Source organism: Schistocerca cancellata, chromosome 1, assembly GCF_023864275.1.
Source record: "Schistocerca cancellata isolate TAMUIC-IGC-003103 chromosome 1, iqSchCanc2.1, whole genome shotgun sequence".
Taxonomy (NCBI): domain Eukaryota; kingdom Metazoa; phylum Arthropoda; class Insecta; order Orthoptera; family Acrididae; genus Schistocerca; species Schistocerca cancellata.
Window position 1 is genome coordinate 740,944,585 of NC_064626.1, and position 69,806 is coordinate 741,014,390.

Sequence of the window (69,806 nt, forward strand, 5' to 3'; positions counted from 1 at the left end):
ATTACAATAAAATTACCCTTACTTGCAATTCTCTCTGTGGAACATAGGTTTCGATAAATAATGAGTTTACTTTGTGGGTAAAACTGTACCATACAGAAAAACATTAATACCAAATCTGAAATCAGCATAAACATTATTCCAAGAAAAACAAAATTTATGCGAATGTCAAAAATCCTGATGCAGATTGTGATATAGCCCCCCCCCCCCCACTACATCTAATTTCTGTGCACTGTTTCCTATTCATAATGCATGATTAATTATGTCATTGTGTTTCCCACAAATCCCATACTGATACAGTTTCTCCATTACTTTGGAATGATTCAAACAGTCAAATGCTTTAGATAGGTCCATGAAAATCCTCTAAGTCTTCCTTTGGCTGTCACTGAACTCATAGAGTATATTCGACTAAAGAAATCTGTTGAAACCATTATTATTGACCTCCGTTCTCTGAAACCATGCTGGGACAGGTGTAGTATTTTAAATTTAGTTATAAAACTTGCAGTTCTACTTTTTGCCATCATTCACATACTTTTGCAAAAGCAGATCAATAACACTGCCTTGCAGTTTCCCAATTTACTTCTGTACTGTTTCTTAAATAGTGGATTTGCTTTATTCACTTCCACTTTATTCATTTATTAGGTGATACATAACACTGTCTATGGCAGATGAATGTTTGATTTTTAGTTGCCTTATTATTTTTGAAATTTTTGTATCAGAACTTGGTTGGATGCAGTAGCTGCTGGCCAAGTATATGTACACAGTATTTGTATCTGAGTGGTAATACTAAAGGTGGATATATTGTAGAAAGCAGATATCAATATTCTGCTCAGTTCACACCATTATATTATCATAACCGATTCAGTTTTTGTCAAAACAGCTCTTAACAACAAACCCCTTTATGCAAAACATATCTTGCTACACCCATGTAGTTTACCACATTTATTGCAATTGCTTGAGTGCAATTATACTAATTGTTCAGTGATTATCACAAACCATTGTATTATTTGATCTGAAAAATGACTTCAATATGACTTCCTTCCTCTGTTACAGCACTAGAATCTCAGAACATCACGGTTAAAATGCAAGTTATTGAACTTCTCTGTGCTGTGTGCGCATATTCTTCGAAAGGACATGAAATGGCTCTTCAGGCTCTACGGCACTTCAAGGTAAATATTTTTGTTCTTTCATTTAGACACTCAGTAACCATGAGGTTAGAAAGCAAACCTGCCTTAAGTCAGTCAGTTGGTCAACATGATGTCACTAAGAAGTACATAGGTTTAAACTAACTGCAATTCCATTATTTTATGAGTTCCCTGCTAAAAGAACAAATTATCAAGGCACGATATTTTCTAACTGCATATGACAAGTGATGATTCATGATCAATGCAAATATTTTCCTTCTGTGCACAGGTTACTTGTGATCAGAAGCATGGGTTTGACATAATAGTGAGTGAACTTCGTAACACAAAAAATGTTGAATATCAGACAAGGCTGCTTTCTTTCATCAACTGCCTAACACTGGGCTGCCACAATGTCCACAAGCGCGTGCAGATCAGGAATGAATTACTTGGTGAGTAATTATTTATTCGCATTTATAGCTGCCTTTCCTGTACAGTGAATGTGTGGCTTAAAAATCTGTAAAGAATTACCAATAAAAAATCATAGTATTATTACCCTGTTTGTTATCTCAAAACAGAAAAATGTTACATCTGAAACACATACAATATGTTGCGTATTCCTAGGTCGTGGGCTTGGACCAATCCTGAGTTCACTAAGTGCAACTGATGATAAGGAGCTACAGATGCAAGTTTCAGCATTCATTGATTACCAACACAGAGATGAGATGGAATTAGAATCAACAAAACAACTAACTCATCATCAGTTGTTTGAAACAATATTCAAAAAGGTACACATTATTGTCCTTATTGCTACTGATAAACAGAAATATTTGTGGTTAGTGTGTGTAACTTCCATTAGTAAAAGTACCCATGTGTATTGTGCCACAAAGAGAACAGTAATTAATTAATTTTTTTGTGTCTGTTAACAGATAGCAGATACACCACATGCTGTCAGGTTCCACTCCATGCTACAAAAGCTTGCACAGCTAGATCCAACAAATCCAAATGTGTAAGTTATCAGAGCTTAAATTACAACGGAAATACTTGGCATAATGTTTACCTTATGATAAGTATAACTATGCATGCAATGTCTGTAACCCTCTGATGTGTACATATATTATATAACTAGAACTTTCAAGTAAAATAAAGGCAAAATTTATATGATTTCAGGGACAGTGTGTGGGAAGCACTTGACTCACTTTCATCTGAAGCTATAAAACCTGGGTTTTCTATCCACAAAAAGCCAGCACAAACTCAAAAATATCATGAAAGAAGAGCTGACAGTATTAACAAAACACATTCTTTTGATATCCTTAATACAAGCACAGTGTCTACACAGACCGAGGTGGAATATACCAGAGAAGTAAAGCAACTTTGTGATAATGAGAAACAGCATCAGTTGTCACCATCAGAAGCAAAACTGTCATTCCCAGCACCACCTCCTCTTCCTCCTCCTCCACCTTGTCTGCCACTGCCACTTATTACAGTGGTGTCATCAGCTATTCCATCAGCTTCAGGGGTGCTATCACCTTCATCACTTGCAGGTTACAGTTCTCAAAAAAAAAATCATGTACCTTCACCTCCTCCAATTCCCAATAGTGACAGCTTTGAAACACTGATGTTACATAGGAGACATTCACTTCCAGCACATTTACCAGATTCTGCAAGTTTGTGGACACCAGTAAAAGACAAGTCTAACACACTACCACTGCCCAAGCGGAAGATGAAAACCCTAAGCTGGACAAAGATTCCAGTCTCTATGATAGGTAAGAAAAATGATGATTTACTCACTTCATGGTACTATTATGTTCATTATAGTTGTAATAAATACAGAAGATATAAACAAATTTTAGATTTGTTCAACAAAATGTGTAGTAATAACCACAATGACAGCAATATGTATAGTGATTTTATTCATCTTCTGTAGGTAAACACAGATTTTTGATTGTTTACTGCTGGAAAACAGCTCTAACAGAAGTCTTATTCTTTGCAGGTGAATCTGTATGGACTGAAATGCAGAGCGAAGCAAAGAGTCTTAGAGTGGATTTCAAGCAAATGGAAGAACTGTTCTGTCAGAAAACTGCTACTGTGAAACATCGAAAGTCTTCTCCAGTAACACTTCCATCACCAATAACTCCCAAGATCACTTTATTGGAAACCAAGAGAGATTTGGCAGTAAACATTTATCTAAAACAGTTCAAATTGGGAGGAAAAGCAGTCATAGAAGTTATAAAGAACCTTAAAGGAGGTGATATAGGTCCTGAGAAACTGAAAGCTCTCTTGCCACTACTTCCCACAGAAAAAGAGGTAGGCCTAATGTATGACAGTTTTAATTTTAGATCATAGTAATTAACACAATTAAAACACAATACATACTATTGCAGGGAGCTCAAAAATTATACATTAACTGAGAGGTTTGTCTTATCTGTTACAGCTGACTTCAGTCAGATCCTATTCTGGAGATCTGGATCGTTTAGGAGAGGCAGAGAAATTTTATCTTCAGTTATCAGAAGTACCTTCATTTGCCCTCAGGATTAGGGCAATGTTGCTTGTAAGTAGAAAGTCATGTCTCCATTATCAACACCATATTGCCAAAATAATAATAATAATAATAATAATAATAATAATAATAATATATCCTGACTCATTTCTGTGCATCAATTAATTTGCAGAAAGAAGAGTTTCCTTCAAGAACATCTGAACTGAAAGAACAACTAAATGCTGTTGCAGATGCATGCAATAAGCTGAAGGCTAATAAATGTTTGAAAGAATTTCTAGCACTAGTACTTCAACTTGGAAACTACATAAATGCTGTAAGTATTCCTAACATGAAGCTTTTGTGAGAAGTAAATTGATAAGTAAAAAAAGGAAAAAAAATGTAAGGTACTGTGTGTTTGTTCCAGGGAAGCTATGCGGGCAATGCAGCAGGCTTTACACTCAGTACACTACCAAAGCTCCTAGAAATAAAAGCAAACAAACCAAGGCTGACATTCTTGCACTATGTGGTAGAAGTTGCAGAAGCTAACAATAAGGAAATATTACAATTCACAGAAGATATGAGTAACATGAAAGAAATGGCAAGGTAAGAGTCCGTTACAGTCATAACGTTAAAATTGGCAATGCTTGGGGCTCTCTAATTATTACTAGAGAATCTACTTATAAAGATTTCATTCTTTTTGATTCTAGTACAAATAAGAGCATTAGTTATTTAAGTGTGCTTATGCCTTAATATCTGCTCTGTGTGTGTTTATTTTTTATCATATTGACACTAGAGTCTCGTAATATTCAATATACTTGAAACCTTGTTCATCTTCTCCATACCTTTACTACAATATCCATTGAATTTTTGACCTAAATAACACTAATTTTGACAGACAGAATTTTCAACCTTGCTCTTGCATTTTATCTGTTTGTTTCTCAAAGGTTACATATCTGCCACCTGTCATTTCCCCCTAACCACTCTTATATTTATAAATATTAGCAAAGAGTTGAAAAGGGCCCACTTTTATTGGTCCAATTTTTACATTTGTTTTCTGAATTGGAAATAAATTTGTAATTAAGTATCTCATTTGTACAACATTTCACTTTTTCAAAGGATATTGTTATAAACTAAAAAGTAAAGTAAAGGAATATGGTATAAATGGCTGGGAGACCCTGAAGGGCAGGTATCTTTCCTTCACAAAGTATGAGAGCCGTGTGCATAAGCCTGTTTGTTAAGTGTAGGTGGCTGTAGTATTTATCTGCTGACCCCGGGAAGTGAATCTCAAGTAAAATGTCTCCTGTGTACAGGAATATACAGGGTGATTACAATTAAAGTTAAACTTTCAAACCACTATAGAAAAAAACACCACTGGTTGGAATGACGTCGAATTTCAACATAATGTTATTGGAAAAGGGGGAAATGTAAGGCAGAAGAAAAATAAATAGTTGCAAAATGTAGCAATAGGTGGCGCTGTAAGCATCATAAATTTAATAGTGGTTGACTACAAATGACAAATTAATCATACAACAATGCCTAAGGTATATGTTTGTCACTAAACAAACTGTACTACTCAGTGTGTATGGGTGTACAGGTGTGATACTGATAGTTACATAAGCCCATCCACCACAGTAAGATCATATCACTTTGGACGGGACAAATCAGCATAAAAAGCACTTTTTTCTTCTGCCCTATGTTTTGCCCCTTCTCTGAAGCTATTCCGTTGCATTTTGATGTCATGCTGACAAGTGGTGTTATTTCTACAACACCCTGAAAGTCTAACTTTAATTATAATCACCCTGTACATATTGGGTGTACAAGAACACATTGTTGGATATAATAGAAGGAAACATTCCACGAGGGAAAAATATATCTAAAAACAAAGATGATGTGACTTACCAAACGAAAGCGCTGGCAGGTCGATAGACACACAAACAAACACAAACATACACACAAAATTCAAGCTTTCGCAACCAACGGCTGCTTCATCAGGAAAGAGGGAAGGAGAGGGAAAAATGAAAGGATGTGGGTTTTAAGGGAGAGGGTAAGGAGTCATTCCAACCCCGGGAGCGGAAATACTTACCTTAGGGGGAAATAAGGACAGTGTGTGAGTGTCTGTGTATGTGCGGTTGGATATGGGTGTGTGTTCGAGTGTATACCTGTCCTTTTTTCCCCCTAAGGTAAGTCTTTCCACTCCCGGGATTGGAATGACTCCTTACCCTCTCCCTTAAAACCCACATCCTTTCGTCTTTCCCTCTCCTTCCCTCTTTCCTGATGAAGGAGCCGTTGGTTGCGAAAGCTTGAATTTTGTGTGTATGTTTGTGTTTGTTTGTATGTCTATCGACCTGTCAGCGCTTTCGTTTGGTAAGTCACATCATCTTTGTGTTTAGATATATAGAACACATTGTTGACAACATATGGAAGTTTGGGTCAGATAGCCAAATAGCAAAGCAACCACTCACGATAAGCAGGAGAGCTGGATTCAAATTCATGTGCAGCACAAATTTTCACTGTTGTCATTCCACTACACAGCCGATAGTTTTCCATATTCAGAACTGCAAATACATTTATTGTATTTCATAATGGCTGTAGTTGCTGCTGTCTCAGTTCCTTCTGACATATACATGTGGCTGAAGGAATATAGCATCATAATTCGGAATAACACAGGCATTGCAATATCATATTTATCCCCTGACACTTTGCAAGAAACTTTCAAGTAAAATGTATCCCCTGTATGGGATACACATAGTGGATGTACAAGTACATGTTTAGTCAAATTGTTGATGAAAAATGCATGTTTGGGCCTGGGCATGTGCTATCAGTTTCCATTTGTTTCTACTTGAGAATAATGCACACCATTTGAAAACATTCTTTAGCATTCAAGAATATTTGTAGAAGCTCTAGAAAATCAAAGGACAATTTTCACGTTTTTTTATTTTTTTATTTTTAAAATTACATTGATATGAAATATCGAGATGTTCTAGTGACCCCCATAATGTGAAGATGACTACTTCAAACACTCTTATCTCCACGACAGCAACTGGTACCACTGCATACTGAATATATAATGACTGTAATGTGGAATAGGTGAACTTGCATCAAGAGTGCTCATTACTACATAATGATGTATTAACAAAAATGTTGTGTTTATAAAACAAATAACAAAATAATTACTTCCAAACAGAATGTCTGAATGAAAGATGGTTTACAATGTTTCAGGCTATCAGTGGAGCTGCTCCAGGAAGAAGTGATGAAACTTATTAGTGATGTCAAACATGTTGCATCACAGCTGAAGGAAGATACAAGTGGAATCAGGGTGCAGTTCAAAGGTAATGAACACAACTTCCAGCACTGTTAATTTAAATAACCTTGTTGCATAAATAAATACTTCTTCATCCCATAGTCTCCGATCATGATATAAAATAGATCTACAAATTATTCTCACTTTAGAATTTGTGCTTGCTATTGTTAAAATCTGTTTTGCTCTTCTTTCCACAGATTTCTTTAAGGCTGCTTTGAAATGCAGTAATGAACTTCAGCAGGCTATGAATAAGGTGAAGGCTTGTACTCATGCTTTAGCCAAACATTTCTGTGAAGATCCTAAGAAATTCAAGCCAGAAGAATGTTTCCATTTGTTTGCTGAGTTTTTTACCATAATTCAGAGAGTTCGACTGGTGAGTTTCTGAGATTAATTTTGAAACTTTCCTTTATATTATCATTTCCGTTACATTTTCAGTCTGTAAAATAGTGATATTTGTAGCCATCAGAAGCTGGAACAATGCTGGCAAGTAACAATAAACTTCAGCAGCCATGATGCAATTGTTGATCATTTAAGGTATTAGGAAGTAGACATGGAGTATTGAAAGTGCCATTCCAAAAGCCAACTGCATGATAATGTCTTTCTGCTCTGTTTTTTTCAGACATCAGTCAGTTTTACTGACACAGTTAATTTTGTTCAACAGATGCAATTTATTGTTTTAAGTAAGAAGTAAAACAATGCTTACTCATTTAAATTTGTATCTGACTAACGTTACTTTATACTGAAAACACAAATTTTGCAACAGGAAAATGAAGAGAAAAGGAAATCAGAACAACAGCAAATTCAAGAGCAGATGGAAACAAACAAACTAATTGCAAACGGAGGTAGAGGCAGAAAAAAGTTTTTACCACATCGACAATATACTGCAGCTAAACAGATTTTAAGGGATATTTGCAGTAAAAATTTCAAATTACGTCGAACTGAAGCTCAGTACTGAAAATTTAGTGCTATGAAGTGGAAATTTGTACTGAATCATTGTGAAATATGACGTGTGAATTAATCTCATAAGTATTTAACTGACTTGTTCCTTCATACCTAGGACAGGACACATTTAATGTCATGGCTCAGTAGCTCTTTATTGTCAGTCTACTGTCTACTATTTCAATGTGTTTTGCAAACATGACTTGTCCATATATGTAAATGATTTCATAAATAAATTTTTTATAATTAAATGATAGAATCAATGTTCATCTATTTCTTTTAGGGTAATTTTCAAAGAAATTCATCACATCCTTTCTTTCCCAGCATTGTACACAACTCTCATGCAAACCATTAATGCAAGCCAATCAAAAGTAGTGAACTATAAAGGATAGGTGAATACATCAGCTACTGAGTCACATTTAATTATTTGGAATTTACAGATGGGTGCATATAAAGCAACAGCTTCAACTTTAAACTATTAATGTCACTAACAATGCTGGAGTCCACACAATCAGAAAAATTTTGAGCACAAATAATTCAGGTTTAATGAATATGTCACTATCAAACAACTAATTGGCTTTCGTAGTCACTTTATAGAAACCCTCAGTAAAGAAGAAAAGATGTCAACAAAATGAAAAGAAAACCATTGTTATGCAATACTTATTCTATGACAAAAACATAGTGATAGTTTGTAATTCTCTTTTAGCTTTAACATTGGTAGTGTCATCAAAACTTAATATGTAATATGATATCCTTTTGGTTATATATGTTCCTCAAAATGTGATGCCAGTTGATTAGTTGTTAGGTACCACATTTTCTTAGAGGAAAGTGAAAAATCTTCAGGAATGCTATTAGGGACAACCTTAAAAACATTACAAATATCATTTGGCAAATCCATAGAGTAACTGGAAATTCATTGCCCAAATCTTTACAGCAGTGGTGGATCTATCCTTGGTTTTTAACAGCCATATTGTTGACACACATTCAGAACTTGTATGGTTGTGTCTGATCTGAAAGTTCTGTAATCCCTTCATCATAAGAATAAACCTGATGTGAAAAGAAACACAAACGCGATGATTGGTCATAAGCCGTAGCACACATACGCTGATGGTGTTACGCTCTTGGAAGTAGGTCCAACTTATGTATTAGATATCTTATTACTAAGTTATGTTCATTGAAACTTTAAGATATTCAAATGTATTAATAGCCATCAATGCTTTTGTCAATCACACTTTCGCTATGTAGTTTTTATTTCAAAAATCATGTACAGTCACAGCCTCTGCAGCCTTGTGCTCTGATTGTCACACTGTTAATGCACAGTATGAAAATGTTTGAGGCAGCTTTCTATTTCATAGTGAAACAGGCGGGTGGAACATAGTTAGAAAGTGCCGAGAAATAGGCTGTGCTTCATCTTTTTCATCAATTTACACAGATAATCAGCTTCAAAGTTTTGCCAGAATTGTAAACAATGCAGTTATTAACAAAACCCACATTGAACGTGTAGCGCAGTTGGTAACAAGAAAGGCGTTCTTTGTGCATCGGTCCAAATCTCCCTGGTATCAATTTTTTTTCTCTGTCAGATTGAGATACCTACGTCTCGTAATTACAGAACTCAATATTTTTACAAATTATGCACGTCTTCTGGTTTTTAATTACATACTGGGTGTGAAATTTCTGTTTCCATTTCAAATACAAATTCTTAATTATTGATGTTTTATGAAAGACTGTTAACAAAAAGTTGCTTAAATTAAGAAAACATAACAATTTAATTTTTAAGGCGAAACTGAAAGACCAAATCCTCTTTATTTGAACTATGTCCATTGTTTTATACCACAGAGGTAAATAAGTGTCATAGAAACATAAAAAACAATCATTTTCACAGCATCGAGCATGTTATAAAAATGCTGCATTTTTACATTTGCTACTGTACCAATACAATATGAACCCAACAGAACTGATCTGGAGCCAAGCTGTGGGATTTGGCCCAAGAAGTAAGAAAACTGTTAAGCTGCCAGCCGTACTGGAACTAACGCACACAGCTTTTTCACACTAACTGATGAGTGCTGGCAGGATGTAGAACAGCTCGTCATAAAAAAAGAGAAAATGCTGCACCTTATTGGCTTCGTGGATTATGTTGTTGATAGGCTCGTTATTAATGTAGCAGGTAATACTTCCAGAACAGAAATGTATTTCTCGGATTCGGAAAAGGAACGAGCTAACAAATTAGCAGACGACTGACTGTACATAATAACTTCAGTGGCTTTAATATTTAAATATAAGGTGAAATCCTTCAATACTCTCTTACGTTACGCAAGGCTTATGCAGGAAAATTACCCTGTGGTTATGTCAGGAATTTTCATCTTTCTTGTTTTTAATTACAATAGGAAGGTAAAGGCACCAGTAGTTGACAGAACACCAACAGCTGACATTTTCAAATACAAGTTCTTAAAATAAGAAAATCGCGTTATTCAGAGATGGAGTTTTGACTGTTGTTATATGGTTGTGCCATCTGCAGTGTAATTTGATAACTATCATATTTTTCTAGCAGCCATCTTGAAGTGGGTGCATCTGTTTGTAACAGTGCATTTGTGTTTCTCTGCTTTCATTGATTTTCTTCTCAAAATCGATAAGGAGGATAAGTTTTTTGATGTGGCAAAGCAAACATAAGATATTATTATTTTTTGTGTATAGTTTTTTAGATGGTTCCAGTATTAAACACAGTAAGCAAATTTGTGAAATATTTGTGAATTTAGGTTGTGGTATGGTCAGGGATCAGGTGTCAAGTACTGGTGCTAATATATTCCTTACTTTTTACTAGTTGACACATCTGGCAACTACTGAGTCCAACAACTTTTTTAATACCTTTTTCATTCCCTGTATCCTCATAAGCTTAGCTCTGTGGAGTTTGTGTTAAATTTATCGTTGCATGTATAGATCCAGTAGTTGACACCCTATGTCAACCACTAGCTCATACCATGTCAACTACTGGCATTCAAGTAATGTGAATTTCTGACATTATGTTTTATATTATTTAGGTCAATATATTGCCAGCAGTAAAAGGGAAGATTCTCAGTTATCCAGAGGAACAAATGCAGCTTGCCATCGATGCAATACTTAATGGAATGCCTGTTTCTACAGCAGCAAAAAGTTTCTCGGTTTCTCGAATTACTTTAATGTACAAAGCCAGAGGGAAGATGCCTAGAAATCGTTGCATAGGTCCTGATACAGTTCTGACCAAAGAAGAGGAGGATTTATTAGTACACTGGATTTGTACTATGACTAAGGCCAGACTCCCCATAACAAAACACGAACTTCTGGACAGTGTGCAGCACCTGACTGAATAACTGAAACGTAAAATTCCCTTTGTTTGTAACCGCCCAGGGACATCTTGGTACAATGCTTTTCTGAAGCGCCAACCCCATATATTGGGATTAGAATATCGCAAAATCTGACATCACGCAGGGCACGAGTACAGCTGGAAACTATAAGAAACTGGTTTGATGAGATAGATAAATATTTAACAGAAAACAATTTTAAGTCAATTCTTCAAAGTCCCGAAACAGTTTTTAATTTAGATGAAACTGCTTTCTTTCTGAACCCCAAAGGAAACAAAGTGTTGGCCCTGAAAGGAGAAAAAAATGTGTACCAGCATGTGAATAGTGACGAGAAAGAATGTCTAACGATTTTGTTGACTGGAAATGCAAATGGTGATTTAGCACCTCCATTGACAGTGTTTAAATACATTAGAATATGACAGGAACTAGCAGAGAGTGTACCAAAACATTGGGGAATAGGTAAATCTGAAACACGTTGGATGACAGGCCATTATTCTTTGAATTTATAACGAATGTTTTCCATCCTTACCTTCTAGGAAAGAAAATACCACTGCTAGTCATTATGTTTATTGATGGCCATGCGTCACATCTCACCTTACACACTAGTAAGTTTTGTGATGAGCATGGGCTAATACTCGTAGCTTTGCTTCCACATTCTACACATCTTCTTCAACCTATGGATATTGCTGTCTTTCATTTATTAAAGGAAAGTTGGAAAAACAAGGTACATCCGTGGAGATTGGAACATTTGGATCAACCAGTGCTGAAGAAGATCCATTTTGTACCCTTACTGGAACAAACTCTGGATGAGTTCATTAAACTGTCTGTCCTGCAGAATGGATTCAGGAGGACTGGACTTGTTCCATGGAATCCAGAGACTGTAGACTACTCAAAAATTCCATCAGTGAGTGATGATGTTATACTTACCACTCACAGAACTGCCACGTCTGAAAAATTAAACTTAAGAGTTGGATTAGAGGTTCTAGAAAAATACATTGGGAAAGATAAACTGTCGTGTTTCGAGTCTTCAAGTGATGTGTGGGAAGGAAATATAAATAACCAGTCTTTGTTTTTGCTTTGGAAGGAAATTAAAAATGATTGTCATAATTCTATCCTTTCCCAGTCTTTTGATGACACAAACAACTGTGTGGCAAATCAAACTGAAAAAGTGGAGGAAGGAAATGTCCATCCACATGAAAAACAAAATAATGAAGTAATCGAAAATAAAAAATAGGAAGACATGAAAAGCTTGGCAGGCAACAACCAAAATAAAGAAAGAGAGGAGACTAATGTAACAGACCAGTGTGTCACACTCAAGAATTCAATGAAAAAGTCTGATTTTCCTCAGTGTGCTCTTAGTGGAAATATTAATAGGAAATCAGGGGACCAACTAATCCCCTCGCCACTCAAACATGCATTATTTTGGCCACAGAATACAAGAAAACAAGGGAAAAGAAGATTAAGAGAAAAACTTCCACATGTTGTGACATCCAACCAGTGGCAGGAATACCATCATAAGAAGGAACAACTGAAGCTACAAAGAGAAAGACTAAAAGCTGAGAGAGCAGAAGCACGAAAACTGAAGAAAGAACAGTCTGAGATTGCTAAGAAACTCAAGAAGCAAACTAAAGCAGAGAATTGTAGAAAGCCAAAAGTACACAAGAAAAGAACAATTTCAGTATCCTCAGATTCTGAAGATGAAGAATGGAGTGAGTCAGGCAGCAGTATGGATGACATTAGATGCTCCCTGATAGTGATTCGCAGACATCTGATGGCAAGGAAGACAACAATTCTGATCAAATAATTATACCAGAAAAAGAAACAGCAAACAAAGAAGAAAATATGAATAAATTTTATAAAAATGGTGAATTTCTTCTTGTTTCTTTTCCTGAAAAGAAGATATATTTCAAATATGTTTTTATTGTTCAGTGTGTGTTTGAGGATAGTGAAATAGAAGTAATGGCTCAAAAATTGTGCAACTGTCAGAAAAAAGCTTTTTATGTTGATGAAAATGATGTTAGTGTTATTAGTCCATCACAGGTTATTGACAAGCTTCCTTTACTACTCTCAAATATCACTAATGAACAATTGAAATATGAATTCCAAAACAGTATTGACTGTGATGTGTAGACTAAATTTATTTATTTAGTGTCAACTACTGGATATTTTTCCTGTCAACTACTGAAACTTTCATGTCTCACTAGTGTCAACTACTGATGACTGCACTTATACTTTTGTTATAATTTTTATTTACCATTTAATGTACCTTCACTTAGTGAATTATAATAAATATCAAATCGCAAAAGATCAAAGAACCTAAAGGTTAATTGTGTTTGTGCCCAACATCCACTTGTATTCATAAATATCAAATTAAAGTAGTTTCATTTCTTAAGGTGTCAACTACTGGTGCCTTTAGCTTACGTTAGCTAAAAATGATAATGTGTTGCGGCTTTCCTCTAGTGGTATAAGGGGCATATTGTGGGAGATTTGCAGTGTATTATTTTATTCTGCAGATAAATTAAATGACATTCAAAGCTGTATCGCTCCTCTGCTCGTTTCTTTTTATGTGTGTACTGCAGCTCAGTCACTATATGCTAGCTGTACCAGCTGACCGGCCAGTGCAGAATACATAATGCAATGTTTATGTTAGGTTTATTCTTATGATGAACGGATTATAAATGTAACTGATGTTATACACGTTTAATTGTAGTTAAAACCACTGAAAACTTTTTGCTTCAAAATCAACACACAGCAAAATAGTTCACATTCACTAATTCTTTTCCCTCAAGGAGAGAATTTAGTTTCCAAACTGTTGTTTCAAGTCAGCCACCTCGATTTTTGCATTTTATCATCTTGAAAAGTTTATTTTCAAAATTCAACAGAATATCAGAGCAGTCTTGTTACTCCAACAACATTAGAATCTGGAGCTAAAACAGAAGCAGTTGTAATAGAGGAATATTTGTTGCTAATAGGCCAGCTGGAGTGGCCGAGCGGTTCTGAGTGCTTCTGTCTGGAACTGCGCGACTGCTACGGTCGCAGGTTCGAATCCTGCCTCGGGCATGGATGTGTGTGATGTCCTTAGGTTAGTTAGGTTTACATAGTTCTAAGTTCTAGGGGACTGATGACCTCAGCTGTTAAGCCCCATAGTGCTCAGAGTCATTTGAACCCTTTGTTGCTAATAACAGTTGTGCAAAATATTTTAAAAAACAAAACATTCAAAAACTCAAAAAGGAACAACCTATTTCAAATTCAAAAGTGTTTCAGGTAAGATTTTAACTACTTTCAGTGTGGGAGCATTCCAAAAGATAAATGAATGAAGTTAAATACAGAAACTTGGAAACAAAAATAAATAACTTTATTTTCTTCCTCATTAAAGAGCAAAAAAGGTGACAAAAATTTTAAAAAGATGATAACCTTAAAAGTGAGAAAGGTAACTGAGTACTCACACTGAATGAGTAGTCATAGTTTTAGCCATCTATATGACATATGCAGTGAACTATTCTGACAGCAGATTTATCTCCAATAATATAGCAATGTGTGATTATCTGGATTTTGGATCTACAATGTGGATTCATTTTTTAATGTGGGTTAGGAGTCTAGCAGTGAGATGCAAGGAGAAATTTTAAACATTGTGGGAAAAGGAGAAACAATTACATAAAACATCTTATAACGTGGAATGCTGAGTTCATCTGTGTACTAATTTTGAGTTCCATTAATGATATTTTGAAACACTGTGTAGAGTGAAACAAGTTGAAAACATATTCAGAAGTGGGAATGGTAGGCGAGAAAGAAAATGCAAATAATGCTCTAACCTTTGCACTCGTTAAGATCATTAAATCTTTAAGTAAGTAGATTTCAGAACAGTTTCAGATGAATGTATAAACTGCAAACACTTGAAAAAAATTGTCTGGCATTACTTTTAATCAAAATATGGCAAACTTGAAGCTAATGTTGTGGCATTAGCTTCAGGGAGAACCTCACAAGCAGCCAAGAGATATATGGGCCAGCCAGCGGGCACTGCAACAGTGCTGTCACTGCACCCTGTGTGACTGTCAGTGGTAGTGTTGAAAACATGGTGTTTCCACAATTGAATTTTTGATTGGAGCCTGTCTCTTGCCATAACACCAGCTAGAGAGAGACTATAAAAGCTTACAGCCCAGGCGTGAGCACCATTCCTTCAGCGTTATGAATTCGACCAGACAGTCTCCGCATGCGTCAAATGTAAAGCAAAGCTGTTCCGGACTCATTGAGCAGCATCAAGAAGCAACTGAAACTGCTTATCTCTCCCTGATGCATCAGTCTTGACGGTTCCAGGTACTGAACTGGGTCTACGGAGGCAAGGTTGCGCATTGGTTGCCGTTGCCAGTCTCGGGTTTGACTAGGTGCCTGCGTTCTTCCCACCAGTCTCACAGAGCTCCACCCCCTCACTTTCTTTTATGGCACAAAGCTGACAAAATGACTTGTCTCAGCAAGGTCACTGCCTGCCGCCAGCTGCTACCTACAAGTCACAACCAGTTCCTGGGCCACTGTAAGTATGGCACCAGGTGATAAGAATGTTTCTCTTGAATAAACATTTATGACTACATATTCACCATAATGCTAGACAACCCATATCAATGCTTCCCGCACAAGTATTGTATATCCCAATCCAGAAAAAAGTGGCTGCATTAATATACCAAAAAGCAATTTATTCAAGTGTAATTTTCAGATGCAGGGTAGAAAACTGTAAATTATGTATCAGTATATAGTGTGGGGCGAAAAAAGAAATAATTACTGGTATTGGTTACGATTTCTTTTTTTAACTCAGCATTGACAAACTCGCTTTGAAAATTGACAACATAGGATGTGAAGAGGATGATAATGAAGAAACCAATTCAATCCAAAGGGATATCACAGCGATAAATATCTTGGACTTCTAGAGAACACTGGTTTAAATGGGTTGGAACAAGCTGCAAGGCTTACTTATGCAAAAAAAAAAAAAAGAAAATTGGCTAAGCTTTTCATTAAGGGCAAGAAGGGTGTTACATTGTAAGCTTTGCAAACAGAACTTGACATAGAAACAAGAGCTGCAGAGATTGACTGACTTGGTAGAAGAAGAAATGGCAATAGTCTTTTCAATAATATTTTATCATAATGAAAGAGATATTAATGACGGTTAACTATTCTAGTGTGTAACAAACAGTACAAAGGATCACTCAGGCAAATCTTCTATTTTATGTGCAAACTGAAGGTGGAGAGGGGAAGAAACGAAATGGGAGGGATCACTGCTGTCAGCTGTGTTGGGACATTATGTGGAACCTGCAGGTGTGGTAACCACTGTGCCATCCAGGACACTGTGTTATCGCAACTGCACCGTCTATCTCAGCTCACATCATGGCTGATCCACACCCTCATCAAGTACCAATTATCCATAGCCCCTGTCCATTTCCTCCATATTCTCTCTTCCAAGATTCCTACAGGAGGTTGGATGTATCCGTGCATCCGCACTGAAGGAGGAGATTAATGTTTAATATCCCATCGACAACAAGGTCAGTAGAGATGGAGCACAAGCTCAAATTAGGGAAGGCTGGGGAAGGAAATCAGTCATGCCTTATCAAAGGAACCATCCTGGCATTTCCCTGAAGCAATTTACGGAAATAAAGGAAAACCTAAACCTGGATGGCTGGACGCGGGTTTGTACCGTTGTCCTCCCAAACGTGAGCCCACTATGCTGCACACCCACTGCGCCATCTCGCTCGGTCTCTGTACTGAGGAAGGTGAATTTATTGCCCAGCTAGGAATATCAAATTACATATATGAATGTGTCGGGTCTGTTCTTTTGGACATTCATATATTTCTATTTTATGGCACCACAAATATGAAAAATTTAAAGAAAAAATGAGGCATTACTAAACACTAAGAAGTCTTTGCCAATAAGAAATAACAGAAGTTTCAGCAATACACATTTTGGAATCTCCACCACCGAAGATGCTATAGACATAAATAATGGAATAACTAAAAGTACAAGTCGGATACAAATACGAAGAATTTCAACTACAGTGCCAGCAGCCACAGGTCAAAAGCAAGGGTAAGAGATGCTTAATTGCAAGAAGTTCACCCAAAACTTGTAAGAATGCACAAAAGAGAAGAATAATGAAAATGAATGCACACACCGTTAAGAAAAAGTACATGTAAAAATGTCAGAGTATGTAACTGAAAAGTGAAGGCCCTAATTGACAGAGACAGTCAATTTACAACAACATGTTGTTTATGAGGCAATGGATGCTCCAGCATTACTCAATACAAATACAGCTCCACATCATTTGGGATAAACTTTGTTTCTCCTCAAGGATACTTTACAGGTATGCCAACTGGTGAGGTTAACCATATGAAGGCTACAACAGATATTTATGTGGTTTATGAGGACACCATGGACTTTGTTGTGATAGTTGGGAACAATATTCTAGACAAAACTTAAATAAGCAAGTGTGGAGTTACTATTAGGATCCAAGAGGGAGTAATTCACCAGATGTATATCCGTGTAGCACACAAACAAGAATTACATATAGAAAGCCTTCTAGAGATGATACAAAGGAAAATGCTGGATATGTTGGTTGGGACTAATTACACACCAACAAAGAAAATAACGAGAATAAAGATCACACAGAGAGAAAAACTGACATAATGCAAATACAGGAGATTATCATCATAAGAGAAGGCATTGTTGACAACCAAATCTATGAGTGTATTGTTAATGGAACTATACAACCAAATTCATCCTGACGCACTAGCCAAATTACAGTTGTAAAACGGAAAATTAGAGACTAGAAAACATTAAATAAACTTAGTTCCTTTCGGATAATCAAATTCAGTGCTTTATAAACACTGTTATTTGGACAAGAGCTCAAGACAGATATTCAAAACATGCTCACAAAACAACCTTATGACGACTTCTTAATGAGAGATAACTTATTCTCAAGTTCAATGCTGAAAGATAGAACTTAGTGCTTCCACATACTATTATCCAATGTGAAACCATCACATTCATCTCGCAAAACTGTACTAAATGAATTCTCTGATAACTAGCTAGAACACATTATTCAAAATCCTACTCACGCTGTAAACATTTTGGATCTAACATCAAGAAATAAACCTGACTTGTTTGAGAATGTCCATGTAAAAACTTGTATAAGTGACATGTGGCATTTGTAGCAACAAAAAACAAGCAGAAGGATTTATATATTGAGCAAACTATAAATAGCAGTCAAATGAAAATACGGCATATGGGAAGAAAGTAAGTAACCTCTTTATTATTTCAAATGTAACAGCCCTAACTGTTAATGTGTTTATCCCACGGTAGACAAGATCAATGGTTTCATGGAAAAATGTGTCAGTGGAGTTGAGACATAACTGAAATCACTAATAGTGTACAGAGCTCCAGGGCCCAATGGAATCACTAACAGAATCTATAATGAATTTATGCCAGATTTAGCTCCTCTTTTAAGCATAATCTACTGTAGACCCATCAAACACAAAACTCTGACCAGCAGTCAGAAGCACAGGTCACTTCCATCCACAAGCAGGATAGCAGAAGTGAGCCACAAAACTGCAATCCAATACCCTTGATATCTATTTGATACAGAATCTGAGAACATATTCTGAGATCAAGTGTAATGAGGTATCCTGAACAGAACAAACTCTTTCATACCAACTGCCACGGTATCAGAAAACTTCAATACTGTGAAGTGTAGCTTTCACTTTTCTCATATGATGTCCTAAAAGCTATGGACCAAGTCAGTCAGGTAGATGCAGCATTTCTCGATTTCCAAAAAGTATTTCACTCAGTACCACACCAATGCTTATTATCTATGATCATATGGGGCATCAAATGAAATTTGTGAATGAGTTAACGATTTCGTAGTAGGGAGGACACAGCATTTTATCTTGGATGAAGAGTCATTGACAGAGTTAGAAGTAACTTCAGATATGCTCCATTGAAGTTTGTTGGGTTCCTTGCTGTTCATGTTGTACATTAATGACCTTGAGGGAATATAAATAATAATGCAGTTATCTACAATAATAAGTGTAACACAAATATTCAAAGTATTACCAAGACTGGTGATCTGTTTTAAAAAGTTCAAAAATTTAAAATTGTGCACTTCACAAAACAAAAAACATACAGTTTCCTATGACTGCAGTATCAATGAATCATAACTGGAGTTGGTCAGTTCACACAAATACCTATATGTAACTGTTTGTAGGGATATGAAATGGAATGGTCACATAGACTGAGTTGCAGGTAAAGCAGGTGGCAGACTTTAATTTATTGTGTAGAATACCATACTAAGGAAATATAGTCATTCTACAAAAAACATTGTTTACAAATTACTTATGCAAACCATCCTAGAATATTGCTCAAATGTGAGGAACACATACCAGATAGGAATAATGGGATATTGAACATATATAGAGAACTACAAATGGTAACAGGATTATCAGACCCACGGGAGTGTGTCACAGAAATGCTGAAGACTCTGAACTAGCAGACACTTGATACAGGCAAATTATACTGAGAAAACTACTTAGACAAGCTTTAAGGATCATCTTTAAATGATGAGTCTATGAACATACTACAACTCCCTGTTTCCTGCTGTAGGTATTAATGGGACAAGATTAGATTCAATGCAGCACACACATGGAATTTATGTAATCATTCTTCTCACACTCAATATGTGAATGGAACAGGAAGGAGCCTTAACAACTGGTACCTCTGCCATACAACTTCCAGTGATTTGCAGAATATGGATGTAGATGTAAAAAGGACGTTACACCTTTAAGCAAATTCAAAAGGAAGCAAAACAAGATTATAATATGCCAGGGGATATATATATTACAGGAAAAACATCAGAAGCTTTTTAAATAAAGAGTGGAGTGAGGCAAAGAGGTGGGCTCTCACCTGTGCTCTTGAACTGTGCCCTTGAGAAGGTTATTCATGAGTGGCGCAAATAACTGGAAAACCAAGAAATTAAATATGGTGTCAGGCTGGGTTACAAGAAACAAAATCTTGAAATCAATTGTCTCTATTTTGCAGATGATATTGCAATTTTTTCTGATTCCATGGAAACAGCTAAGAGACAGATTAATGAGCTTAATGTACAAGCACAGAAGATGGCCTCTAAATTTCATTTGAGAAAACATAGTTTATAATTGACATAAATTCACCACCAAGGGAACTTGTGGTGGGCCAAGGCAAAATTAAGAGAGTTGAAAAGTTTAAATACCTCGGAGAATAGATAGCACCCAACTTATCAGAGAAAGAAGTCTTCATACCGTGCATGAACAAAATGGAAATGGCATTCCATTTAACCAAAAACATCTACAACAAAAGATCGGTATCATTCAATGCAAAGTTAAAGCATTACTGCAGTGTTATCCGTCTGGAGGTATTGTACGCTTCTGAATGGCTAGTAATGAACAAAGGACTAATCGGACAACTGGAGGCTAAGGAAAGGAACATTTTGAGAAAGATCTTAGGTCCCTTCAAAGAGAATGGGGAATAAAGAAGATGTCATAATCATGAACTGTATTCCCACATAGAGAAGATAACCAATACCATCCGGAAAAGAAGGATATATGTTTTATGGGCATATGACCCGAATAAGCCCTCAAAGCCTCACCAATCGTATGATCACCTACTTTCATGAGAAGAAAACAAAATTTCCCTGGTTCACAGAGGTGGAGGAAGATCTTAAAGAAGTGGGGATCACCCATGATTTCATCTTGGAGCATGTCCCATTCAAGGAGAAACTTATGGCGTGGCATATAAACCTCATAGATTTAAACATGTGTTTGTCAAAGAAGCTAAATCCCCATATGTGTTTCCCTTGCACTTAACAAGTTTTCATTGTATAAGGGGCAGCCTGCTTCATTGAATGACTAACTGTAAAAGTGAGCTCTTACCTTGGTTTATCAATATCATCGAATTCAATAATTTTTTGCTATTAAATCTGCTATAACATGGATGATGGAGGCTAAAAATGTTGTTTCATTGTTAGACTGTTAGCAGCTCAGATATGTCTTTCCTGCAAATATCATATTATTTTAACTGGAAACTCAGAAGGTGCAAGTTACGATATAATGAAACCCATAGGAGTTAAGGGGAGGTTCTGCTCAAGACCGATAAAAACGTGGTTATCCCACCCCTCAAATAATTTGCGTTCTGAAGCATATAGATAATACCTACAACATAATTTTTTGATTGGGAAACCATTTTACAAGTTACAGGATGTTGAACAGAACCATGTCCCAGTCAAAATATAGGCACCTGTAGGCAATAAATGAATTAGTTTAAGAAAAGTTTCAATCAGTACATGGCTTTCTTTCCAATCATGATCAGATTATAGAATGGGAAATGGTAATCTCCAGTTATTATTATTAAACAAACTAAACAGTGTATTTACTTGCATTTCATATTTCACACATCTCTCAATAGAATGCTATCATTTCATTATTTCACAGCTACTAACAACTAGAAGAGTAATAAACAACTGCTAAATGAAAAGGCAGATGAAGCACTTCGGCGATCAGATCGTGCTTAACTCGAATGGCGGGCTCTAACATCGGAGCTGGTCGGGAAGGCTAAAGGACAGAGATGTTGTCTGCCACGGTCGGTGTTACTTAAGACTTTATTAGCAATGTAGATTATTTGAACATATAGTTAAGAACAGTATGATATTAACTATGGAAATATGCAGTTCATTAATTTGTTGAAGAATGGAAATCATTTGTGTCTCTAAAGTGGAATGTAATTGTGCAGTTTCTCGTGTTCTGCCAGTAAAAAGCGAGTGGCATCCTGTATTAAAAAAACTGATTGGAAATTTAATTATTTCTAAAATAACAGTTCCTCACTAAGAGTTTCTTACAGCCTCACGATAACAGATCCACGACCTACGTGCTGTTTTCTGCACAAGGGACAACAAGTAAAGAAGACTGCATGTTGGTGTACATTTATTAGAACTTACACATTCCATTAAAGGTGGTGGAAGCAAATAGGCAGCTTGTGTGTACTGCAGTTTAGTACAAATGAGATCAGTGACACGTAATCTGTGGTAACACGGAGGAGAGAAATACAGGGTGTACATAAAGTCTAGAAACACTTTCAATTATTTATTGCACACTAACCAAACACTGTAGAGATATCATACATATATCATGTTGCAGAGAACCCCTGAAAGTTTTTTTTTCTTCTTTTTTTCTCCTGTATACCATCACAGCGTAGTTTGGTAATTTGCCAATAGTCAGCACTAGTCGCAAACATGGCGAGTTTAGGTGAGGAGCGAGCTTTCTGCGTGTTGGAGTTCAACAAAACCAAGTGTGCTCCAGCTGTTCAATGGATGTTTAGAACCAAGTATGGTAAGAATTCACCAAATGCATTGAATCTGAGCATGGTTCACCAAAGGTAAATGTTTTTTGTGCCTCGTCACATCGAAAACTGTATGGGCCATTCTTCTTCACTGAGAGCACTGTCACAGGATATTCCTAATTGGCCATATTGCAGCAATGGCTGATGCCTTGAATGCAATCAGACTCTCTGTTCATCTTTCAGCAGGATGGGTCTCAACCCTATTTTCATCGCGAAGTTCGTGGATAAGGAGCTGCCGCATCGATGGATTGGCCTTGCAACAGAAGGGGACAGCTGTTTCATAAAATAGCCTCTCCGATCAATAGATCTCACTCCATGTGACTTTTTTCTGTGGGGGGCACATTAAGGATCTGGTGTTTGTGCCGCCTCTACCAGGTGATGTAGCAGACCTACGGAAGAGATTACGAGAAGCGATTGCCACAGTTGACGATCCCATGCTGGGATGGGTATGGCAAGAGTTTGATTACCATATTGACGTCTGCCAGGTCACTCACGGTTTGCATATTGAATGTTTGTTAAAAAAAAATAAAAATAAAAATATAAATTCAGGGTTTCTCTTCAAAATGCAATATGTATGACATCTGTACAATGTTTAGTTCTTGTTCAATAAATAGTTGAAAGTGTTCCCGGTCTTGATGTACACCCCCTTTATTTTGAGGGAACGGTTTATTATATATATATCTACATATGTGTGTGTGACCGACAGGTTTACCGTTAACGTTCACAAGAAGACAGTAGACATTTTATATAGGACTGATGCCGGCATAGTACAATTTCTGAACCCCGATCAGATGTGAACAGTGGGCGCTATACGTCTCTGCAAAGCTGTATTGTACTTGTATCACACAGAGCCAATGTTTTAAGGAAGTAGTTTTTTCATTTTACGGTTCAATAACATAAGTTTATCGTAGAGAAACTGGGAAGAAGGATGTATGTCATCTGCTTGAAATATATTTCTTACACTGGAATATTAACAGCGCTACATTCCATACGACTGATAGGTTGGAAACGCAAGCGATCTAATATTATAGCTCATTTTAAGTGCAGAAAGTTGTAGCCTTAGGACTGTGTGTGTTTATGTTCTCTCTTACCAATACCTTTCAAGTACTGATCCTAGACTAGAACAATCCTTTAGAGTTGATAGCTTGATTGATTTACGTAAAAATGCATCGAATTCCATCCATCTGAAGCTCCATCACTCATAAAAATCACCCGTTTCTCGTTCTACTTAACTGTCAGCTATTACATGACGGCACTTTGAAACCTGTTACTATACATCGATAAGGAGTGCTAATGTCCTCGATATGGCCACATCTAGAGAAATCTTGTGCCCTTGGATGGGTGAGGACTCAGCAAGCTCCACTCATTCATGAGACGTGGATTGTAGCAGCATAATTCTGGTCGGTTGCAGATTAAATCGGTAATGGTGCTGCAGGGCAGGTTGGTCAATGACAGTGTGAGGAGGGTCTTTCACTCTCTAATTTTATCCCAAGAGAGCAAGAATGCTCTGTGACTCCCGTAAACATAGTGATAGATCATAAATTAAGCACTATGCTTGAGGTGTTAGAAATATGTAGAGCACTGTGTGATATGCTTCGATGGTGTACATGTTTGAGAATTAACAAAGCATGGATGTAGTGCACAGTCATCTATCCACGTTCGCAATGATATTCCCAAAGTGGAGAAGAGGTCGTTTAGCTATCATACTGAAGCTGGGAAACATGCAGTCGCATCATTGGTCAGTGTTGAAATTACTGTAAAATTGTTCATACTATCAACTGTGATGCTTATTATTAGAGTACATCAATGGTGTCTTTTCCATCCCTTCCATGCACTGGCACCCTGTTGGTTACAACATAATGATTGACTGACATCGCTTGTTTGAGTTGGAGAAAGAGTTTTGGTGGATGGATAACAACTTTTGGGGTAAATAGCACCGAAAGTGATTGCATACATGACTGCAATTATGATGAATCAGTTGAAACGGAACATAGAGTCATCAGCTACTTCATGACTATTACAGATGAGTTTAAATGTAGAACTCGTGAATCACTTTTTGACTGTAGTTTGGAAACCATCCACAACATCGTGAAACTCCCCCAATTTGCTTATTTTGTAACTCTCTTTTATTTAAAACCATCCAGTGTTTGTGGCGTGTTATGGTAGCCGTAGTAACAATATGATTATCATTATGCAACATCTAGTTTTCTGCAAGAGGTCGTGGATCAGAATGTCTTAATGTGACTTTAGAATCTGACACAGACCTTGAAGTCGTGGAAGAAAAACAAAATGCATGGCAGTGTTAAAAACATGTTACAGGAGAAAAAATAGTGTTTCAAACAACAAGACAGGACCACAGGGAGCGTCCCTTGTGATTTACAGTATAGTCCGTGGGATACGATCATCCTCCTAAGGTAAAGCTGATGGAACCTTAAACTGTCCTCTGCAGTGGATCAAAAGCTGTATATTTAATATGATTATGCCGCACTGGCAGCAGCAGCAGTTTGACAGGTAAATTCAGTGATGGATGGGGTGTCCCGTTAGGATTGCTAGGAGGAATGCTATTCTTGGAAGCATCACAAGAACCCTCTCTCTGTGCCAAAACAACATTGCAGCTATACGTCATCGCACCAGCAACAGCACCTAGGTGAGTTCTACATCGGACAAAATTAATGGAGATTTTATAGTTCACAATTTTTCTTTGTTGGATGGTAGGGAGTAACGATAATAGCCTGCTGGGCTGATAGATGGGAATGGACGTGGATCTGCCTCGGACTGTAGTATATGTATCTAGTTTCGTGGCACACCACAATGCGCGCATTTCCACCGAATAGTCAAAACACGGTCCTGTTGCACTAACTCAGGTTTTTCTGTTTCTATATGGGTTGCAGAAGGTGCTGGATATGGCTTTCTCTGACTTCTGCTCAGTTCTGGCTTAAATTGGAACGATCACATGTCCAAAGCTGCAGAAGTGGGAGCAGTTCCAGGATTCTTAGGGACTGACTAAAACGACGTTGGAATTTTACTGTAGCAGATAGGTTCGACAAAGGTGACCCATTTTGAGATATGAGAGTGCCACTTGTAGCCATGATCCAATGCAGGTATGTGGTTGAATGGAAGAACTTGATTCCAAATCGTAGACATCATTTCTAGCGGATAGCATAACACTAGAGATCTGAAAAGCTAGTGTACATTTCTTAAGACCTCAGTGAGTGCACCATCTACTACTGTTTGCGATCCTTCTCAATCAGTCATCGCCTATAACTCAGTGGATATTTCGCAGAACCTCTGACATGGTATCGAGACAGAATAAGTTACACATACGGGAGGAATATCTAGCGGCGTGAGGGAGTTGCAAATAGCGGTTTCATACAAAGTTCCTTAGCCGAATCATTTTCAAAATTCAGCTATTTTATCATGAGGTTGCATCGTGGGCTACATGTAACCAGACTGCTGGTCTGATAATACACACTCCTACGATCACCATCTAGGTATCTGTCCAGAAAAACCAATTCATTTGGAGGTAATGCCATACTTCGATTTATAAAGGCAGTATAGCTTATAACATGGATACTTGTGTGCACCTGTAGAACCAAGACCGCATATGATAGTAACATACAGCAGTTGTTGCAATTGGGTATTTTAACATCTGGCCGGTTACACCCCTTTCTAAGACACAGTGGTAACACCCACAAGAAAAACTTATGATACATGTCCTCCCATCGCTGATTTTCTCTCAGTATTATTTTGTATTGTCTGGAATCATTTATTGGCCAAGTATGATACTTACTAGTAGTAGGGGATGTGTGACAGGTTCACCTTGAGCATCAGGCTTATAAAGTACGTGTTTGTGTTCCGACATGTGCAAAGGAGATAACTGAGGAATATTGTGATAGCAGAGGGAAGAATATGTCAAGCCATAAGAATAGTACAGATATTTCTATTTCCAGAGCCACAGCCGTCAGCAGGGTGTATTTACGCTACTTTGCTCATCGTCTAATGTCGTTCAATTGCGACCGTGATTGTAACATTTAACTGTAAGTACAATGATAAAACACATATGTGACCGGTTTTCTAGGAAGATTCTGCCTATGTGTGCTTGGCATGCCACTCAGGTGATGGGAATGATTCACGTTTCTCGTTAACGGAGTGTCTGCCCGAATGGAGAGGGCTGTTGAAGTGTAGGAATGTATATGACTTAACCGTGTTGTCCTCTAGACGACTGAATAGCGAACTAATACTTAGTATGTGTTGGATAGCCTTCATGATCGTGTGGAAAATTGAGAAAATGGAAAATGGAAGTGTGTTTGCGCTGGACCGTTATTCCCTCCCATGTACATTGTTCGGTTGACTGCTTATACACATTTCACGCCTTTATTTAGTTGAGGGAACATTGATTGTGGTGTATGCATCTAGTAGATGGAAGACACGTTTGCTGGTTCTCTAGACATGAGAAACACATTAGCTGACTTTGTAAATTATAGGGATGATTTGGAATCTGTTACATCACGGACATCGGTATTTATGTCCGAAAAATCAGTTTCCTCTATTTTTTTCGACTTCTCACGAAAGGTCTTCGCAGACGGGATAAGTTGCTCAGTTACTCAGTGGTCTACAGCACGCTCCAGATCGGTAAAGTTTCGGGTTTGTAGAGAAATAATGTGAAGTCTACATCTTCCAAATTGTGTTGCATGAGCGATCGGTAGGATACTGTAGTGTGCTTGATATCGAGAAGTACCGCGAAAATGGTATAATATTATTGCAAACCACGCAGAAATACCTGTTCTTGTAATTCCAGACTCTAGAGATTGGTGTAGAAAAACAAACGCATGCAGGTCTGGACCAGAAACAGTAACACGTTTATGTCAAGGGGGAAACGAGCCCAAATTTGTAGAAGAGTTTTGAGAGTGACTTCGGTCCACTGAGGGTGCTCTGGTCACACATTGGGGGTGGATGACTTGTGATGGGCGGCTGCGGGAAAATATCTAGTGCTGTGAGGAGTATATACGGTGCTGTCTGTCTCCGTGGTATATGTACCAATAATGTAAAAGGATTGATTTTGTATAGCGCAGGATACGAATTGTATGTTTACTACATCGACACGGTACGCAGTGACATAATGTTGGGTTGGAGATCTCTTTCACACTATAATATGCAATCTCCAGTCCGCAGTGGGAGAGCAATGTAATTCAGTAAGAGGCTTTTAGTATTTGACTATATATACGGTATGTTGTAGTGTTTAATTGTCGATGCAATATGGTGATCTGTACAAAATACAATCACAATGCTCTATTCATTCACAAGACCTCCTTTGTGCTGGGACGTAGGAGCGTCCACAAACTGATTCTAACAAGATGAGGGAAAGGTATGTACAGAAGGTTCTGGGAAAGAAAGTGTTCAAAGACAAGTTGAAGCATACCATCCGTCTCTGGCAGGGATGCTGTCACTCATCCGCCAACGTCGCATTAGTACATCTCCAGATGTGTAGCTGTAGGATACCGAAAATTCCGGCCATTTTTTTCTCTTCTGTAAGACAGTGCTTCAAATTCTGTTTGCGTAATTGATCTGCTTTCCCGTGTCTGTGCTTACAGAATGCTCTCTCTCCAAACAACAAGAATGCTTTTATGATTAACGCTGTTTTCGGAAGCGTGGAAAGGCTTTTAGCGGTGAGGACATTTAATGTGTCTGAGATGTATATAGATATCAGGATAGCAGAATGAACATTTCGCGCAATGCGTCAGCCATGCTGGGTACACATCCATGGCCAGACGTAGCTGGCATGCCCCATTAGGAACAATGCCCCCTGTGCTATTCTGTGACATCAGTATCCGCAGGTATCGCGTCATCAATGGTAGACACACGTGCTGTCCAGAGGCGTCTCACATATGGGACCGGCGTGAGTGCGCCTTGGAGTTCTGTGACATCAGTATAACATTCAAAGAACTCTAACTGTATACCCGAAAATAGACCCAACTTTCGCCTGGTCGCTGTAGGCAGTAATGGAGTGATCTAAACGGCTTAAGCTGGCTTGCACCCGGCGGTGTCCTCGACATACGTGTGCCCCTGGAGTGTCTGCACTCTGCAAATAGGTCTCCAGTCCGGGCGCATCAGCACAGTGCCTAGGTGATCACGCATTTTAAGACGAATTTCTCAGGTGTCAAGTATGAAAGGGATGCCCCTGCCTCATGGTTGAGGGCCCAAATAGGTACCTGTGTGTGGCTTCGCAGCTGACGGCCATGTCACTTCACCAGGGCTGCCAGTAGCCTCTTGTGCGGTCCTGTGGACAAGGGGGTGGCAGGCGGTGCTTGTGCACATTGTTTGCGTGTCTGTTGCATCATTTTGTGAGCTGGTCTGTAGGCTGTGCTATTCATTATTTGGACAGTTTACGAGTTGATACTGTGTCTGCACATCAATGTACCGCATTATTTAGGAGGAGTTTACATGTCTGTTTTATGTGTGCTGAAATTATTTAGGTAAATTAGGAGTTGTTTCCATGTCAGTAGTGCATTATTTCGGTAATTGAAAAGTAGTTTACAGGTCTGTAGGCTGTGTGTTGTGTCCCCAAGTGTGTCAGAGTGTGTGTTTTGTATCAATGTGATAAATATACTATACCTCAAAATCCTTCCCTAAATAAATCGTTGCAAAACAAATAAAGCACACCTCTTTCCTTACTCTCTCCAGCAGCCCAGCACAGACTGGATAATCTTCCCCTCCAGACAGCCATTTTGGGTTATGTCACAGAATGGACGACAGTGTGCACAGGTGGCGGTACTGTGTACTAGGACAGTTGGACTCCAGACCTTGTGGTGAACACATTGTTTCCCACCATTTCCCCTCACCCCAGACTGCCATCTTGGATTACATGACAGAATGGACAAAAGTGCCCCCTCGTGGCTGTACTGCGTACTAGGTCAGTTGGACTCTAGATCTCTTGGTGGAGACACTGTCTGCCCCATTTCCCTCTGCCATATTGGATTACATCACAGAACAGACAACAGTGCCCTCCGGTGGCAGTACTGTGTATTAGGTCAGTTGGACTACAGATCCCATGGCGATCATGCTGTTTCCTGCCATTTTCCCCCACCATCTTGGATTTGTCATGTAATGGATGACAGTGCCTTCTGGCAGTGGTACTGTGTACTAGGTCAGTTGGACTCTGGAACCCTTGGCGACCACACTGGAAGGCTGTACTGCCTGTTAGTGGAGGTAGCCCAAGTAACCTATTTTCCCGCCGTTTTCTTAGGTTAGTACAGGTAGCTGTGGTGTGTTGCATTGTCCTGATGGAATTTGAACTTCCCACCAATTCATAGGGAGAGGTGGTGGTCGGATGGCTTGGGTTAGTGGAGGTAGCCCAACTGCCCATTCTTACCCGCCATTTTTCTTATGTTAGTAGAGGCTGCATTATCCTGCAGGAATTTGAGCTTCCCACCATTTTCTGGGTGAGGGGGCTAGGTTAGTGGAGGTAGCCTAATTGGCGTATCTTCCCTCCAAAATTCAAACTTCCCACCTAATGCCGCTATCTTGGATGACGTCATCAGATGATGTCATGGCCGCCATTTTGGATAACGGTACTTTGTGCTTGTCCCAATACTAAAGAGTTCAGTCTCACAGTAGTACTGACGAACTGGTGGACAGATACCAATAAGCGATAGCCAAGTCAAATGTAATCACAAATAACCAAAGCGAAAATGTAAATTCAAACTTTTGTCATGAATCCGAAACAGCAGATTCAATAACCAATAATCTTATTGAGAATTATGAAGTAGCCATGAATGATCTCACATACCAAAAAGAAATGAAAATTTTCTGGAACTGCTGAGTTACACAAGGTATGTTTTATATGTAACCAGGCAGATGTGCATTTGATATGACCGGAAAAATCTGCACTCATACGCAAGGCGTGTTTTTTTATATTTTTATATATGCACTTTGAAACCATGTAATGTTCTTAAAATTTGTATATACTCTCGGTAGATTTTATATATCATCAGACTGATGTGCTGTGTATAACCCTGCAGATCCCATAAAATATCTATGTATGATCGTATCTTATTAGGTATAGGACCAGACAGATGTACATTTTTGTAATTCTGCAGTTCTCATGAAATTTGCATTTGCTTTTCGATATGACTTATATGGGACCAGGCAGATGTGCAATTGTGTAGGTCTGCAGTTTTCATAAGTTTTGTATAAGTCTACGTGATACAGCAATCTCTAGAATTATGTACAGGGCCTAATGACGTAATGTTACCACACACGCAAAGCCTGTTATGACACGATCTGTGTGCTACTCAAGATAATTTTGTGAGGCCTGCGTGTTCCACACAACTATTAATATCACCATTGTTTGCCATGATGATGCAGCCTGCATGTGTCCTAAGGTATGTAACTAAATTTATATGTATATATGTTATATAACCGGAATCCAAGCCCACTTTTATAGTGTTTTCTGTCCTCTCTAAATCCAATGATGGCAACTTCACTTTCGCCGAAACCGGTAATCATGGAATAAAAAGAATTCCTGCGATCTTGGCTACCAGTTTATGGATTTTCAAGCACCTAGATGGCCACATGAGCACAATGTGCTCCCTATAATAACGGTGTGTTCTCCACTAGGCCTGGACTCCAACTGGCTTAGTTCATATCCGTGCCAGCAGACGGCGCTCTTCTGACGACAGATCATGGCGCTAATACCGGTATACAAGATGACGACACCCACTGTGTTCACTGTGAGCTCCAGAACGCCTTCGGTCCCCGGTTCAAACCCGCCACCGCTTAAATTTTGAATAAAAATCATCAGCAATGGCGGCTGAAGATTTGCGGCGTAAGATGTCACCCTCATTCTGCCAAAGGCCTTGTCAAAGAGGGAGGAGGAGAGGATAGAGGTTCAGTGCACTCTTTTGCTCAGCCATGATCAACGACATGAGGTTGCAGAAAGCAATGGAAACCATGGCTTTAAAGACATATAATGTATATCCACAGGACATGGGGCCTGTAACTGAAAACTGTCATAATGATCGCACCATTGGTAAAAGATTCCTGAACAGGCCCCCCTTCGTATCTCCAGCAAGGGACTGCCATGGAGTAGGCGACCACAAGAAAAACACTGAATCACCAACAAAAGCATAACGTTCTACGAGTCGGTGTGGGAATATCAGAAGTCTGAACGTGGTAGGGAACCTAGCATATCTGAAAAGGGAAATGCTAAGGCTTAATCTAGATATTATGGGGGTCAGTTAAGTGAAATGGAAAGATGACAACGATTTCTGGTCAGATGAGTAAAGAGCAGCAGAAAATATTGTAACGGGAGTAAGATTCGTCATGGGTAGGAAGATAGGAGAGAGAGTGATTTACTGTGATCAATTCAGTGACAGCGATGTCTCGTCAGAATCGACAGTAAACCAACACCGACAACCATAGTTCAGGTATACATACCGACGTCGCAAGCAGAAGATGAAGAGTTAGTGGATATTAAACGGTATCTCAGTACGTAAAGGGAGGTGAAAATCTAATAGCCATGGGGGACTGGAATGCGATTGTAGGAGAAAGAGAAGAAAAAAAGATTACGAGATAATATGGGCTTCGTAGAAGAATCAGAGGCGAGAAAGACTAATTGAGATCTGCAATAAATTTCAGCAAGTTGGAAAAGGCTGGGAGGTACGGGAAGATTTCAGTTTGATTATATCATGGTGAGGCAGAGATTCAGCAATCAGATACGGGGATTGTAAGGTGTACCAGGAACAGATATTCAGGTCACAACTTAGTAGTGATGAAGAGTAGGTTGAAGTTTAAGGCACTAGTCAGGACAAATCAATATGCAAAGAAAGGAATATGGTAGTACTAAGGAATGAAGAGATATGCTTGAAGTTCTCTGAGGCTATGATACTGCAATAATGAATGGCTCAGCGCGCAAATCAGCTGAAGAGGAGTGGGCATCTCTAAAAAGGACAATCATAGAAGTTGGAAAGAAGAACATAGGTACAAAGAAGATAACTGCGAAGAAGCCATCGGTAACAGAAGAAATACTTCAGCTGATAGACGAAAGAAAAAAGTACAAAAATGTTCAGGGAAATTCAGAAGAAAGAAATACAAATCGCTTAGGAAAGTAATAAATAGGAAGTGCAAGAAAGCCAAGGGGAAATGGCTGCATGAAGAATGTGAAGAAATCGAAAAATAAATCATTGTCGGAAGTGCAGACTCAGCATACAGGAAAGACAAAACAATCTTCGGTGACACTAAAAACAAGGGTGGTAACATCAAGAGTGCAATGGGAATTCCGCTGTTAAATGCAGAGCAGAGAGCGTATAGGTAGAAAGTATACACTGAAAGTCTCTATGAGTCTGGTGTGATGGAAGAAGAAACAGGAGACGATTTAGAAGAGATAGGGGATCCAGTATAAGAACCAGGATTTAAAAGATCTTTGGAGGACTTAAGATCAAATAAGGCAGAAGGGATAGATGACATTTTTTCATAATTTCTTAAATCATTGGGGGAAGTGGCAACGAAACGACTATTCACGTTGATGTGTAGAATGTATGAGACTTGCGATATAATAGCCACACAATTCCGATGACTGCAAGAGCTGACAAGTGCGAGAATTGTCGCACAGTCAGCTTAATAGTTCATGCATCCAAGCTGCTGACAAGAATAGCACATAGAAGAATGGAAAAGAAAACTGAGGATGTGTTAGTTGACTGTTAGTTTGGCTTAAGTGTTAGATGACGATCAGTTTGGCTTTAGGTAAGTAAAGGCACCAGTGAAGCGCTTCTGACGTTGCAGCTGATAACGGAAGGAAGACCAAAGAAAAATCACGAGCCGTTCATAGGATTTGTCGACCTTGAAAAAGCGTTCGACAACGGCAAATGGTGCAAGATGTCTGAAATTTAGAGGAAAATAGGGGTCAGTTATATGGAGAGACGGGCAATATACAAAATGAACAAGAGCGAAGAGTGAACAATAAGACTGGAAGACCAAGAACGAAATGCTCCGCTTAAAAGGGTGTAAGACAGAGATGTAGTTTTTCGCCAATGTTTTCAGTCCACACGGTGAATAATAAAACCGACAAACTGCAGGAATGTATTCCTGACTGGCAATGGAGGAACGTAGGTCCTATGAACATGTGCCCGTAAACGCATCGCTGCCATGGTAGATGGCACTGATGAATGACAGTCCCTCTGATCATGTGCCATGGGGTGTACCATGTGTGCTACAGGCTGTGTGACTGACGCAGCGTGCTGTAAGCAGCCGAATGGTCTGGTATTCATGTCGGGAACAAGCCGAAATGGTAATTGTGTCCGACCAAGCAGAAGGAAACGGTCGAGAGGCGGCACAGCTACACCAAAACAAGTACCTTCACAGGCACCAACCACACAACACAAGCCCGTTTTAGGCGTTTGTGTGGCCATGTGTCCTTACAGACAAACGAAAGGTGCAGGCAGGGTACAGACTGTGCGTACACCAGATTTGGAGGTCCAGATTCTACAGGATATTGAGACGATCCCTAATACAAGCTACAGGCAAGTAGCCTCCCATCATAGTGTAAGCCAAAAAACGATTATACGTATCCTGCATGACAACCACTACTATCTCTACCACCTGTAATCCCATGGAGGGCACTTCGAACACTTGTCACGAGGGTAAGATGCAGCTCTGTCCATTTCTGAGCATAGAAGACCTTTTTTCCTCAATTTCCAGTCACCAATCCGTTCTTGCAGTTTGTCATTTTTATTAATGTTTGCACTATATACATCGAAGAAGCAATGATGGAAATAAAAGAAAGGTTCAAGAGTGGCGTTAAAATTCAAGGTGAAAGGACATTGCTATCCTCAGTGAAAGTGAAAAAGAATTACAGGATCTGCTGAGCGGAATGAACAGCCTAATGAGTAAAGAGTATGGATTGAGAGTAAATCGAAGAAAGAGGAAGTTAATGAGAAGTAGCACAAGTGAGAACAGCGAGAAACTTAACAGCGGGACTGATGGCCACGAAGCAGATGAAGTTAAGGAATTCTGTTACCTAGGCAGCAAGCTAACCCACGACGAATGGAGTAGTAGGACATCAAAAGCAGACTATCATTGGCAAAAAAGGCATTCCTGGCGAAGAGAAGTCTACTAGTATCTAACATAAGCCTTAATTTGAGGAAGAAATGTCTGAGAATCTACGTTTGGAGCACAGCATTATACGGTAGTGAAACATGAAATGTGGGAAAACCAGAACAGAAGAGCATCGAAGCATTTGAGATGTTCAAAATTACGTGGACTGATTAGGTAAGGAATGAGGAGATTCTGCGGAGAAGAGGAGAGGAAAGGAATATATGGAACTGGGAAGACATCAAGGAATAACTTACATGGTACTAGAGGGAGCTGTAAAGGGTAAAAACTGTAAGTGAAGACAGAGATGGAATACATCCAGGAAATAACTGAGGACACAGGTCGCAAGTGCCACTCTTAGAGGAAGAGATTGGCACAGGAGAGGAATTCGTGGTGAGCCGCATAAAAACAATCAGAAAAATAGAACGAAAGGAAGAGCAGCTCCCACTGTTGAAATGAGCAAACCGCTGTGTAAGCAAGCGCAATTTTAAGATGTAGGTGTGGGCCTTTGCCGTGGCCGACGGCAGCTCTATGGCAGTCATGTTTGAAGCATTAAATTTAGATTTTGGTTTGCGAATGAGCAAAGTGAGCACTAGGGGCTCCTTTTCTTATCACACCACTGTCTGCGCCACTTATAACGGATTCTCTATCATAACTTCGACCGCACTATTGGCTCAGGTTTCACATTTGATGGTGGAGTCCTATTTCAGGCTGAGTTTCGAGCTGGGTGAACGAAGTAAATGATTCGCATCTCTGAAGGATTTCCAGAATTATATTTGGTTATGTTTACATAGGGAAAGACCTCGCTAAAGGAGTATGACACACGACATAAGTAAAAGTGATCATTCGTGACAGAAAAAATTGTGTTCTCTCAATGCCTTGAATTATTTTGATTGTGATCTCTCTTACCATCAAATAAATAATTTAATTTTTACTTAAGGTTCTCAGGTACTTCAGAGAACCATGAGATTTCTGTACCACAGCAATTATTTCCACACTGAATCATAAGTGGCAAGAAGTTTAAAACGAATTTATCCTTGTTTCAGCAATTTTTTTCCCACGACAAAAGAAAATTATTGTACATATTGCAAATAGTAACGAGATACCTATTAAATCCTCCTCCTAAAATAAATAAGCCAAAATTTGCACCCCTCTTTTAGCATTTCTGTTACTTCTTCGGCGTCTTTTCCATTCTTGATAGGTAGCAGAAATTTGCATGAGACTATTACTGACACAGGAATATCTAATGTTCAAAGACGCTTGCAAACCGTTAGAAGCAGGTTGGGTATTATAAAATGCTGATTGACTGGGAACCGTGTACACTGACAATCCGAATCCAATGGCGGAAGAACGAATAAACGAGAGTAAACGGAACTGTCGAATTGAGACAACGGATAAATTAGCTGTAACGGAACCACACGATTGTTTGCTAAGACCTAAATCCGCGCACCCCCAAGCGAACGCTAGGGCATACTGGACATACGCCAATAATTTTAATCGGAAAGTGGAAGATGCGAAATGTAATGTTACCTTGGTGTTGCTTATGAAGAGGAAAGGCACCAGTCACCAGTCTTCCAAAGTCCGACGATTTCGATAGTGTCGACAACAATCGACAAATGCCACATTGCATTCTACACTCGTAAATTAAAGGGAAGAAATCACTTCGTGTCGTTGCGACGAAATGTGTAGCAGCAAATAAAAACTTAGGAGAGTAGAGAGACACTGTGCGGATCGGAGACGTATGCAAGTCACATCTGAAGATGTTCGAGTTTCTTAAGCATAGTCAAGCGACAACCGCATATAAGCTGTGAAAATTTTAACGAGTGTAATACTGAAAGTTTTCTCTTTAGTTTCTTTTTCCTTAAGTAAGCACATGAGTCTTTTTGGTGGATACCTTAAGTAAAAAAGTGAGTCTTTTGGTATTTTCCAATTCATGCACATTTTCCTCCGATGAAAACAGTAGAAAAACAAGCATTAAACATAAACAGTATAAAAACAAACAACATTGTAGTTAATTTAAATGCTCCCAGATTCCGTACTGATCGAAGTCTTAGCTGGGATATACACACAGACAAATTATGTATGATCCTCATACGTGATTTATCTGTAAGTGAAACTCTTCTACTATATTCATACTTCGCTTTTTCAGTCACCATATGGCATGTGGAATGGAGAAACACACGTGTCATATGCTAGACTAGCATAGGCCCACAACAGCTGTAAATTTTTTTTCTCCTGTAATTTAACAAACTGTCCAAAAATATCCACTCAGTGTTGCTGAACAAGTTTAAAAGCGTAACAACAAAATCGGTAAAATGTAAAGCTTTTTATACAGTGAAAGAATTAGAAGAATGTACTATGGAAAACTTGGTGTTTTGATATGGGAATATACAAAACTATATACTGTAATAAGCTATAAAGAAACCAGTGTGATATGTTGATTAATTTTTTCATAATGAATTAGGAATATAAAGTTCATGATTGTTATTATTATTTACAGATTATATTGGTCTGAGTAATTAATGTGATATATGCTGATTCATTGTGGCAAACAGTATCAGATTTGCAAACGAGGTCAATCTGTACAACAATGGTCTTTCCTAAAATTCTAACTTACATAAAAACCTTCTTGTAACATAATTAGGCAAGAATCCATATACAAATACCACACTAAAGTAGAGATAACTACACATATCCATAAACTTCATACACACCATTTGCATGTCAACATGTTTAAAGGTGAATAAATATTCTATTCTATTCCAACTCTGCCAAACATTAGTGACGTCACTACCAAATAATATCACTATAGATTTAGTGAAGACAATTAACAACGTTTAAAAAGGCGAAACTTAATTGCATACGCACTAGGCGGCAGACAGTAACTTTCCACTGAGTATCTGTGAACATTATTACTTCCAACAACGTGTGTCATTATAGCGCCACACACATGCAGTTCAAACACCAAACACCGGAGCCAAAGGAAAATACTAAAAAGTACTTTTTCGTGTTAGTATTAAGCTACATCTATATCATTTGTCAACGGGTATTCATTCGGAAAAAAGGTGTTCATAAAATATTATCCAACATCATTTTCAAATGGTAGACAAATATCTGACACCTAATAGTCGTCTTGTTAATGTTGCAGTTCTTATTTCCGAGCTTGCTAAGAAAATTGGAGAGGAATTCCGCCTTCTGCAAGACACTTGAGTATTCTTGTTCTCACCCAGACATGTTTCAGCAGTTTTTGTGCTATCTTCAGTGAGTTTATTTGTTTATTTTTCTTCTGCAAAACTGTTGTTACATGTTAACCTTTAAAGAAACTTTTGGTAGAACTATTTATATGAGGAAAAGTGGTGAATCTTGTCAAATATTTTACATTGGTTTGCATACAGTACAGACTTGAGACATGTATCACTGAGTTGAAGCACTCTATGCTGTTTATTTACGGTATGTCTAAAGGTTCTAATTTTGCAGTGCATTTGGAAATAAAGTGAATGTATGCACTTGTTTGCATGCTTCACATGAAGCTTTCATGTTTATGCTAGTAGCTCCAGCTATCTACAGCTTATCTTCTGCTAAAAGCAAAGCGTTACTTTCTTATATTTGTTAAGCGTTTTCGACCACAGCATCAAAAACTATAAATAACACTCTAAACAACACGATACGTAGTGATACTCGGCCGGAAATGCATAATAAACAGAAGAATAAAGTAACGTTTTCTGTTTTCACATGACAAGCTGTAGATTTCGTAGTAGACCTACAGCTACTAGCACAAACATCGAACAGCTGATAGCTTCGTACGAGGTGTGTAAAGAAATGCACACATCCACATTATTTCCAAATGTACTGCAAAACTAGAACCTTTAGACGTATCGTAAATAAATAACATGCAGCTCTTCAATTCAGTGACACATGTCTCAATTCTGGACTGTATGCAAACCAATGGAAAATATTTACCAATAATAGCTCATTTTACTAATGTAAATATTTTTACTAAATTTCCTTAGATATTAAAAATTTTCAGAAGAAAAATAAACAAATAAACCCTCTGGAGATAGCACAAAAAGTTCTGAAACACGTCTAGGTGAGAACAAAACTGCAAATGTGTCCTGCATAAGGCGAAATTCCTCTCCAATTATCTGATATCTCGACGCGATTTCTCGAGTAAAGCAGCCGATATGAACGGTGAATGGCTCTTTATATCCTATGGCCTGAGACTTTCTCATTAAGATTATTCAAAATAGGAGTTCCATTGATCCCACAAGCACAGAGTTGCTAGGATATGGAACGAGTCAGTATTATCACAATATTTCCAATACTGTAGAGTACAGTGCGATTGCTTCCTGACAAATGTCATAGCAATTAATGTTAATCGTAATACATGAACAGAAATAATAATTTTTATACATTCACTCTGAGTAATTCGCATTAAAAACAGTTGACATTTATGTTTGCATTAAATGGCTCACTCGTCTCTACAATAAAAAGCTACGTGAAAACTTGCCCATTTGCACTAAAAAGCATCATTAACTGAATGTATGGAACTCTGTATCAGGTAATACTTCAATGTGCTTTTGAATTTTGGTGTTTCAAGAGCAAGACTTTTTTGTTTCTAGGTACATCATTGTAAACTTTGATGCCCGAATAGTTCGCTCCTTATGTACAAAGTTAAAGTTTGATTGGTTCTATGTGAGTCCTCTCCTGATTTTGTGTTGTATTTACAATATTCCTTATTAGTTTTGAAATAGGGTGATTTTTTAGTAATGAAAATGCAAAAGAGAAGAGATCCTGAGATGTCGGTGTAAAACCTGCACGAGTGTTTTGGATGCAAATCGCTTATGATGCTTTATAGCTCTCTACTGAGTGATTATTTTTTATTTTTTTCCACGAGCATGTTACCCCAGAAGATGATGTCGCAAGACAACAGTGCATGGAAATATCTAAAGTAACGGCGTCCTTATATGTAGATGGCGCAATTATGCGCACAGCAAAAGCTGCAAACTGAAGTCTTTTCTTCAGATGTAAGATGTGGTTTGACCAGTTTAATTTGCTATGAAGGTACACACCCACGAACTTAGCACAGTTCTGTTACAAAAGAAAAGAAAGAAAAGGTTCCTCGTTAGAACCACGTAAAATTCGCGTAAGAGTCCACGCCGCCGTCTGTAGGTGGATTTACCATTACTGATTTCATAAAAGTGTATCTCTTAGTCAACAAAATGTGAGCAGATTGCGACGTTTTCCTCACTAGTATAAACTGCGCAGATATCCTCGGACAGCAATAATGGAAGCGAGAAATCAGTTAGCGGATACAGGGAATATACAATTACGTAATTTCACTACTAGCGGACTATTATTTACTCAGTGAAAGTGCGTAATAATAGTCCAGTCAAAGGTGAACAACTACTCGTCTTTCACGGCACGTGAAATGGAATGGAATGTAGAGGGGTAGGGGTTGACAATTACTCGGAGCGAGATAACGGTACGCCGCGGTGAGTCGGGGGTGGGGGAAGGGGTTGCAGGACTCCCTGCCAGCCGCCGCTCCCGCCGCCAGTCTGTGTTTGTCAGCCGCCCGCGCAGGACAGGAGCCAAGCAACAAGCAGAAGACGATGGACCGGCAGCCCGCGATGCTCTGCCGTTTGGCGCTCGGCGTAGGACGGCTCAGGAGGTTGACCAGGGATGGGTGCAGCCCGCAAGGTAAACACCCACCATTCTATCGTTGTTTATTGTAACTAGCGCCATCAGTAAAGTGTCTGTGTAACGAAATTCCCAGAAAAGATCTCTTTTTGGATGTGTGCGTTCAGCGAACCCCTCGCACTGGGTTACGCGTAGTTTGCTGCTAGGTTTTGAACTGCAGAACTTTTCAAAGAATCCATCCTTTGCTTAACAAAGTACACGAACACTTCGGAAGACCCTTGGTGGCGTGATAGTCAAGTGTGTTGTGTGACAAAACGCGTATTACACATCTTTTAGAAAGCATAAATCTAGCAGTTTGCTGGAGATACATGGCAACAAGTGTGTCATAAGGTCATGTGAGCACACTATGTTTCCGATTAGATATGCGTACATAAACGGCTGGAAATTCACTTACCATTACAATGTATGGTACTGTGTTAAGACCACGTCCGGCTCTAGATATTTTTCTCTGGGATAGGGTTGGTAACGTCTAAGTTACCCAAAATTATCAACACGAGGATAAACTTAGTGAAGAGAGAGAATTAATGAGGATCAACACGTAATATCCACAAATAAATTGATTTGCGAGCTCGGCAGAAATTCGTGTTTTCTCCGTTAGCTCACTCAGTACCTCACGTTTATGATACAGCCACTGCATCTATCATGAAACAGATAATAGGGCAACTGGTTTAAAAATGGTTGATAAATAGATATAAACTAGTACAGGAAAATTATTTAGGCTACCAACTTATTGAAGTCTTACAAATTGCTAAGCACTGTACACAGCTGAGAATGAGCAAGACCCTGACTGGTTCATATTCCGTATTACAAACACATAAAATCGATCAGTTCAGTTCATAGATTTCTTTTACAGCCGTACTATAAAATGGGCTATCAAACAGCTACACACTTTTACGAGACGTCTTAAATGCACGCACCGAGCAGGTTTCCAGATGCTAGTTTATGTGACTTGACAGAATTCTCTTTGTGTGAAGTACCAGTTTTTGTGGGTTGCGCCTTTGCATCCTACGTCCTGGTGGTTGCAAAAGCATGCAGTGTTGCAGTTTAAATCTTCTCACATGTACGTCACCACGTTTATTATCTTTTGTAACATGCATACTTCGTGAGGTGGGAAAGATCCTTTGATGTATTGGCAAAGCACTACGGGATGCTATTTACGCATTGTTGATACGGTTATACTGCGCTGATGTGAAACCGCTACTGACGCGCAAGCAGAGGGAACTTCGTTGAAGTTTTCTAGAGCTACGAACAGCATGTGATACCACCCCCCGAATTATAGCGCGTAAAAAATTACTTCTTCTACGCTACGTCTACCACTGCCGATAGGCAAACTTCAGTCAGTCAATGTTTACTGTTACAGTCTATACCAGAAGCTCTTAAGTAATTTCGTAGATTCGTCCCGAAAAGGACTGCTTGGATTCTTAAACTGCGTAGTAGCTTAGATCATATCTGCTTTTCTGTTACACTCTACTTTGTTAGACATGTACTTGCACGTATCTGATAGTCATGGCCGGCCGGAGTGGCCAAGCGGTTCTAGGCGCTTCAGTCGGGAACCGCGCGACCGCTACGGTCGCAGGTTCGAATCCTGCCTCGGGCATGGATGTTTGTGATGTCCTTAGGTTAGTTAGGCTTAATTAGTTCTAAGTTCTAGGGGACTGATGACCTCCGCTGTTAAGTCCCATAGTGGTCAGAGCCATTTGAACCATTTTGATAATCATGTGTGCACATCTTGCAATTATATCGTCAAAGAGTAGGTGGGTACTTGCAAGCAAAGTACCTTTTGAAATGCGTTATTGATGTGATATTATAACTTTCATTTGTTTAATTACTCCTTACCCTTGATAAGCTGCTGTTGTTGAGGCAATATTATTGGGCGCATCATACAGTTTTGTAGGCGGGCAAAGACAGACGTAGGATCTGCTTTGAGCACATTACATTAAGTCACACTTGAATACATTGTGTATACAATAAAGAAAACAGGGTTACAGTCACATGGAAAGTTATTACCAATGCCATTATTATTTTGTTAAATTTTTAAAACTCATACATACTGTATATACACTTCTTTTTACATTTCAATGAATTACACAAGAACTAATTCTTTTTTCCCCCAGTTGAGTTCAGTAACTTGTTACAAAATCTTTTGCATCCTTCATGTGCATCTGTAAGTTTGTGACTTCACTATTTTATGTAAAGGAGGCGTTTATCAGTCTCCCTGCCATAATCTTCTGAGATACACACATGATGAGTGATCTTTTTTATGATGTTATGGTGTACAAAAGCTCGCCTACAGGACTATCTGGGTAGTTTTGTTATAGACCTCACTACTCCTTTCTGAATGTTGAATATTCTTTTTAAGTAACTAGCTTGTACATTTTCCCGTATAAGACCTGAGTAGGCTAGACCATTTGTTGGAACACAAGTCCATAGAACTATATCCAGAGAACATTATCATCTACAGCTTTTGCTTTATTGTGCATGTGGGGATGGATGTCCGTTTGTTTTAGATACTTATCTGCTTTACCAGTATTTGAGAGTGCTTCCTTTGCAAGCTTGTCCTTTGTCTCAGCTGCACAGATAATTGTTGCGACATTTGGCACACATAGTAAATATCTGCTTCGCACAGTCTAAGAAATCATATGTATAGAGGAGTAATAGCATTTGTCTAAGGAGGAACCTTATGTCAAACAGTGGCTGACATTGTGTAACTCAGATCTGTAACTGGCTACACTGTACTTCAAAATTCTTGCATTTATGTTTTATGACTGTAAATGATTTCCGGTCTCATTCTCATTTTTCTGTACAACTCAGTTAAGAGAGCATTTTTCAATTGCGTTGAAAATAAATTATTTATTTTGTAATCTCATATAGAATCACTACAGCAGCGTTAGAGTAGACAATGGTAAATGTTTACTTAAAAATACTGATAATTATTACAACAGCACAACATGTAAATGACAATTTAATTTCCCTCCCTGGTTTCACTGCAATCTCCCTCAATCCTGTTTTCCAATGTATGAATGAAGACTATGAAGCTTCCCACATGTTGCACCTCAATTTAATGAAAATCTGCAGGATTATATTAACATGGTTTTTATAAACTGCAGGCTTGTTGTTGCTCAGAAAGTTGGCCACCACTTCTTTAAAGAAGACCCAAGCTTATTTTGCGGGTGCCGCGTTTCAGTCATTAAAAATGGAACCGTTAGAGAATCACATTACTGTCCACCTGTTAAGACCCCTTTTTCGCAGGAGTAGGTAGAGGTTTCAAGCTAATATTTCTTTCACATACGTAGGTGCGTCATCACTTGGTGGTGTGGGAAGTTTAAGCCACTAATTCAGTGCAATCACAAGATACAGCCATTTATGTTACATATTTCAGTACTTGCAAACTCATTCATCAAAATATACAGTGTACTTCCCATTGACCTAGAGTCACAAATTTCAACAAGAAGCAAGGTCTACAATACAAGTAAAGAAAAAATATAAAAATTGTTAATTTGTAATTATATCACACACAAATATTTGTTTGCAATTTGCTGCACATCTGAAGATGATGATGATGTTTGGTTAGTGGGGTGCTCAACTGCGTGGTTATCAGCGCCCGTACAATTACCCAATCTTTGCTCAGTCCAATTTCGCCACTTTCCTGGATGATGATGAAAAATGATGAGGACAACACAAACACCCAGTCATCTCGAGGCAGGTGAAAATCCCTGACCCCGCCGGGAATCGAACCCGGGACTCCGTGCTCGGGAAGCGAGAACGCTACCGCGAGACCACGAGCGGCGGACTTGCTGCACATTTGTGTGTCCATCAGTTAAAACACCTTTTTTTCAGCAACAGCATGAAGTTGAAATTTATGACAGGTACCATGGTCCACTGTCCCTTGGTGGCGAAATACTTAGGCTTCTAAGTCAACGCAATCAAAAGATGCAGGCATCTGTAAAGAATATGTAGGGGTTCAAGTTGAAATTTGTGTCAAATACTACAATATACAGTACCTTGAGGTGTAAATAATTTAAGCTTCTAAGTCAATGCAGTCAAAATATATGGCTACATATGGCATTCATCTGAGATATCTACATATATGTTGGGCCTAGTGGTTTAGTTGTGAAGTGTATGTGTGGAAACCAAGAGGTTGTGGGAACGAATCTCAGTCAAGACTATCGCTTTTTCAGTCTTTATTTTAACCCAATGTTCATCTATGTGAGTCACAGGAAAAATGTGGTTTGGATTCCACATCACACTGTAGGTCACCTTACCATGGCTGGATAATGGACAACTGTGGTAGGTTGGGAATACGCAAGTCGCTGAACTGGTGTCCAATACAAAAACTTGCATCAGCCCATTGAGCCATATGACATTATTTTCTATATGCAAGATTTCCCCCCTCCCCCTGGATTCATTGTACTGTCAAACAAATTGTCTTTCTGATCTGTGGACACACAAAACTCCCTTCTTTCAGTATCTTGTAAGATACATTTTCAAATCTTGTTACCTTCTGTTAATATCTTGTCCTTGCTTAGCAATTATGTAGCTACCAAAAACATGACAGTACACATTTTGGTTATTCATACACTTCAGCGCAATCCTGCCAGGCGCCTCGTGCAGCGGCTAAGTCCCGTTCAAGGTCACCCGCCTTGCGTAAGCAGTAGCAGTGCTGCCAACAGAGCCATGCGTGAATACCCACCCACCTCCCCAGAAGTCGGAACTCCCGCACCAATCAGTACATGCAGATCAACAAATAGAAAAGATAAACATAAACTGATAAGAGATTTATAAAAATTAGATTTTAAACTTAAAAAAAGAAAAATTCACGAGATAGATAACGATGATTAGTGTATATGTGAACTAATGAAATAAAACAAATTAAACAATAAATAATAGAAATAGAGAGCATCCCAGAGTGCCCCAGAGAGCTTCCCAGAGTAAACTAGAGAGCATCCCAGAGTGCCCCAGAGAGCTACAACACCAAAAAGAATCGCTTCTCGGCTTTTGGCAAGATCAATGTGTGGTCTAAACTAAAGAAACTAAGAAACTGCATAACTACATTTAACAATAGAAGTGTAGCCTCACAACGCTATAACTTGTCAACAATGACAAAGTTTCCCACTTAACAGCCAGATGTGTGTGGCAACTGTGGTTCAGCTACTTCATCTTATTAGAATAAAATTACCTTACTTGCAATTCTCTCTGTGGAACATTGGTTTCAATAAATGCTGAGTTTACTTGATCTGTGGGAAAAACTGTACCATACAGAAAAACATTAATACCAAATCTGAAATTAGCATAAAAATTATTCCAAGAAAAACAAAATTTATGTGAATGTCAAAAATCCTGATGCAGATTGTGATGCAGCCCCCCTACTACATCTAATTTCTGTGCACTGTTTCCTATTCATAATGCATGATTAATTATGCCATAGCGTTTCCCACAAATCCCATACTGATACAGTTTCTCCATTACTTTGGAGTGATTCAAACAGTCAAATGCTTTAGATAGGTCCATGAAAATCCGCTAAGTCTTCCTTTGACTGTCACTGAACTCAGAGTATGTTCAACTAAATAAATCTGTTGAAACCATTATTACTGACCTCCCTTCTCTGAAACCATGTTGTGACAGGTGTAGTATTTTAAATTTAGTTATAAAACTTGCAGTTATACTCTTTGCCATTGTTCACATACTTTTGCAAAAGCCGATCAAAAACACTGGCTTAAGGTTTCCCAATTCATTTCTGTACCCTTTCTTAAATAGTGGATTTGCTTTACCTACTTTCAATTTATTCATTTTTGAGGCAATATGTAAAACTGTCTAAGGCAGATGAATGTTTGATTTTTAGTTGCCTTATTAGGTTTTAAACTTCTGTATCAGAATTAGGTTGAATGCAGTAGCTGCTGGCCAAGCATATGCACACAGTATTTGTATTTGATTCTAAGTGGTAATACTAAATGTGGCTATACTGTAGAAACCAGATATCAACATTCTGCTATGTTCACACCATTATATTATCAAAACGGATTTAGTTTTTGTCAAAACAATGAACCCCTTTATGCAAAACATATCTTGCTACCCCATGTAGTTTACCATATTTTTGCCATTGCTTGAGTGCAATTATACTAATTGTCCAGTGATTGTCACAAGCCATTGTACTATTTGATCTGAAAAATGACTTCAATATGACTTCCTTCCTCTGTTACAGCACTACAATCACAGAACATCACAGTAAAAATGCAAGTTATTGAACTTCTCTGTGCTGTGTGCGCATATTCTTCGAAAGGACATGAAATGGCTCTTCATGCTCTACAGCACTTCAAGGTAAATATTTTGTTCTTCCATTTAGACACTCAGTAATCATGAGGTTAGAAAGCAAACCTGCCTTAAGTCAGTCAGTTGGTCAACATGATGTCGCTAAGAAGTACATAGGTTTAAACTAACTGCAATTCCATTATTTTATGAGTTCCCTGCTAAAAGAACAAATTATCAAGGCACGATATTTTCTAACTGCATATGACAAGTGATGATTCATGATCAATGCAAATATTTTCCTTCTGTGCACAGGTTACTTGTGATCAGAAGCATGGGTTTGACATAATAGTGAGTGAACTTCGTAACACAAAAAATGTTGAATATCAGACAAGGCTGCTTTCTTTCATCAACAGCCTAACACTGGGCTGCCACAATGTCCACAAGCGTGTGCAGATCAGGAATGAATTACTTGGTGAGTAATTATTTATTCGCATTTCTAGCTGCCTTTGCTGTACAGTGAATGTGTGGCTTAAAAAATCTGTAAAGAATTACATACAAAAATTCATAGTATTATTACCCTGTTTGTTATCCCAAAACAGAAAAATGTTACATCTGAAACACATACAATATGTTCCGTATTCCTAGGTCGTGGGCTTGGACCAATCCTGAGTTCACTAAGTGCAACTGATGATAAGGAGCTACAGATGCAAGTTTCAGCATTCATTGATTACCAACACAGAGATGAGATGGAATTAGAATCAACAAAACAACTAACTCATCATCAGTTGTTTGAAACAATATTCGAAAAGGTACACATTATTGTCCTTATTGCTAAGTGATAAACAGAAATACTTGTGGTTAGTGTGTGTAACTTCCATTAGTAACAGTACCCATGTGTATTGTGCCACAAAGAGAACAGTAATGAATTAATTTTTTTGTGTCTGTTAACAGATAGCAGATACACCACATGCTGTCAGGTTCCACTCCATGCTACAAAAGCTTGCACAGCTAGATCCAACAAATCCAAATGTGTAAGTTATCAGAGCTTAAATTACAACGGAAATACTTGGCATAATGTTTACCTTATGATAAGTATAACTATGCATGTAATGTCTGTAACCCACTGATGTGTGCATATATTATACTACTAGACCTTTCAAGTAAAATAAAGGCAAAATTTATATGATTTCAGGGACAGTGTGTGGGAAGCACTTGACTCACTTTCATCTGAAGCTATAAAACCTGGGTTTTCTATCCACAAAAAGCCAGCACAAACTCAAAAATATCATGAAAGAAGAGCTGACAGTATTAACAAAACACATTCTTTTGATATCCTTAATACAAGCACAGTGTCTACACAGACCGAGGTGGAATATACCAGAGAAGTAAAGCAACTTTGTGATAATGAGAAACAGCATCAGTTGTCACCATCAGAAGCAAAACTGTCATTCCCAGCACCACCTCCTCTTCCTCCTCCTCCACCTTGTCTGCCACTGCCACTTATTACAGTGGTGTCATCAGCTATTCCATCAGCTTCAGGGGTGCTATCACCTTCATCACTTGCAGGTTACAGTTCTCAACAAAAAAATCATGTACCTTCACCTCCTCCAATTCCCAATAGTGACAGCTTTGAAACACTGATGTTACATCGGAGACATTCACTTCCAGCACATTTACCAGATTCTGCAAGTTTGTGGACACCAGTAAAAGACAAGTCTAACACACTACCACTGCCCAAGCGGAAGATGAAAACCCTAAGCTGGACAAAGATTCCAGTCTCCATGATAGGTAAAAAAAATGATGATTTACTCACTACATGGTACTATTAAGTTCATTATAGTCGTAATTTGTTCTACAAAATGTGAAGTAATAACCACACTGACAGCAATATGTATGCTGATTTTATTCATCTTCTGCAGATAAACACAGATTTTTGATTGTTTACTGCTGGCAAACAGTTCTAACAGAAGTCTTATTCTTTGCAGGTGAATCAGTATGGACTGAAATGCAGAGCGAAGCAAAGAGTCTTAGAGTGGATTTCAAGCAAATGGAAGAACTGTTCTGTCAGAAAACTGCTACTGTGAAACATCGAAAATCTTCTCCAGTAACACTTCCATCACCAATAACTTCCAAGATCACTTTATTGGAAACCAAGAGAGATTTGGCAGTAAACATTTATCTAAAACAGTTCAAATTGGGAGGAAAAGCAGTCATAGAAGTTATAAAGAACCTTAAAGGAGGTGATATAGGTCCTGAGAAACTGAAAGCACTCTTGCCACTACTTCCCACAGAAAAAGAGGTAGGCCTAATGTATGACAGTTTTAATTTTAGATCATAGTAATTAACACAATTAAAATACAATACATACTATTCCAGTGAGCCCAAAATTATACATTAACTAAAAGGTTTATTTTATGTGTTACAGCTGACTTCAGTCAGATCCTATTCTGGAGATCTGGATCGTTTAGGAGAGGCAGAGAAATTTTATCTTCAGCTATCAGAAGTACCATCATTTACCCTCAGGATTAGGGCAATGTTGCTTGTAAGTAGAAAGTCATGTCTCCATTATCAACACGATATTGCCAAGAAAATAAAAAATAATAAATCCTGACTCATTTCTGTGCATCAATTAATTTGCAGAAAGAAGAGTTTCCTTCAAGAATCTCTGAACTGAAAGAACAACTAAAGGCTGTTGCAGATGCATGCAATAAGCTGAAGGCTAATAAATGTTTGAAAGAATTTCTAGCACTAGTACTTCAACTTGGAAACTACATAAATGCTGTAAGTATTCCTAACATGAAGTTTTTGTGAGAAGTAAATTGATAAGTTCAAAAAGGAAAAAAAAATGTAAGGTACTGTGTGTTTGTTCCAGGGAAGCTATGCAGGCAATGCAGCAGGCTTTACACTCAGTACACTACCAAAGCTCCTAGAAATAAAAGCAAACAAATCAAGTCTGACATTCTTGCACTATGTGGTAGAAGTTGCAGAAGCTAACAATAAGGAAATATTACAATTTACAGAAGATGCGAGTAACATGAAAGAAATGGCAAGGTAAGAGTCTGTTACAGTCATAATGCTAAAATTGGCAATGCTTGGGGCTGTCTAATTAGTAGTAGAAATTTACTTTTAAGAATTTCATTCAGTTTGATTCTAGTACAAATAAGAGCTTTAGTTATTTAAGTGTGCCTATGCCGTAATTTCTGTTCTGTGTGTGTTTATTTTTTATCATATTGACACTAGAGTCTTCTGGTATAGAATATACTTGAAACCGTGTTCATCTTCTCCATACCTTTTTCACAATATCCATTGAATTTTTGACCTTAATAATACAAATTTTGACAGACAGAATCTTCATCCTTGCTCTTGCAATTTATCTGTATGTTTCTCAAAAGTTACTTATCTGCCAGCTATCATTTTCCCCCAACCACTCTTATATTTATAAATATTAGCAAAGAGTTGAAAAGAGCCCACTTTTCTTGGTCCAATTTTTACATTTGTTTTCCGAATTGGAAATAAACTTGTAATTAAGTATCTCTTTTGTACAGCATTTCACTTTTTCAAAGGATATTGTTATAAACTGAAAAGCAAAGTAAAGGTATATGGCATAAATGGCTGGGAGATCCTGAAGAGCAGGTTCAGCCACCTAATTGGAACAGTTTTCCCTATCCTTTGTGTCTGTAGGTACCTTTCCTTCACAAATTATGAGAGCTGTGTGCGTAAGCCTAAGGCTGTCTGTTAAGTGTCCGTGGCTGTAGTATTTACCTCTTGACCTCGGGAAGTGAATATCAAGTGAAATGTCTCCTGTGTACAGGAATATACGGTGTGATTATAATTAAAGTTAAACTTTCAAACCGCTGTAGAAATAAACACCAGTGGTCGGAATGACATCAAATTGCAACGGAATGTTATTGGGGAAGGGGGAAAACATAATGCAGAAGAAAAATAAATAGTTACAAAATATAGCAATAGGTGGTTCTGTAAGAATCATAATTTAATAGTGGTTGACTACAAATGACAAATTAATCATACATCAATGCCTAAGGTATATGTTTGACGTTAAACAAACTGTACTACTCAGTGTGTATGGGTGTACAGGTGTGATACTGATAGTTATATAAGCCCATCCACTATGGCAAGGTTATATTGCATTGGATGGGAAAAATCTGCATAAAAAGCATCAATCACATCAGTTTTTAATTGACCTGAAGCCAAAAACGACATAAAAGCATCAATCATACTGGTTTTTAACTGTCCTGAGGCCAAAACCCACATCAAAAGCATCTATCAAAATCTTTCAGATAGCCCCATAGACAGAAGTCGCACCGATTGAGATCAGGTGATCGGGACGGCCAGGCTGTAGGAAAACGGTGCTTCAGCAGCTGCTTAACTGGATTTGCACAGTGCAGAGGTGTGCCATCTTGCATAAAAATGATCCCATCCATGCTGTCAGAGAACTGGAATGAAGTGGTTGCACAAAAGACACTCATATCCCTTGCCAGTGATGGTACTGGTAACAGGATTGGAAGCATCTGTCTCTTGTAAAAAATATGACTCTATGATAAATGATGCTGTAAACCCACACCACACAGTGACCTATTCAGGATGAAGTGCTTCTGGTCGATTTTTGTGTCAATTTTGTTTTGCCCGTATTCGACAATTCTGTATGCTGACATATCCTGTCAGATGGGAATGGGCTTCGTCTGTCCACAAAATCTTCCACGGCCAATCACTGTCAACTTCCATGCAAGCACGAAATTCTAAAGCAAAGGTATCTCTTGCTGGCAGTCAACAGGAAGCAACTCATGCACATGGGTTGTTTTGAATGGCTAGCAAAGAAGGATGTTTCGTAGGACTTTACACACCGTTCTCATGGGTACATCCAATGTTCGGGCAAGTCTTCGTGCACTACACGTTTCCACACCACCACTTTTCTCCTCCTGCATTGCTGTGGCCACTGCTTCCACTGGCGTTGAATCAATTCATTTCCTCCCTCTACCATGCTGCACACCAAAATAACCCGTCTTTTAGCGTTTCCGAATCATTTTCTCCAGACCCACAGCAGTCATCGGACCAATGCCTTTTTTCAAACCCTTCAGTGTCTGGAACTTCTACAGAATGACCTGTGCACATTCATCATTTGTTTAATACAGCTCTACAAGCAGAGCACAGTCCTGCATTGAGACAGTGAAGGCAAATGTCACAGGCGCAAGACGAGGAAAAGCTGTGTACCCGGCGTGTTTATACCAACTGCAATGGGTCATGTGCATGGCAGGTGTTTTCATTTACATATTCTGACACATACATCACCATCTATTGATCAATGTTTGCACTACTTTTTTCTTCTGCCATATGTTTTCCCCCTTCTCTGAATCTATTCCGTTGAATTTTGATGTCATGCTGACCAGTGGTGTCTAACTTTAATTATAATCACCCTGTACATGTTGGATGTACAAGTACACATTGTAGACACATGTTTGACAACATATGGAAGTTTGGGTCAGATAGCCAAATAGCAAAGCGACCACTCGCGATAAGCAGGAAAAATGGATTCAAGTTCAGGTCCAGCACAAGTTTTCATTGTAGTCATTCCACTACACAGCTGATTGTTTCCCATATTCAGAACTGCAAATACATTTCTTTTATTTCATAAGGGCTGTAGTTGCTGCTGTGTCAGTTTCTTCTGACATGTACGTGTGTCTAAAGGAACATAGCATCATAATTCGGAATAACACAGGCATTGCAATATCATATTTATCCCCTGACACTTTGCAAGAAACTTTCATGTAAAATGCATCCCCTGTATGGGATATACATAGTGGATGTACAAGTACATGTTGTAGACATATGGTTGACGACAAATGCATGTTTAGGAATGGCTGTGTGCTATCAGTATAGTTATGATGCCGTTTCCATTTGTTTCTACTTATGAATAATACACACCATTTGAAAACACTCATTAACATTAATATTTGTAGAAACTCTAGAAAATCAAAGAACAATTTTCATGCTTTTTTTCTTATTTTTTAAATTACATTGATATGAAATAGCGAGATGCTCTAGTGACACACATAATGTGAAGATGACCACTTCAAACACTCTTATCTCCACGACAGCAACTGGTACCACTGCATAATGAATATATAATGACTGAAATGTGAAATAGATGAACCAAGGGTAGACACTATTTGATATTTCAACATATACTGCCCTTGTACAGAACTTCCATCAAGAGTGCTCGTTACTACATAATGACATATTAACAAAAAGGTTGTGTTTATAAAACAATTAACAAAATAATCACTTCCAAACAGAATGTATGAATTAAAGATGGTTTACAATGTTTCAGGATATCAGTGGAGTTGCTCCAGGAAGAAGTGACGAAAGTTATCAGCGATGTCAAATATGTTACATCACAGCTGAAGGACGATACAAGTGGAATCAGGGCACAGTTCAAAGGTACTGAACACAACTTCAGACACTGTTAATTTAAATAACCTTCTTGCATAAATAAATACTTCTTCATCCCATAGTTTCCGACCATGATATAAAATAGATCTACGAATTATTCACACTTTAGAATTTGTGCCTGCTATTGTTAAAATCTGTTTTGCTCTTCTTTCCACAGATTTCTTTAAGGCTGCTTTGAAATGCAGTAATGAACTTCAGCAGGCTATGAATAAGGTGAAGACTTGTACTCATGCTTTAGCCAAACATTTCTGTGAAGATCCCAAGAAATTCAAGCCAGAAGAATGTTTTCATTTGTTTGCTGAGTTTTTTACCATAATTCAGAGAGTTCGACTGGTGAGTTTCTGAGATTAATTTTGACACTTTCCTTTATATTATCATTTGCCATTTCCCTTACGTTTGCAATATGTAAAATAGTGATATTTGTAGCCATCAGAAGCTGGAACAATACTGACAAGCAGCAATTAACTTCAGCATTCATGGTGCCATTGTTGATCATTTAAGGTATTAAGAAGTAGACACGGAATATTGAAAGTGCCATTCCAAAAGCCAACTGCATAATAATTTCTTTCTGCTCTGATATTCTCAGACATCAGTCAGTTTTACTGACACAGTTAATTTTGTTCAACAGATGCAATTTATTGTTTTAAGTAAGAAGTAAAACAATGCTTACTCATTTAAATTTGTATCTGACTAACATTACTTTATACTGAAAATGCAAATTTTGCAACAGGAAAATGAAGAGAAAAAGAAAGCAGAACGGCAGCAAATTCAAGAGCAAATGGAAATAAACAAACTAACTGCAAGCGGAGGTCGAGGCAGAAAAAAGTTTTTACCACATCGACAATATACTGCGGCTAAACAGATTTTAAAGGATATTTGCAGTAAAAATTTCAAATTACGTCGAACTGAAGCTCAGTACTGAACATTTTGTGCTATGAAGTGGAAATTTGCACTGAATCATAGTGAAATATGACGTGTGAATTGATCTCATAAGTATGTAACTGACATGTTCCTTCATACCTAGGACAAGAGACATTTATTGTCATGGCTCAGTAGCTCTTTATTATCAGTGGTGCTTAATCCAGTATTTCAATGTGTTTTGCAAACATGACTTGTCCATATATGTAAACGACTTTATAAATAATTTTTTTATAATTAAATGATAGAATTAATGCTCATCTATTTCTTTTCGGGTAATTTTCAAATAAATTAATCACATCCTTTTTTCCCAGCATTGTAAACAACACTCGTGCACACCATTAATGCAAGCCAATCAAAAGTGATAAGTGATGAGACGCAATGTCTTCCAAAACTGGTAGTGAACTATCAAAAATAGATAAATACATAAAAACATGACTTGTCTGTATAAGTAAATGAATTTATAGATAATTTTTTTTATAATTAAATGATAGAATCAATGATCATCTATTTCTTTTAGGGTAATTTTCAAGAAATTCATCACATCCTTTTTTTCCCAGCATTGTACACAACCCTCATGCATACCATTAATGAAAGCCAATCAAAAGTAGTGAACTATCAAAGATAGGTAAATACATCAGCTACTGAGTCACATTTAATTATTTGGAATTTATAGATGGGTGCATATATACAGCAACAGCTTCAACTTTAAACTATTAATGTCATTTAACAATGCTGGAGTCCACACAATCAGAAAAATTTTGAGCACAAATAATTCAGGTTTAATGAATATGTCACTATCAAACAACTAACTGCCTTTCGTAGTCTCTTTATGGAAACCCCAGTAGAGACAAAAAGATGTCAACAAAAATGAAAAGAAAACCAATAAAAAAGCTGTGAGGTGACCTATTGTTATGCAATACTTATTCTATGACAAAAACATAGTGATAGTTTGTAATTCTCTTTTAGCTTTAACATTGGTAGTGTCATCAAAAATTAATATGTAATATGATATCCTTTTGGTTATATATGTTCCTCAAAATATGATGCCAGTTGATTAGTTGTTATGTACCACATTTTCTTAGAGGAAAGTGAAAAATCTTCAGGAATGCTATTAGGGACAACCTTAAAAACATTACAAATATCATTTGGCAAATCCATAGACTAACTGGAAATTCACTGTCCAAATCTTTACAGCAGTGGTGGATCTATCCTTGGTTTTTGACAGCCATATTGTTGACACACATTCAGAACTTGTATGGTTGTGTCTGATCTGAAAGTTCTGTAATCCCTTCATCATAAGAATAAACGTGATGTAAAAAAAAAAAACACAAACGTGATGATTGGTCATAAGCCGTTGCACACGTACACTGATGGTGTTATACTCTTGGAAGTAGGTCCAACTTATGTATTAGATATCTTATTACTAAGTTACGTTCAATGAAATTTTAAGATATTCAAATGTATTAACAGCCATAAATGCTTTTGTCAATCACACTTTCGCTATGTAGTTTTTATTTCAAAAATCACGTACAGTCACAGCCTCTGCAGCCTTGTGCTCTGATTGTCACACTGTTAATGCACAGTATCAAAATGGTTGAGGCAGCTTTCTATTTCGTAGTGAAACACGCGGGTGGAACATAGTTAGAAAGTGCCGAGAAATAGGCTGTGCTTCATATTTTTCATTAATTTACACAGATAATCAGCTTTAAAGTTTTGCCAGAATTGTAAACAATGCAGTTATTAACAAAACCCACATTGAACGTGTAGCGCAGTTGGTAACAAGAAAGGCGTTGTTTGTGCATCGGTCCAAATCTCCCTGGTATCAATTTTTTTTCTCGGTCAGATTGAGATACCTACATCTCATAATTACAGAACTCAATATTTTTATGAATTATGCACGTCTTCTGGTTTCTAATTACATACTGGGTGTGAAATTCCTGTTTCCATTTCAAATACAAATTCTTAATTATTGATGTTTTATGAAAGACTGTTAACAAAAAGTTGCTTAAATTAAGAAAACATAACAATTTCATTTTAAAGGCGAAATGAAAAACCAAATCCTCTTTATTTGAACTATGTCCATTGTTTTATACCACAGAGGTAAATAAGTGTCATAGAAACATGAAAAACAATCATTTTCACAGCATCGAGCACGTTATACAAATGCTGCATTTTTACATTTGCTACTGTACCATTACAATATGAACCCAACAGAACTGATCTGGAGCCAAGCTGCGGGATTTGGCCTGAGAAGTAAGAAAACTGTTAAGCTGCCAGTCGTACTGGAACTAATGCATGCAGCTTTTTCACACATAACTGACAAACGCTGGCGGGACATAGAACAGCTCATCATAAAAGAAGAGAAAATGCTGCACCTGATTGGGTTCATGGATTATGTTGTTGATAGGCTCGTTATTAATGTAGCAGGTAATACTTCCAGAACTGAAATGTATTTCTCGGATTTGGAAAAGGAAGGAGCTAAGAGATTACCAGATGAGTGACTTTACGTAATAACTTCAGTGGCTTCGAATATTTAACTATATGGTGAAATCCTTCAGTACTCTCTTACGTTACACACAGCTTATGCAGGAAAATTAACACTGTGGTTATGTCAGGAATTTTCATCATTCTTGTTTTTAATTACAATAGTGAGGTAAAGGCACCGATAGTTGACAGAACACCAGTAGTTGACACTTTCAAATAAAAGTTCTTAAAATAAGAAAATCGCTTTATTCAGAGATAGAGTTTTGACTGTTGTTGTACTGTGGTGCCATCTACAGTGTAATTTGATAACAATCACATTTTTCTAGCAGCCATTCTGAAGTGGGTGCTTCTGTCAGTAGTTGACACCCTATGTCAACCACTAGCTCATACCATGTCAACTACTGGACAAATGCAGCTTGCCATCAATGCAGTACTTAATGGAATGCCTGTTTCTACAACAGCAAAAAGTTTCTCCGTTCCTCGAATTTTTTAATGTACAAAGCCAGAGGGAAGACGCCTAGAAATCGTTGCATGGGTCATGATACAGTTCTTACCAAAGAAGAGGAGGATTTATTAGTACACTGGATTTATACTATGGCTAAGGCTGGATTCCCCATAACAAAACGCAAACTTCTGGCCAGTGGTCAGCACCTGATTGAACAACTGAAACGTAAAAATCCCTTTGTCTGTAACTGCCCAGGGAAATCTTGGTACAATGCTTTTCTGAAGCGCCATCCCAACATTGGGATTAGAATGTCACAAAATCTGACATCAAGCAGGGCAGGAGTAAAGCCGGAAGCTATAAGAAACTGGTTTGATGAGAGAGATAAATATTTAACAGAGAACAATTTTAAGTCAATTCTTCAAAGTCTTGAAACAGTTTTTAATTTAGATGAAACTGCTTTCTTTCTGAACCCCAAAGGAAACAAAGTGTTGGCCATGAAAGGAGAAAAAAATGTGTACCAGCATGTCAATAGTGATGAGAAAGAATGTCTAATGGTTTTGTTGACTGGAAATGCAAATGGTGATCTAACACCTCCATTGACAGTGTTTAAATACATTAGAATACGACAGGAACTAACAAAGAGTGTACCAAAACACTGGGGAATAGGTAAATCTGAAACAGGTTAGATAACAGGTCCATTATTCTTTGAATTTATAACGAATGTTTTCCATCCTTACCTTCTAGGAAAGAAAATACCACTGCTAGTCATTGTGTTTATTGATGGCCATGCATCACATCTAACCTTACACACTAGTAAGTTTTGTGATGAGCATGGGCTAATACTCATAGCTTTGCTTCCACATTCTACACATCTTCTTCAACCTATGGATGTTGCTGTCTTTCATTTGTTAAAGGAAAGTTGGAAAAACAAGGTACATCAGTGGAGATTGGAACATTTGGATCAACCATTGCTTAAGAAGATCCATTTTGCACCCTTACTGGGACAAACTTTGGATGAGTTCATTAAACCACCTGCCCTGCAGAATGGATTCAGGAGAACTGGACTTGTTCCATGGAATCCAGAGGCTGTAGACTACTCAAAAATTCCATCAGTGAGTGATGATGTTATACTTACTACTCACAGAACTGCCACTTCTAAAAATTAAACTTAAGAGTTGGATTAGGGGTTCTAGAAACATACATTGGGAAAGATAAACTGTCATGTTTTGAGTCTTCAAGTGATGTGTGGGAAGGAAATATAAATAAGAAGTCTTTGTTTTTGCTTTGGAAGGAAATTAAAAAATGATTGTCATAATTCTATCCTTTCCCAGTCTGTTGATGACACAAACAACTGTGTGGCAAATCAAAATGAAAAAGTGGAGGAAGGAAACGTCCAACCAGATGAAAACAAAATAATGAAGTAACTGAAAATAAAAAATAGGAAGACATGAAAAGCTTGGCAGGCAACAACCGAACTAAAGTAAGACTAATGTAACAGACCAGTGTGTCACACCCAAGAATTCAATGAAAATTTCTGATTTTCCTCAGTGTGCTTCTAGTGGAAATATTAATAGGAAATCAGGGGATCAACTAATCCTCTCCCCATTCAAATGCGCATTATTTTGGCCACAGAGTACAGGAAAACAAGGGAAAAGAAGATTACGAGAAAAACTTCCACGTGTTGTGACATCCAACCAAAGGCAGGAATACCATCATAAGAAGGAACAACTGAAGCTATAAAGAGAAAGACTAAAAGCTCAGGGAGCAGAAGCACGAAAACTGAAGAAAGAACAGTCTGAGATTGCTAAGAAACTCAAGAAGCAAACTAAAGCAGAGAATTGTAGAAAGCCAAAAGTGCACAAGAAAAGAACAATTTCAGTATCCTCAGATTCTGAAGATGAAGAATGGAGTGAGTCAGGCAGCAGTATGGATGACATTAGTATGCTCCCTGATAGTGATTTGCAGACATCTGATGGCAAGGAAGATGACAATACTGATCAAATAATTATAACAGTAAAAGAAACAGCAATCAAAGAAGAAAATATGAATAAATTTTATAAAAATGGTGAATTTTTTCTTGTTTCTTTTCCTGGAAAGAAGAGATATTTCAAATATGTTTGTATTGTTCAGTGTGTGTTTGAGGATGGTGATATAGAAGTAATGGCTCTAAAATCTTACAACTGTCAGAAAAAAGTTTTTTATGTTGATGAAAATGATGTTAGTGTTATTAGTCCATCACAGGTTATTGACAAGCTTCCTTTACTACTCTCAAATATCACTAATGAATATTTGAAATATGAATTCCAAAACAGTATTGACTGTGATGTGTAGACTGAAGTCATTTATTTAGTGTCAACTACTGAATATTTTTCCTGTCAACTACTGAAACTTTGATGTCTCACTAGTGTCAACTAATGATGATTGCACTTATACTTTTGTTATAATTTTTATTTACCATTTAATGTACCTTAACTTAGTGAATTATAATAAAATCAAATCACAAAAGATCAAAGAACCTGAAGATTAATTGTGTTTGTGCCCCACATCGTCTTGTATTCAAAAATATCAAATTAAAGTAGTTTCATTTCTTAAGGTGTCAACTACTGGAGCCTTTACCTTATGTTAGCTAAAAACGATAACGTGTTGAGGCTTTCCTCTAGTCGTATAAGGGGCATATTGTGGGAGGTTTGCAGTGCATTATTTCATTCTGCAGAAAAATTAAATGACATTCGAAGCTGTATTGCTCCTCTGTTCGTCTCTTTTTATATGTGTACTGCAGCTGGCCACGTAACTATACGCTACCTTACCAGCTGACCGGCCAGTGCTGTCCAAGCTAAATGCGCTGGTAAAGCTGTTGTCCTGTATTATCACTAAGTCGATGTGTGCATAATGCACAGCACAAAATGTACCCTTATTATCGTACTTGACAGTACTCGATATAGCTTGGCTGCAGTCTCACGTGAAATGGAAATCCATTGAGGTTCCAGCAAACGCGGAACAATACATAATGCAATGTTTACATTAGGTTTATTCTTATGATGAACGTATTATAAATGTAGCTGATGTTATACACATTTAATTGTAGTTAAAACTGCCTGAAAACTTTTTGCTTCAAAACTAACACACAGCAAAATAGTTCACATTCACTAATTTTTTTTTTCCCAAGCAGAGAATTCAGTTTTCAAACTGTCGTTTCAAGTCAGCCACCATGAAATTTGCATTTTATCAGCTTGAAAAGTTTATTTTCAAAATTGAACAGGATATCACAACAGTAATATTACTCCAACAACATTAGCATCTGGAGCTAAAACACAAGCAGTTTGTAATAGAGGAATATTTGTTGCTAATAACAGTTGTGCAAAATATAAAAAATACATTAAAAAACTCAAAAAGGAACAACCTATTTCAAATTCAGAAGTGTAAGATTTTATCTACTTTCATTGTGGGAGCATTCCAAAAGGTAAATGATTGAAGTTAAATACAGTAACTTGGAAACAAAAATAAATAACTTTATTTTCTTCCTCATGAGAGAGCAACAAAGGTGACAAAAACTTTAAAAAGATGATAACCTCAAAAGTGAGGAAGGTAACTGAGTCCTCATCCTGAATGATTAGTGACACAGTTTTAGCCATCTATATATGACATATGCAGTGAACTATTCTGACAGCAGTTTTATCTCCAATAATATAGCAATGTGTGATTGTCTGGATTTTGGATCTACAATGTGGATTCATATTTTAATGTGGGTTAGGAGTCTAGCAGTGAGATGCAACGAGAAATTTTAAACTTTTTGGGAAAAGGAGAAACAATTGCATAAAAGATGTTGTAATGTGGAATGCCGAGTGGGAAATTGCAACGACAGGTTCATCTGTGTACTAATTTTGCGATCCGTTAATGATATTTTGAAACACTGTGAAGAGTGAAACAAGTTGAAAACATATTCAGAAGTGGGAATGGTAGGCAAGAAAGAAAAATCGAATAATACTCTAACCTTTGGATTGGTTAAAGTCATTAAATCTTTATGTAAGTAGTTTTCAGAACAGTTTCAGATGACTGTATAAACTGCAAACACTTGAAAAAAATTTCTGGCTTTACTTTTAATCAAAATATGGCGAACCTGAAGCTAATGTTGTGGCATTCGCTTCAGGCAGGACCTCACAAGCAGCCAAGAGTTATATTGGCCAGCCACCAGGCACTGCAACAGTGCTGTCACTGCACCCTGTGTGACTGTCAGTGGTAGTGTTGAAAACATGGTGTTTCCACAATTGAATTTTTGATGGGAGCCTGTCTCTTGCCATAACACCAGCTAGAGAGAGACTATAAATGCAGTGTTAGCAGCATTCCTTTGGCGTTATGAATTCGACCAGACAGTCTCTGCATCAGTCAAATGTACAGCAAAGCTGTTCCGGACTCATTGAGCAGCATCAAGAAGCAACTGAAACTGCTTATCTCTCCCTGATGCATCAGTCTTGACGGTTCCAGGTACTGAACTGGGTCTACGGAGGCAAGGTTGCGCATTGGTTGCCGTTGCCAGTCTCGGGTTTGACTAGGTGCCTGCGTTCTTCCCACCAGTCTCACAGAGCTCCACCCCCTCACTTTCTTTTATGGCACAAAGCTGACAAAATGACTTGTCTCAGCAAGGTCACTGCCTGCCGCCAGCTGCTACCTACAAGTCACAACCAGTTCCTGGGCCACTGTAAGTATGGCACCAGGTGATAAGAATGTTTCTCTTGAATAAACATTCATGACTACATATTCAGCATAATACTAGACAACCCATACCAATGCTTGCCGCACAATTATTGTGTATCCCGATCCAGGAAATAGTGGCTGCACTGCAATATCAAAAAGCAATTTATTCAAGTGTTATTTTCAGATGCAGAGTGGAAAACTGTAAATTATGTATCAGTATACAGTGTGGAGCGAAAAAATAAATAAGTACTGGTATTGGTTATGATTTCTTTTTTTAACTCAACATTGACAAACTCACATTGAAAATTGACAACAACATAGGATGTGAAGAGGATGATGATGAAGAAACCAATGCAATCCAAAGGGACATCATAGCGATAAGACACCAAAATATCTTGGACTTCTAGAGAACACTGGTTTAAATGGGTTGGAACAAACTGTAAAGTCTACTTATGCAAAAACAAAAAAATGGCTAAGCTTTTCATTAAGGGCAAGAAGGGTGTTACATTGTAAGCTTCGCAAAAAGAACTTGGCATAGAAACAAGAGCTGCAGATATCGACTGTCTTGGTAGAAGAAGAAATCGTAATAGTATTTTCAATAATATTTTATCATAATGAAAGAGATATTAATGACAGGTAATTATTCTATTGTGTAATAAACAGTACAAAAGATCAATCAGTGAAAAACTTGTATTTTACGTGCAAATTGAAGGTGGAGAGGGGAAGAAATGAAAGGGGAGGGATCACTGCTGTCAGCTGCGTTGGGACATTATGTGGAACCTGCAGGTGTGGTAACCACTGTGCCATCCGGGACACTGTGTTATCGCAACTGCAAGGACTATCTCAGCTCACCTCATGGCTGATCCACACCCTCGTCAAGCGCGAGCTATCCACAGCCCCAGTCCATTTCCTCCATATTCTCTCTTCCAAGATACCCACAGGAGGTCGGATGTATCTGTGCATCTGCACTGAAGGAGGACATTAATGTTTAATGTCCCGTCGACAACGAGGTCATTAGAGATGCAGCACAAGCTTGAATTAGGGAAGGATGGGGGAGGAAATCAGTTGTGCCCTTTCCATCCTGGCATTTGCCTTAAGTGATTTACGGAAATCAAGGAAATCTTAAACTTGCATGGCCAGATGCAGGTTTGAGCCGTCATCTTCCCATATGCGAGCCCAGTATGCTGCACAACCACTATGCCACCTCGCTCAGTCTCTGCACTGAAGAAGGTGGATTCATTGCCCAGCTAGGCCTATCAAATTATGTGAATGTGTCGTGTCTGTTCTTTTGGACATTCATATATTTCCATTTTATGGCACCAGAAATATGAAAGATTTAAAGAAAAAAATGAGGCATTACTAAACGCTAAGAAGTCTTTGCCAAAAAGAAATAACAGAAGTTACAGCAATGCACATTTTGGAAACTCCACCACCAAAGATGCTATAGACATAAATAATGGAATAGCTAAAAGTACAAGTCGGATACAAATACAAAGAATTTCAACTACAGTGCCAGCAGCCACAGGTCAATAGCATGGGAAAGAGATACTTAATTGCAAGGAGTACGGCCAAACCTCATAAGAATGCACGAAAGAGAAGAATAATGAAAATGAATACACAAACTGTTAAGAAAAAGTACATGTAAAAATGTCAAAGATGTAACTGAAAAGTGAAGGCCCTAATTGACAGTGACAGTCAATTTATAACAACATGTTGTTTATGAGGCAATGGATGCTCCAGCATTACTGAATACCAATATAGCTTCACAGCATTTGGGATCAAATTTGTCTCTCCTCATGGATACTTTACAGATACGCCAACTGCTGAGATTAACGATATGAAAGCTACAACAGATATTTATGTGGTTTATGAGGACACCATGCATTTTGTTGTGAGAGTTGGGAACAATATTCTAGACAAAACTTAAATAAGCAAGTGTGGAGTTACTATTAGGATCCAAAAGGGCGTAATTCATCAGATGTATATCCGTATAGCAGACAAACAAGAATTACATATAGAAAGCCTGCTAGAGATGATACAAAGGAAAATGTTGGAGATGTACGTAGGGACTAATTACACACCAACAAAGAAAATAACGAGAATAAAGATCACACAGAGAGAAAACTTACATACTGCAAATACAGGAGGCTATCACCATAAGAGAAGGCATTGTTGACAACCAAATTTATGAGTGTGTTATTAAAGGAATAATGCAACCAAATTCATCCTGATGCACTGGCCAAATTACAGTTGTAGAACAGAAAAATGGAGGCTAGAAAAAATTAAATAAACTTAGTTCCTTTTGGATAATCAAATTCACCTGGTGTTTCCCAGTGCTTCATAAACACCACTATTTGGACAAGAGCTCAAGACATGGAGTATCAGATATTGAAAACATGCTCACAGAACAATCTTATGACAACTTCTTAATGAGAGATTAACTTATTCTCAAGTTCAATGCCAAGATAGAATTTAGTGATTCCACATTCATCTCGCAAAACTGTTTATTTTATTTATTTATTTATCTCTTGTTCCGGTGATCCATGTTGTGACAGTATCACAGGATATGGAACGTGTCAATTTTACAAGCTTTTGGCCAGAATTTATGGTAATACATAAAACAAAACAAAAACAGTAAACAGTAACTTAGGTCCCACTACAAAAATACATTTTAGAGAGAGATAAAGATTACAAAATAATAAGTGTTACAAAGAAATAAATATTGCAAAATATATGTTCACAATAAAAATATTCGGTATTACAAATACAAATTTGGGCATACATTTGCATTTTACAATACAAGAGATGTTAAACACTGTAGTTCAGGAACTCTTCTAATGTATAAAATGATCCTTGCAATAGGAACTGCCTTAAGGTTTTTTTGAACAGGAGATCATCATCTATCAAACACTTAATTCTTGAAGGGAGGGCATTAAAAATCTTACAGCCACTGAAATGGACTCCTTTCTGCACCATACTTAGATTTGGCTGTTCATAGTGGATATCATGTTTCCTTCTAGTATTGTGACTGTGATATGCACTATTCAGCTTAAAGATGGATTTTTCTTTCCTTATGAAGCACATCAATGAGAATATATATTGCACAGTGGATGTAAGTATTTCAAGCTTCTTAAAAAGATTCCTGCATGTGGCTCTAGGATTGACTCCACACATGATCCTTATGGCTCTTTTTTTGTACACACAGTACTTTTTTAGCCAGTGGCTGATTTCCCCAAAATATAATTCCAAATGCCATAATTGCATGAAAGTAACCATAATATGCTGACTTCATAGTTTCCATATTTCTATAAGAAGAAACAATGCGCAATGCATATGTTGCTGAACTTAGTCTTTTGCACAGATCCACGATGTGGCTGGACCAATTCAGTTTGCTATCAATATGCAAGCCTAGGTACTCAATGAATTCTCTGATAACTAGCTAGAACCGATTATTCAGAATCCTACTCACACTGGAAACATATTGGATCTAACATCAACAAATAAACCTGACTTGTTTGAGGATGTCCATGTAGAAACTTGTATAAGTGACATGTGGCATTTGTAGCAACAAAAAACAAGCAGAAGGATTTATATTTTGAGCAAACTATAAATAGCAGTCAAATGAAAATACGGCATATGGGAAGAAAGTAAGTAATCTCTTTATTATTTCAAACGTAACAGCCCTAACTGTTAATGTGTTTATCCCACTGTGAGACAAGATCAATAGTTTCATGGAAAAATGTTTGCGGTTGGCTACAAAACCATGACTGTACCCAGGCGTACACCTTTTCATCTGAAGCAAATCGAAACCATGAATGTCTTTGTTCAGGGCCCGAAAATATAGAAACTGAATGGAGCAAAAATAGGGGCTGTATGGAGGATGTGTAAGGCCATCCAGAGAAACTTCTGCAGTGTACTTGAAACAACATGTGGGCAGGAGTGGAGGAGTGGGAGGGGGTAGTTTTGCTGGGAGGCACTTACACCTCCATACAGTCCTGTTCTCTACCCATACAGCTTCCATATTTTCAGAGCCCTGTAGAGATTCATTCATGGCTGTCAATTTGCTTCAGATGAAGAGATGCATGGCAGAGTACAATTATGTTCTATAGGCAACTGTGAACATTTTTCCACGAAGGCATTGACTATCTTGTCCTACAGTAGGATAAATGTATGAACAGTTATGGTGATTACGTCTGAAATAATGAAGTTTATTTACTTATCATCCACACGTCTCACTTCCAAACTGACTGCACCTTGTAGCCAAAGAGAATGGTAGTGTTGTATTTTACTCTGAAGGGGGGGCATACAGATGAACTGTGACACAAGGTTTAGAAGAATAGTTGTTCAGGTACTTGACATACATGTACCTAGTGGAATAGTTCATGATGGAACAGATCCCTCATGGTATACAGTCACTTAAAGAAGGTTCTGAAGGACAAGAGACTACTGAATAATAAGTGTAAAACAAACCATGGGGCTATGCTGAATGAAACACATTTGGCATTGAAGAGAGCAATGAGTGAAGTCTTCAATGATTACAATAGCAGAATATTGTCAAAAGATGTCTGGCAGACCTAAATAAATTTTGGTCTTATGTAAAAGCTGATGATGGCTACAAAGATAGTATCCAGACTGTCATGGATGAGATGGGGACTGAAACACTCAAACAAAAGTGGAAACAATGAAATCAGTTTTCAAACGTTCATTGACAAATGAAAATCCATGGGTATTGCCTCAGTTAAATTCTCTCACCAGCACAAAGGTGAGCGAAATGATGTCAATTAAATTCTCACACCGAATCACTAACAGAATCTATAATGAATTTATGCCAGATTTAGCTCCTCTTTTAAGCATAATCTACTGTAGACCCCTCAAACAGAAAACTCTGCCCAGCAGTCGGAAGCACAGGTTACTTCCATCCACAAGCAGGATAGCAGAAGTGAGCCACAAAACTGCAATCCAATATCCTTGATATCTATTTGATACAGAATCTCAGAACATATTCTGAGCTCAAGTGTAATGAGGTATCTTGAACAGAATAATCTCTTTCATACCAACTGCCACAGTGTCAGAAAACTTCTATACTGTGAAGTGCAGCTTTCACTTTTCTCATATGACATCCTAAAAGCCATGGACCAAGACAGTCAGGTATATGCAGTATTTCTCGATTTCCAAAAAGTATTTCACTCAGTACCACACCTATGCTTATTATCTATGATCGTATTGGGCATCAAATGAAATTTGTGAATGGGTTAATGATTTCGTAGTAGGGGGGACGCAGCATGTTATCGTCGTCTCGTAGCAAAGTTTCGATGGAATGCGCCTCCATCATCTTCAGGCGAAGTGTCGGGATATCGTCGGTCACGGGCTGATATCTCTGCTGGACCACTCTCCGCTTCCTGCCGCCGGCCATCACGCACCCACAGAATCGCCCGATGCGCCTGGAGCAGCCAGTGATGGGGGGGAGGGGTGGGGGGTGGGGGGACGTGTCCTGGCGTCTGTCTCTGTCTGCTCCGTCCGTGGCCCTTGGTGGAACGGAACATTCTTCTCTGATTTTCCTGATTGTAGGCTCCCAGGCTGTGCTGAGATGATAGCCACTGCCGCGATTGATTAGGTTGCCATGTAACTGTATTGCTATGGACTCTTTGATTACTGAGTCCCAAAATCTGTTTGTGCTGCATATTTTCTCTATGTCCTCAAAATCGAAGGTGTGCTTCTTGTCCATACTATGTTCCGCAACAGCAGATTTGTTGGTCTTACCCAAGCATACATGCCTGATGTGTTCATTGCGGTGATGTGGGATGCAACACTGCGTCTGTCCTATATATTTTGAATCCCACATTCAAATCTGATCTTGTACACACCAGGTGCCATCAGACCTAGTGGATCCTTGGTTGAACCGAGAAGGTTCCGTGTTTTCCCGCTATGTAGAAAACGGTCTTCACTTTATGTTTCTTGAGAATTCTCGCAATCTTGGACGTCAGAGGACCCGCGTATGGCAAGAACGCACAGCCCATTGATTCATCTTCATTTGGTCTCTCTTCTCTCTTCTTGTGGTCGGTCTTCAGAGGTCTCCTTATTTGTGTCTCACTGTATCCATATTTGTTGAAGGTGTCCTTGAGGTGTTGCAATTCTCCTGGCAACCTTGCCTTATCGCAGATGGACCTGGCCCTGGGCACTAAGGTGTCGAGCACAGAATTGCCTTGCGCAGGGTGGTGGCAGCTGTTGACATTAAGATAGAAGTCTGTGTGTGTTTTCTTTCTGTACACCGCCTGTCCCAGAGTGCCATCCATGTTTCTTGTGATCAGGATATCCAGAAAGGGTAAGCTTCTGTTCTCTTCTATCTCCATGATTAATTTGATATTTCCATGTATACCATTGAGGTGTTGATGGAACTCTAGCAGTTTGTCCCTGCCATGTGGCCAAACAACAAAAGTGTCATCAACGTACCTATAGAAGGCTTTTGGCTTGTGTTTAGCAGTGTCCAGTCCTAGCTTTTCGAAGTGCTCCATGTATAGGTCAGCTATGTCTGGTGCTTGTGGGGGGGGGGGGGGGGGGGAAGCCCATAGATACACCATATATCTGTTTGTAGAACTCCCCACCACATTTGAAATAGGTGGTGGTTAGCACATGGCGAAAGAGCTTGATGATATCCTGCTCAAAGTGTTCTTCGAGTAAAGCCAGGGAGTCTTCTATTGGTACTCATGTGAATAAGGATGTCTAGGAGGTCTTTATTTTCCAGCCTCATGCCCTGTAGTACCTTCACAAACTCAGCCAAGTTTTCACATGGTGTGGACCATAATACACCAAGGGTTTTAGCATCTGTGATACATCCTTAGCAATACCATAAGAATAAGAATCTTTATTAGCCGTTCAGTATTTTCTTATACAATGGGCTTCGTCAATAAGTTCAATTACAGTATAAAGATGCTTATATTCTCATAACAATGTATATATAAATCATATGAATGTTAGTGTAGTACAATAGCACACATTTGGAATTTAATATTTTGTTAACAATAAAAAAGAAAACATTATACAAATTTATATTAAGCAGGGAGTATTCATGTTGATGACACTATGTCATTATCATATACATGTTGATAACACTATGTCACATGTGTGTACCCAGGGAGGGGCAGGGGGGGAGCTGCGCTCCCCCCCCCCCCCCCCCCCCCAGAAGATATTTGCAGTTTTTTACTAGCTTACTGTTATATTTAATAAGAAATGCTGCATGTTTTCTCGGATTGTACAAGTGCATTCTTGTATTTAAAATGTTTATTAAAAACAGTTTTTCACTGGTTTACTGTTTTATTTAATAAGAAGTGCTGTATGTTGTCTCGAGTCCTTGTTTGCTGATACTAGTATGACCTGCCCCCCCCCCCCCCCCCCCACCCCAGTTCAGATCATGGGTACGCCCTTGCTATGTCATTATCCCAAGATATTGATACAGATATACAGCATTCGAAATAGGTCTATTATGCCTATATGTTAGCCATTGTTTTTCCAAATTTAGGTCCTACTACAGGCAGAGGTACCTTTCTCTATGTTAAAACAGCAAATCTGCCATATTACAACCATTATATTCATCAACTGAGTAAAATGCTTTACCTTTGAGCCACTGAGCCAATGTTGTCTTAAATTTATTTTTAGATACTCTTTGTACAATTTTAGGAGCATATTAAACAGTCCGAGGCCTACATATTTATAACTATTATGTATCTCGGACAATGCCCTCGGGTACAGCTTCCTGATGATATTCTTCTCTAGTCCCGAGTTGTTGAGCATCTCAACGGTCTTGCGAGTCACTGTTGTGGTGGGGTCCTTCCCTAGTCGTTTGTAGGCAGGATCCCACAGGAGAGCGTCGATTCAACGGATGTTTAGAACCAAGTATGGTAAAAAGCCACCAAATGCATTGAAAGGTAAATGTTCGTTGTGCCCTGTCAAGTCGAAACCTGTACGGGCCATTCCTCTTTGGCGAGAGCACTGTCACTGGATATTCCTACTTGGACATGTTGCAGCAATGGCTGATGCCTTGAATGCAATTGGACTCTACGTTCATCTTTCAGCAGGACAGGGCTCCACCCCATTTTCATCGTGATGTTTCTGGATATCTGAACACGGACCTGCCATATCGATGGATCGGCCTAGCTACAGAACAGGACTGCTGTTCCATGAAATGGCCTCCTCGAT

General features: G+C 38.2%; 2 protein-coding genes and 1 long non-coding RNA gene across 3 annotated transcripts; all 3 read left to right on the forward strand.

Annotated features, from left to right (window-relative positions):
* Positions 1 to 2,048: 2,048 nt before the first annotated feature.
* Positions 2,049 to 7,996, forward strand: LOC126185602 (inverted formin-2-like). The gene is made up of 9 exons (XM_049928142.1): positions 2,049 to 2,127; positions 2,289 to 2,884; positions 3,112 to 3,425; positions 3,553 to 3,669; positions 3,791 to 3,931; positions 4,022 to 4,200; positions 6,817 to 6,926; positions 7,096 to 7,271; positions 7,662 to 7,996. The coding sequence occupies exons 1-9, from the start codon at positions 2,084 to 2,086 to the stop codon at positions 7,851 to 7,853; spliced, it is 1,869 nt and encodes a 622-aa protein (XP_049784099.1). The 5' UTR covers positions 2,049 to 2,083; the 3' UTR covers positions 7,854 to 7,996.
* Positions 7,997 to 12,412: 4,416 nt separating this feature from the next.
* Positions 12,413 to 49,658, forward strand: LOC126099482 (inverted formin-2-like). The gene is made up of 10 exons (XM_049910607.1): positions 12,413 to 12,881; positions 46,557 to 46,672; positions 46,916 to 47,075; positions 47,249 to 47,412; positions 47,555 to 47,634; positions 47,796 to 48,391; positions 48,589 to 48,902; positions 49,029 to 49,145; positions 49,244 to 49,384; positions 49,476 to 49,658. The coding sequence occupies exons 1-10, from the start codon at positions 12,413 to 12,415 to the stop codon at positions 49,656 to 49,658; spliced, it is 2,340 nt and encodes a 779-aa protein (XP_049766564.1).
* A 3,296-nt stretch (positions 49,659 to 52,954) lies between these two features.
* On the forward strand, positions 52,955 to 53,881 carry LOC126185618 (uncharacterized). Its single transcript, XR_007537201.1, has 3 exons — positions 52,955 to 53,059; positions 53,229 to 53,404; positions 53,802 to 53,881. It is a non-coding gene; the product is annotated as an uncharacterized LOC126185618 (long non-coding RNA).
* Positions 53,882 to 69,806: the final 15,925 nt, after the last annotated feature.

What these genes read in the sequence shown, in the direction of transcription:
- LOC126185602 (XM_049928142.1), top strand. Translation starts at nt 2,084, where the DNA reads ATGCTACAAAAGCTTGCACAGCTAGATCCAACAAATCCAAATGT. An exon ending in TACTTCCCACAGAAAAAGAG is followed by an intron (nt 3,426 to 3,552) that starts GTAGGCCTAATG and finishes TATCTGTTACAG; the next exon opens with CTGACTTCAGTCAGATCCTA. An exon ending in TTGGAAACTACATAAATGCT is followed by an intron (nt 3,932 to 4,021) that starts GTAAGTATTCCT and finishes TGTTTGTTCCAG; the next exon opens with GGAAGCTATGCGGGCAATGC.
- LOC126099482 (XM_049910607.1), top strand. Translation starts at nt 12,413, where the DNA reads ATGAAAAGCTTGGCAGGCAACAACCAAAATAAAGAAAGAGAGGAGACT. An exon ending in GATCAGGAATGAATTACTTG is followed by an intron (nt 47,076 to 47,248) that starts GTGAGTAATTAT and finishes CCGTATTCCTAG; the next exon opens with GTCGTGGGCTTGGACCAATC. An exon ending in GATCCAACAAATCCAAATGT is followed by an intron (nt 47,635 to 47,795) that starts GTAAGTTATCAG and finishes ATATGATTTCAG; the next exon opens with GGACAGTGTGTGGGAAGCAC.